Source organism: Notamacropus eugenii, chromosome 5 (assembly GCF_028372415.1).
Source record: "Notamacropus eugenii isolate mMacEug1 chromosome 5, mMacEug1.pri_v2, whole genome shotgun sequence".
Taxonomy (NCBI): domain Eukaryota; kingdom Metazoa; phylum Chordata; class Mammalia; order Diprotodontia; family Macropodidae; genus Notamacropus; species Notamacropus eugenii.
The window spans coordinates 440,748,418-440,820,506 of NC_092876.1; the positions used below are offsets into that span (position 1 = coordinate 440,748,418).

Genomic DNA, 72,089 nt, shown 5'->3' on the forward strand with positions numbered 1-72,089 from the left:
TTTTCACTATGTTTTATTGTATCATGATGTGTAAAAGATATATTTGTCATTTATTATTTGAGATTTCCTTGTGTCTTAGAGTATGATAAATATTTATAAAAATAGTAATAGATACTGAGAAAATATATCTACTCTTTTTAAATATATATATATGTATACATATACATATATGTATATATTTCCCCAGTTATTTATAAAAAAATTGTTTATAAAACTTTGAGTTCCAAATTCTCTCCCTTCTCACCACTCTTCATTGAGAAGCCAAGCAGTTCAATATAGACTACATGAATGTAGATATGCAAAACATACCCATAATAGTCATCTTGCAAAAAAAAAATAGACAAAAAACCTCAAGAAAAATAAAGTAAAAAATGAGAGCACTTCAATCTGTATTCACACATCATCAGTTCTTTCTCTGGGGATGGATAGCATTTTTCATTATAAGAGCTTCAGCATTGTATTGCTGACAATAGCTATCATTAATAGCTGATGATTTTGCAATACTGCTGTCACTTTGTTCATAGTATATTTCACTTTGCATCAGCTCATGCAAGTCTTTCCAGGTTTTTCTGAGTATTGTGCTCATCATTTCTTATTGTACAGTAGTATTCTATCATAATTGCATACCATAACTTTTTCAACTATTCTGAAATTGATGGGCATCCCCTGAATTTCTAATTCTTGGCCCCCAGAAATGATTTACCATGAATATTTTTGTACAAATAGGTCTTTTTTCATTTTTAAAAAAATCTCTTTTGGGATACAGACGTAGTACTGGGTTAGTTCAAAGGTATGCAAGCTTTTATAGCCCTTTGTACATATTTCCAAATTGTTCTCCAAGAAGGTTTAATCAGTTCATATCACCAACAATGAATTAATGTCACATTTTCCCCACATCCAGTCCAACATTTGTCAATTTCCTTTCCTGTACTGTTAGTCAATTCAATAAGTATGGAGGCAAATCCTTATATTTGTTTTAATTTGCATTTCTCCAATCAATAATGAGTTAGAGTACTTTTAATATAGTTATACATAGCTTTGATTATTTCATCTTAAAGCTGATCATATGTTTGGTCAATTATAAACTGGAGAATGGCTCTTATTTTTGGAAATTTGGCTCAGTTCTCTATAATTTCGAGAAATGAAGCTCTTATCAGAGAAACTTGTTTCAATTTTTTCAGTTACTATTGCTAGCTGTATTTCCCTCCATCCTATCTCCCCATTTATTCTATTCTCTCGTTTCACTCTGTCCCTCCTCAAAAGAGATTTGCTTCTTACTATCCCTTCCCTCAATCTACTCTCCCTTCTATCACCACCTCTTTCTATTATTACCTTCCCCTCCTACTTTCCTGTAGGGCAAAATAGATTTCTATACCTAACTGAGTGCATATGTGATTCCCTCTTTCAGTCAATTTTGATGAAAGATTCACTCACTCCCCCTCATCTCCCTCCTCTTCCCCTCAAATGTCAAAGCTTTTTCTTGCCTCTCTTATGTGAGAAAATTTATCCCATTCTACCTCCATTTTTCTCATTCTTTCTCATTCTCTCTCACCCCTTAATTTTATATACTATATATAATATATATACATATACATACACACACATATATATATAGTCCCTTCATATTCACTTCACACCTATAGAGTATCACTGTATATATTTCTTCTAACTACCCTCCTAATGAGAAAGATCTCATGAATTACAAATATCATCTTGCTGTGTAGGAATGTAAACAATTTAAACTTATTTTTCCTTGTGATTGCCTTTCTCCGCTTACCTTTTTATGCTTCTTTTAAGTCTTATATTTGAAAGTCATATTTTCTATTTAGCTCTGGTCATTTCATCAATAATGTTTGACAGTGCCCTATCTCATTAGATATCCATTTTTTCCCAGAAGGATTATACTCAGTTTTTCTGGGTGGGTAATTCTTGGTTGTAATCCTAGCTCATTTGCCCTCCAGAATATCATATTCCAAGCCCTCAGATCCTTTAAGGTAGAAGCTATTAAGTCTTCTGTTATCTTCACTGTGACTCCACCATACTTGAGTTGATTCTTTTGAACTGTTTGCAATATTTTCTCTTTGACCTGGGAACTCTGGAGTTTGGCTATTATATTTGTAGAGGTTTTCATTTCGGTATCTATTTCAGGAAGTGACCAATGGATTCTTTCAATTTTTATTTTGCCCTCTTTTTCTAGAATATCAGGGCAGTTTTCCTAGATAATTTCTTGAAAGATGATGCCCAGGACCCTGTTTTGTTTTGTTTTTTATCATGCTTTCAGGTAATCCAATAATTTAAAATTATCTCTCATTGATCTATTTTCAGTATTTTATTCCAATGATAGATTTCACATGGCCCTCTATTTTTTTTTTCATACTTTTGGTTTCATTTTGTTGTTTCTTGATTTCTCATAAAGTCATTAGCTTCCATTTGCTCCGTTCTAATTTTTAAGGAATTATTTTCTACAGTGAAAGTTTGTACCTTCTTTTCCATTTGGTCTAGTCTGTTTTTAAGATATTATTTTCATCAATATTTGTTGGGATCTACTTTACCAAACTGTTGACTTGTTTTTCATGACTTTCTTGCATCATTTTTCTTTATTTTCCAAATTTTTCCTCTACTTCTCTTACTTGACTTTCAAAATCTTTTTTGAACTCTTCCGTGGCTTGGGATGAATTCATAATTTTTTTTTGTTTTTTAAATTGTTTTTCTTTACTATTCTTTTTTATTAATTAATTAATTTTTAGTTTTGAACATTCCCTTCCATAAGTTTTATTTTTTTTTACCCTTCCCTTCCCCTCCCTCTCCAAGATAGCCTGCAATATAATAAAAGCTCTACATATACATTTCTATTAAACATATTTTCATATTATTCATGTTGTATATAAGAATTATAACAAATGAGAGAAACCAGGTTAAGGAAAAAAGCAAAACAAAATATTATTCTGTTTCACTCTACATTTAGGCTCCATAGTTCTGTCTCTGGAAATGAATGGCATTTTCCATTGTAAGTCCTTTGGAACTGGCTTACGTCCTTACATTGCTGAGAAGGGCTAAATCTAACAAAATCCATCATTGCACAATGCGGCTGTTACTGTGTACAGTGTTCTCCTTGTTCTGCTCCCTTCACTAAACTTCAGTTCATGTAAATCTTTCTAGGTTTTTCTGAAGTCCACCTGTTCATCATTTCTTATGGCAAAATTTTATTCCATTACATTCATATACCAAAATTTGTTCTGCCATTCCCCACCTGATGGGCATCCCCTCAATTTCCAGTTCTTGGCCACCATAAAGAGAGCTGCTAGAAATATTTTTTTACACCTGCATCTTTTTCTCATTCTTATAATCTCTTTGGGATACAGCCCTAAAAGTGGTATTGTTGGGTCAAAGGGTATACACATTTTTATATCCATTAGGGGATGGTTCCAAATACTCTGCAGAATGGTTGGATCAGCTCACAGCTACACCAACAATGAATTATTGTAGCAACTTTTCCATATCTCCAACAATTATCATTTTTCTCTTTTGTCATGTTAGCCAATGTGATGGGTAGGATGTGGTACCTCAGAGCTGTTTTAATTTGCATCTCTCTAATCAATAGTGATTATAACATTTTTATATGATTAAAATAGCTTTAAATTCTTCCTGTTAAAACTTCTTGCTCATATTGTTAGACCATTTATCAACTGGAGAATGACTTATATTCTTGTAAATTTGACTCAGTTCTCTATATATTTTATAAAATAGGCCTTTATCAGAGACAGTTTTTCCTAATCTTCTGCTTCCCTCCTAATCTTTGCTACATTGGCTTTGTTTGTACAAAACCTTTTCAACTTAATGTAATCAAAATTATCCATTTTGTAATTCATAATATTCTCTATATCTTTCTTGGTCATAAATTCCTCCATTCCAATTCATGGTGTTTTTTTTTTTCTCTTGGAGGCTTTGGATGTTGGAACTTTGACTTTGTTACCTTCTTCTGAGTTTGTGTTTTGATATTCCTTGTCACCATGGTAACTTCCATGGTCAGAGATTTTTTGTTTTGTTTTTTTTTCCACTGCTGTTTACCCATTTTCCCCAGCCTACTACTTGACTTTTTAACTCTTTATCAAAGTAGGGTTCTACTTTGTTAATGGGATTTTACTGAGCTAGTCTCTTACATGAGATTGATGAAACAGCAGGTCAGAGACAAAGTGCCAGTAATTAGGTAGCCTTGAATTAATTAGCTTGATTATGAGGAACAGATTTGCAAATTGGTAATTCTCCTGATCAGAATTCCACTTTGCTGAAGTGAAGACAGAGATTTTATACCTAAATCACAAGTATGGATGGGGGGGGAAGGTAGATTATAAATAACATTTCCCCAAACTTGAGCAGTTTCCCACAACAAACTCACAAATGGAAGATAATGCCAAAATTCTGGACTCCTCTAGGGACAATATTGGTAGAGTCCTTGGGGATCCTTACTTGGAAGGTCACAAGACCAAAATTTTGTAATGGGAACCAATTCTACACTCCTTGATTTGCTTCACTTCAGATACCCAGGGAGAAGGATGCCAATGATTGTGAGCATTGTAAAATGTTTGTTAGCATTTTAAGTTGCACTGTAAGTCTGATGAAAGCAAGAAAAAATGCAATTCTGAGAATCAAATCTATTAGTATATTCATTACACATACCATATGTATTATTATGAGAATCTAAATCCACAGCTTCCAGGATAGAGGGTTCACTATCCCAAGGTTTAGGGGTTTTGTGTAGATGTTTTCAGAAATACTTCTAGGGACCTGTAAATTTTCAGTTCTTCCAGGTGCTATGATCTAAAGAAATGTGTTTACTCCTCTCCTGGCCTATGCTCTGATCTTTAAGGGACCATAAGCACTCTTTTCTGTCTTGGAGATGTTAGTACTATCTACTTTTTAATATAAGAATTAAGAAGACTCTCTAGGTTAGTCAGTTCTAATTTTTTTCAACAATGCATTTATCTCTATTAAAAAAGCCTTCTAATTGCTTTCCCTTGTTCCAGGAATTTCCCTCTTTAGTCTATCCTTCACACAAGTGTAAAATTTATTTTCCTAAAGCATGACTCTGCCTTACTACTTACTACCATACTTAAATTACAATGGTTTCCTAAAACCTTTCCAAGTCAATAGCAAATTTCTCTATTTGACCTATAATGTCCATCACAATTTTGCTCAGTTTGTTATACTTTAGGATTCTGTCATTGATTTGAAATGGTAGGAGTAGAAATGATCCTAGTCCACTTATCAATCTGTTATCAATCATCAGTCATTGATTAATTGACTACAAGTGCCAAGCACTATGATACACTTGGGATTACAATGGTGAAAATGAACTTCTCTAAACTAGAAGAACATTCAAAGAGTAAATATGTACAAATATATTTTAGATACAAAATAAAAGCACATGAAATATAAAGCAATTTTTAGGGAATAGTGGTGGGAGGCATTTAAAGCCAGGAGGATGAATCTGATACTCACATATTTGTTATATATATGAATATGTAACAAGTTTTGAAGAAAGCTCAGGATTGGGGAGATGAAATAGGAGAGGGAATTGGTTCATTCCAGGCATAGGTCTCAGTCAGTGAAAACCCACACAGAATTTCTTCTTGTTCATTTATTTTAATAGGAAGTAAATTCATTTTTGCCATGTTTTCAGGGAAATAAGTGTCTTCCTATCACAATATGTTAGAAAGGTTTTTTTTTTTTCTTAATACCAGTTTTTTTTTTCTATTTTATTAGATGCCAAGAGATGTTTTGGTTAGGAATGGCTTGTCTTAATAGTCTTGCCAATATTATAGGCTTTTGTTTCTGACTTATTTTAATTTTCTAGACATCGCATTTTTAGCAATAAAAATAATGTATTGTGTTTAAATGTTGAATGCATAGCTTAGAGTACTGTAGTGCTAAGATGATATTCACAGTGCCTACAGCACAGTTATGAATGTGCTGGCATAATTTTGAATTACAAAATATGACAGACTCTCCACATGGAAGACAGAACCAAAACATGTATTCAAACACCAGAAGACCAAATGCCAAAACCAGAAAGCCAAGTCCATTATAGCAACAAAGAAATTTATACACAACAAAAATACAGAGGGCAACACCTTGCCCAAGCCTTCTCTCTGTTAGGCTTCCCACAAACCAGCTCCCTTAAATAAATTACAAACAAGCTCTTCTACTCATGCTAGTTGCTGCCTCAGCTGCCTCCTTTCTCTGTCCTTCCCAGTTCTGACTCGTCTGACCAACTTCCTCTCAGTTGTACTCCAGCTCTGCCTTTTTCTTGTTCCACCCTTCCTGTTTCAACATTTCAGCAAGCTCCTCCTACCACAGGCTTCATGTGATTTAAGCAGGTCACATAAGCCTATTAATGGATGGAAAAGATCTTTCCATTCCATTAAAAATAAGTAAATTCCATGAAAAGTACATTAACAATACAAGTACCTCAATTAGATTTTGCTTTGAATGGGAGGCTAAGCCAGGGAGAAGATTCAAAATGAAGTGATTGGAATGCATAGCACACACTACTTCCCACTCCATTACTTAAAACTTAATCCCTCAAAGAAAATTTCAAAGAAAAAATCAGGAGCTAAAACTTTCCAGTCCTGGTGTTAAGATAGTACATTTTTTCTAGCTATCTCTTTAAGCAATAATACTATATTTAAAAATAAATGAGTGTGTATATATATGTATATATAATATATGTAAATATTTACATGTATGCACATATATACATATACATACCTATCTGCCTATCTGTATATATCTATATCTGTATATCTATGAAATTTAGAAACGTCACTGCTTAAATCATACCCTAATATAACTTGGAGGAAATGAACAGTGTGAGAGAGAATTCCTCCTCCTCACTTTAGGCTGTACTTTAATGTTTAATACGTGGTACAGTGCAGAATGTTAGGCAGTAATTGGTAGAGAATACAAAATTAGATCAACTGCAGATCAAGGGTTAGTGTGCTCATTATGGGAAGGGAATGCAAGGGTTTCCAGTAGATAGCAGATAAGCCTCTGGCATTAAAGGGAAATATGAAGGTCTCTTTTTCCAGAAAAGAAAAATAAATTAAATGGAGCCCTACTTTCCATCTTATTCTCCAAACTAAATATTGAACTCAAACCTTTTCCCATCTTTTGTCCTTCGAAGAAAATTATGTTCAATAATTATGAATATTCCAGAGCAACCACTTCAACAAGAAATGGTCCATGGCTGAGAATTGCCACCAGAGGGCATCCACAGCACACTATTCTTAGAGTAATTTCTGTAGCAGAAAGAAATAGAGAGAGAAAAAAAGGAGGGGGGAAGGAAGGAGAGAGAAAGAAAGGAATGGAGAATGAAGGAAATGAGGAAGGAAAAAGAAAAAAAGAAAGGAAGGAGGAAAGAAATTTTCTTTTTTTAATTTCCATTTTAAAGAATTACTTTCTAAAAGTGATTTATAAATCAAATATTGGCCAAAATGTTAAAAAAAAAAGTGTATATTTGATGATATGGTGTTATATGTTTTAATAACATTGCACATGTCATATTCAAAGGTTTGTCAAAGATTGGGAATTTTTTGAGAGTTTGGCCCAACCATAAAAATTATGTAAAAGAGGAAGCTAATTCCTAAACAAAATTGTGAATCAGACAAAGTTTGCCTTTAGGTGTCACTTGTCCCCATCCTTTCTTTTTTGGTACTTTTCATCACTCCTTCCTAGCAAAAACCAACATCTCTCCTTTACAGTAGAAAGATCCCTCAAAGAGATGTGATAATTTAATTTATGCTGAATGTTAGAGATTCCTAGTGCTGCTCCTCCAGGAGTATCAGAACTTTTAAAGGGTTGGATGCTCCAGGGAACTTAATAATTAAAAGAAGGAATAGTTTGCTGAAAGTATAATATCAAGGAGCAAGGAGAAATCATTTTGATTAGGAGATCCACCTGCTGTACTTCAAATCAAATCACTTGAGAATTTTTCCAATGTATATAACTAGTCTTAATCATAAATTTTCATTACAATACAGTATATGAATGCAACCCAGCTCCCCTTAAAGCTGGGTAGGAAATAATTATAGGTATAATGACTAAGTCCTGTCTTGGCTCCTCTATCCAACCAGTTAGCAGGCTGAAACAGTACCTAGTAACACCCTAGCACAGTGGAAAGTGTTGAATTTGGAGTAAAAAGACTTGGATGTAAGTCTTACTTCACTGGCTGTGTAGCTATGGGCAATTCACTTAATCCCTAAGAGCCTAAGTTTCCTCATCAGTAAAATGGACCTGATAATACCTATAGGACATACATTGTAGGATTTGGGGGACCATCAAATGAAATACTATATACAAAATAATTTTATAATTTTAAAATACAATATAGCAATCACTTATCAGTATTATGTGTGCAGCTTTATATTATTTTATATCAGGAAAACTGTAACCACTCCTACTTTAATTGATCCTGTACAAGCTAGAAAAGTTTTCCTAAAAAAACATTTAAATCACTTCAGTGACTTTCTCAAATCCCCATAGAGGACTCCCCACTTAAAGTTGAACAAAGTCAACATTTTTAAAACGAGCATAATAATATTTGTTCACATTTGCAGAATATTTCAAATTTTACAAACTACTTTCCTCACAACAGTTACATAAGGCAAGTGGTATAAGCATAATTATAACATTTACAGATGGGAAGTAAGCTTTGGTTCTATCAGTTTGAACTTTGACAATTTTAAAAAGTTACTCATTGATTCATCTCATTTAATGGAGAAGTAATTTGTAAAAGTCTTGTCTAATGCATTAATTAAAAAAAATATTACTGACCTCCACTTCTCTACCATATAGTCAAACATCTGCATTCAAAATATTCATTTTCCCTCATTCTTCAAACTAATCTGTATAGCACATGTAGAAGTTTTTCCTTTCTTTTTTTTGTTTCATAAAAAATTTTCAATAACTTATGAGAGTCATTTGAGAGAATGGTTATCAATAGACCTTCTTTTGGATGAGATAATCCAGGACTATGAAACTTTACCAATACAATCCCTATGACAGAGATGAAATAACTCTCAAAGTCAGAAAGACAAGAATATTTATTAAATATATACCTGAATTATTTAGATCTACATAATTCAATTATAGTATTGTCTGCATATTTATACATATGTGTATATTTAAATAATGTTTACCTTTCGATAAGGGATACGTTTTACTTTTGCTGAACATTCACGGATTAATATTTCGCTTTCCTAATGACTCACATCAATAAAAAAAACTTAAAAGTTCCTGTGAATACGGGATTTGTCTTTTCAATATTTTTTCTTTGCATTCTTTTAAACTCATACAAATCTAAAAGAGGGATGTCAGCTGATGACGATTGTTGCTTAGACATCTGGTTTATCAGAAGTTACTGAAAGTAGAAAAGGTTCCCCATTAAGTATTCTGTCAGAGTATTTCCTCTAAACATGAGCACTTTACTATTTATATAATACATCAGAAAACCTTCTATTGATTTCAGGAATATGTGTGTGTATTCATACACACATACATACATATATGTGTGTATACATATATATACATATATATACATATATATAGTGAGTATGTGCATTTGTAATAAGGATGTATGTGTGTGTTTATATATTCCAGTGGTTGCTTGTTTACCATTAACTTTTAATACCTAAGAGGGACCAGATTTCTGTCATATTTATGTATATATATATATATATATATGTATATATATGTGTGTGTGTATGTGCATTTGTAATAAACATTTGTATTTTTATTTATATATTTCAGTGATTCTTTGTTTATTGTTTACTTTGAATATGCAAGATGGATCTAGTCTCTGTCTACACCTAGGTTTGGACATACACACAAGCATGCGCGCGCACACACACACACACACACACACACACACACACCACGGGCATGTGGAACCTAGGTAAATAAGAAAATCTTCTTATTTATTATTTACCTAAGAAGATTGAATTGTCCTTTCTCAAATCTAAGCTGTTCAGTCTGAACTCTGATTTCAAAGATACCCGGGAATGCAGATTTTGGAAGCAGAGAAAAATAATTGATAGCATATACCCTATGTTTGCGAATAATAACCATGAGGCCAAAGACTCCATCGAAGTTTGTGGAGAGCTCCAAATGAGAAGAGCTCTCAATTACAATTTTAAGCAACTCTCCTTTGCCAACATGATGTCAAAAACAAGTTAGTTAAACTCTAAAATTTCATCTCAATAGATGTGGCTTCGGATAAGATCTATTTTGTATGTGGCTAGGTTTTGGGGTTTTTTTTTCTCCTCCTGTTCTAATGTGGCTGCCAACATAACACAAAAAGCACCTGTTTTGGTGTATGAAAAATGTACCTTGAGCATGTATTTGCTTGAAGTGGAAGGAAGGGTCCTTAAATCACTCTGATTCCAATTCAAAGAACTCTTTCAGGGTCACGTGGGATTGATGAAATATGTAGGGAAAAGACCCAGGGCATGGGTGAGGAACATCATAGAGGCAGTTTTCTTTCTTCCTTCCAATGCCATATTGCTAGAAAAGGGGAAGAGAAGTGAAAAGATAGTGAGAAATGAAGGGAAAGCAAGATAGTATTTAATCCAAAGGGAGTGCTTAAAGTCCATGCACTTACTCTTCCTAGTTAACATTAGTCCTTTTTGTCTTTTCTTTCTTTCTTTCTTTTTTTTTTTGTCATAATAGGGGTCCACCATCCACCAGTAATGGATCAAAGTGAGGAGACAAATTCTTATGTGGCAGAACTGTTGAATGACTCAGAGATGGAAAGGAAAGTCTGGGAAAGCAGCAGGAGGTGGTATAATGAAACTTGAAACTATGCTTTTAAGAAGGAAGAAGAGGAGGGATGGCTATATCCAGTGATTTTTAAGAAGCAAAGGGAAATCTTAGGTAAGCATCCACCTTGTGCAGCACTTCTTTTATATGGCTATCTTAGAAATAATAACTGTCATGTGATACTGTTGAGCAAGATAATTCCCCTGTGAATCATTCACACCAGGAGTCATATCTCTCCATTTTCTCCCACTATAGAGGGATCTCCCCTGGCAACCCATTTCCCTTCTATGGTGAAGCTTTCTTTTCAAATCCAGGACAGACTTACTACCTTCTAGGGAAAAAAAAGTATTGGTTGCCCATTTCAATCTCTTCACTTGCCTCCAAGGATATTCCAGTTATGGTTTACCAGGAGTATGTTCTAAGAGATAAATCCCTACTGCTTCTTTTAGGATACTCATTAAAACAACTGAATAAACTCTCATTTCTATTAAATGTACGACTGAACCACCAGTCGTTTTGCACTAGCAAACTCCAAATTGAGTTCATGAAACCTTGATAATTTAGATTGTTTAATCTCCCTTCTAGGTTGTGCATGATAATTAAGCAAGGTCAAATTCACTGGCCAGCGCATTTTATGATCAGTAAATAAAAGTGTGTAAAATGAAAGGGAAAAACAGGTTTTATACATGCTGAACTACTTTCATAGGAAGCCAAAAGGGGAAGAAAGGTGTTGTGTCCTAAGAATTGGAAGGGATTATTGAATCTGAAAAGAGTAGTTTTTCCCAAGAAGGGTAAAGAGAAGGGGAAATAGACCAGTGCCGTTAAGCAGATGAATGTCTCTCTGTTCTTCTCCTTGATACCTAGATGAAATATGGGATTCATTCTATTCTAGCCATTGCAATTTGAATGCCCCTTCTTCCCACTCATGACTGCTTCTTTTCTGGCCCTACTCTCTGGTATGTCTTCATGGCTTATTTTTCAGCAGATGCTCCCTATGGCTCTGGTAACGCATCTGGCATGCTTGAAATGGATTCCTACTATGTCTACCTATGACTCTCCTTGTAGGTTAGCTTCAGGGGAGGAACATGGGAGCTTGGGTAACCATCCATTCAGCAAATCAGTCTCTTCACATAATTCTCTATGCCCTTAGAGGTGGAACTAAAGTGAGAGTTATCTTCATCAGAAAATACCTTTGCTCACCACCTTAACAGGCAGAGTAATACTACCATTATCCAAAATGGGCAACTGTAGGCTGACAGTTGTAGGAGACAGCTGGTGACCTAGTGGAAGGAGTGCTGTAGTCAAGAAAATCTGACTACAGATCTGGCCTCAGACACTTAATGTGTTTGAGGTCCTGGGCAGTTATATAATCTCTGTTTGCCTTATTGAGTAGAGAAGGAAATGCCAAATGACTTCTTGTCAAGAAACCCCTGCACAGTATGATTTACATGGTCATGAAGAGTTGAACCTGACTGTAAAACAGGACTGGCAACATTTAAGCAGAACAATTCCCAAAGCATTCCCTCAGGGTGGCTTTAAGAAGTTTCTTTATGCAACATACAGGGCCAAGATACTTATGTCTTTCTTTTGTGCATAACCTCTATGATTCTGAACTCATGAGAAAATTCCTTGTCAAGGCATGCTGGGTATCTAGATGTCTCTCATTTTTTTTTAATTAGAAACATTCACAATATATCTTCAGGTTTCCATTTCATTTCATTCATTACCTCATTCCTTATCTGAGAAGGTAAATAGGATAATGTGTGTGTGCGTGTGTGTGTGTGTGTGTTCATCCTTCATTGCCAAAGAAGATTATGCCATCAGAGAAATAATGGCATGACTTGCACTTGACTTTGTTTTGAGTGAGGGAGGGCTGTGCAGATCACCAGCCTCACTTCTCCTCCAGAGCCATCTGAATCCAGTGACCAGATATTCATCAGGATGACTGGAGATGACCCAGGATGAGGCAGTTGGGATTAAGTGACTTGCCCAAGATCACACAGCTAGTGAGTGTCAAGGGTCTGAGGTGAGACTGGAACTCAGGTTCTCCTGACTCCTGCGCTGGTGCTCTATTCACTGCACCATCTAGAGATATACCATATGGAATGCTAAAAGGAACTAAGAAAGTATGGCTGCTTAACCCTGAAGTTCAGTGGGGGCTTGGGAGGTGAGCCATGATAATTCTATTTAAGTATCTGAAAACCTGTCATGCCATAGAGGAAATATACCTTTTCTACTTGACCCCAAGAGACAGAAATAAAAACAATGAGTGAAGTTACTAAGGAAGGCAACCATGATGTGAAGAAATAGTTCTTAATAATTTGAGCTTTCCAGAATTCAAATGAACTTTCTAAGGAGGTATTGTGCTTCCCCCCACTAAAGTTATTCTGACAAAGTTGTCCTAGTCATTTTTAACCTCCCTGCCCCCATCATGGACATGGACTAATGAAACTCATAGATCCCTTCCCAGAATAATGTTTTTAAATGCATGAAATAAAATATGTAGGATCTCAAAGGACAAAAATTATAATGAAATACAGTTATCAAAATCTATTTTTAAAAACTTCAAGTTAGTCTAGGTCATCTCTGAGATTTTGTGATTCAAAACTTACTCCCTTTTAGTATTTCTGGACATGGACATTTTCTGTATTTAGACTTTTGAAATGTGCTTTTCTCACATCAGTCTTACTCATTAATTTTCCTTTTTTTTTAAGGGGGGGAGGTCCCTTTCACTTTTTTATATATCTATATCTATATATATATATATACATATATATGTATATATACATATATATGTATATATACATATATATATGTTTTCTTTTTTACATTACAGGCATTTTTTGTATCATTCTCATTATTCTGTAAGAAGTTTCCTCTAACCAAAGAAATGGTAAATAAATAAACAAGCAACCAAATAAATAAATAAAAATAGATAAGTAAATCTAATCATACAGAAAATGACAATACTACCTAAATTGCTTCACTTACTCAATGTACTTTCACTGATTTTCCGTCAGTTTTGTGATATATGCAGGACAAGAATGTCTCAGAAACATACATGAGGAATATACATACATGAGGAAAACAGCTAATTCATGACCTCCTGCTGCCTCTCCCAAGGATCAGTGGCCACTTACACATGCAGATACAAAGGCAAGAGAACGTGAGACTAGCAGATCACCCTAAGATCATAACTTTGCACCTTGCTCAAGTCCTTCTTGGCAAACAGCCATGTCCCACTCAGTTCCAGGTCCATGACAAAGTTACTATGGGGAACAGACTCTGGGAACCTCTTTGAACTCCCCTTGAATCTTCCAACTTAATCTGGCCTTTCATACTCAGATCTGTTACACTTCACCTAGTTTGGCTCTCCATTGTCTGTTAGCTCTGGATGGCTCCAGCTGCTTCCCACCCAAGCCTTCCATTATCTCCAGGTTGCCTCCTGCTGTTTCCAACCCTTGACCAGTCACCCCAGTCCCATTAATGTCCTCCTTGGACTTCTCCTCAAGATACTCCCTAAATCTTTCCTACTATCACCCCAGATTACTAGACCATCCCCAGATCCCTCCTACAGTCTTTTCTGTATTTAAGTTCCATCTTGCCTCCATGAAGGGGCTCAGATTTGATCCAGCATAGACTCTGTCTAGCTGAAATTCTATCTCGCCGACTAGTTAATACAAGCATTTCAAATGCTTAGGCTCCTTAACAGTCAACCCAATATGGCAAATCTTTAATAAACTTTGCTTTTCTTTGGCTTTAAGAAGGTTTGTGTCGAATTCATTTGAACAGAACCTGGGGCGGGTATTTTGGGGTTCCCCAGCACCCTGAACCTCAACATTGCCAGCATTTATTCTGCTTGCTGCAGCCCCAGTATAGGTGAATACACACAGAGGAATCTTCAGGGAATGCCTCATTCATTTATTTATTTGTTCCTTTAAAAATATTTATTAATTTCTTCATAACAACCAGAACCTTGAGGAAGTACTAAAGATACAGAGTTAAAATGAAACAGTTCCTGTTTTTAAGAACTTATGTTTGACTGGCGCACATTGTAATTCAAAACAAAATATATACATATTTTAAAATAAATACTCTAGTAAAAAGTAAATGTTTTCTTGGATGGGGTGCAAGGAAGTTGACTAGCCACTACTTTCAAGGAGTGTTTCTGCCTCTGCATGCCAGTACTTTGCTGATCATTCTAATAGCTATTCCAAAGTCCATTGCTATGGGGCTTTGCCCTTGTTATTAGAGATTGTCTTAGCCTGCAGGAGAGATTGGAAGAGCTTTAGTCATTTTTAATCTTCAAGCTTAACATTGCTTCAGGAAGTTCTTTTGTAAAGATTGGAGAAGATAAAAGCACCCAATCCCACTTCAGGCTATTGAATAAAAATACTCTAGAAAAACTTGAGAAGAGTTAACCCACTTCATCACATCCCTATCTAAAGCTTGCAGACTTCTAATAGTTTCCCCTTGGATGAGATCCAAGACTCTCTTTTTTTGAGTTATCTCACTCCCAATGGGAAAATTCTCCACTCTGTATTGTCTTATATATTCTTCAACAAATACTTTCTCTGATTTCTGTTTGGCTATGACTGGATAAATGAGTTTCTTTACTATTTGCTCTGTGTGTTCATTGTGGAACTGGCTATTAGGTGGGAGAGATGTCTTGCTTGATAGAAAAAACTTAAGGTCCTCTTTGACATAATATTGACATAAAATCAGTTATTAGATTGAACTTGATCATGCCCCCTATATAACAATATTTAAGGGAACATATATATATTACATATATACATATATATGTATATATACACATATATATGTGTGTGTATATATATATGTATGTAATTCTAACAATTCTCTCTAAAGAGACCAGAGTGGCCTCCAGTACCAAACATCTTCTCTTCCTGAAAGGAATTAAATTCTCTTTTGGAGAGGAATATGGGTGGAAGACTCTAGACATATCTCCTCTGTCTCCCTTCAAGCCACACAGTGACACCCCCGTATTATAGGCAAGGGTGTAGACTTTTGCCCCACATAGCACCTCCTAACACCAAGTGAGGTCACTCTCTACACCTTGTTCTGTTATTCTAACAACTATAACCATGGCTAGTCCAAATGACCTTGACTATAAGCTTTGTATACTCTCTCCCTATACACTAAATCACCTTTATCTTGGGATCCATAAACATGTGGGTATGATTTCATATACAGATGTGTTGAAGACTGACTTCCAATAAGAAAGGTTAGACTCTTTAAAGCTTAGGTTTTAGTTCATGTCTAGGGTCTCTCCAAAGTGGTGAGGGTGGAGGAGTAAGGCATTTTTTCTATTATGTGAATTAGGTATAGGAAAAATATTAATTTTCTACACAGAAAAGAAATGCTAGATATAAAAGTATACACTAGTAGACATTGACAGAGACTTCAACAAATAGCTATAATTATTAATATTAGACTTCCCAGGAGTTGCACCTCATCTCTGTATTGCCTCCCTCAGAATTTATGGCTTTTGCAGAGTTGGGCTCATATTTATAAGCTGTTGGTTAACTTTTCCCAGAAGTACTTGAAGTTGTGGAATTCCTTCCAGAATGGATTTGCCACTGAAAGACAACAAAGGATCTTTGGATCTCTTAAATTTACCAGGTTATCTGCAAACTTGAACATGTTTGTATTAAGGTTAATGTTTGATGATCAGGAAACAGTGCAATAATGATAGCCAGTATCTCAGATTTCTGCTCCACTGGAGAAGCCCCATCCCCTCCCCTTCTCCAACTGCCATGTAGGACCATGTGACATAGTACTGGATTCTGAAAAAGTGGCACCTGTCTCTAGGAGAACATTACTTGTTATGCAAAAAATAAAAGGAAGAAAGAAGCTGCAGCGGTATCACTATCTTGTTAAAGTTTAATCAGATCATCAGTTCTTCTTGATCAGTAACCAATAAGGGAATTCCTTTGTTATGACCAAGGTGCCAAGTCATTTGTAGCCCAATCTTCTTTGATCTTGCAGTGGCCAAGAAATGCAGCAGGTCACATGGTTGACTGGAAGACAGGAGAATAGTTCTGTGAATTAGATGAACAGAAATTTTCTGTCACTCTCACTTCATTCAACATTGTTGAATTGTTTGTCAGAATTAGGTCTGGAATAGTAGTTTGCCTCATTATTTCCTCAGCCTTTTTAGCCGTGAAAGTAATTTTTTTTTTCCCCTTTAAAGTTAAACATGGAATAGATGGGATAGTAATCAAAATGCTAACCCAAGAAAATTCAGCTTGTAGTAGATTGATATTATTGTTAACACTGTGGGAGAGGCCACGCAGCTGAGTCACAAAGACAGGAAAGGTAAAATGTTTCTTTTGCATTGTGAGAAGAGCAAGAATTTTCGCCCACATGCTGGCTGCAAACAACCAAGATATTTAGAAAAGCATAGTGGATGGAGTGCCATGCCTGGAATCAAGAAGACTTGGATTCAGATAGTTGTTGTGTGAACCTGGACAAGTCACCACTATCTGCCTCAATTTCCTCAACTGCAAAATGGGGATCATAGTATCACTTATCTCACAAATTTAATATTTGTAAAGCACTTGGCACAATGCTTGGCACATAGTGGATATTTAAAAATGTTTACTCCTTTTCTGTTATCCAAATGAGTGATTATGTGGTATAGTTCAAAAATCCTCATTATAGAGGAAAAAGGAAATCCATGCCAAAGACTTTTGTGCCTAAGGAATATTTATTAAAAATTATTTACACATAGGTAGAGTTGGGAGTGGGATATTCCAGAGCTCTAAATTTGCATTGAGTTTGGAGCAATGCTATGGTAATTCCCCAAACTGTAGTGGTTTGGCAGTTTCCCATATTTTGATATTGTGGCTTTTCCAAAGATGATTTCCCTGATTTTCTTTTTTTTTTCTAAAGAAAAAAAAGTCTTTGATGTCTAATAAAGATAGTCATTCATTTTTGGTGTTCTAAGAGCAAGGTGTTTTCTGTTCCATGTATTTTCCAACATATATACATTGAGATGTTTAAATGACATAATGAGAATTCAGAATATGAGAGTGTCCATAATTTGCTCAAGAACAGGAATAAGAGGGATATCGAAGGTCTTGTAGATGATGTGTGGGATTATTCAGGAGGCTGTACTTAGATGGGCACTTCATCTATATGCTTATCATTAAGCAATGAACAAAGACATCAGTTAATTTTAGAGGTGAAAGCAAAAGGCAAGAATCTTGCCACAAGATCAATTAACATGAGCCCTGCCAACTTTCACCAAAGTGTCAAGACAATGTGCTTTAGTTCTCTTAAGAGAAGGATCAAAGGAGGGTCTTATAGAGATATTTATGTTTGCTTGTTCTGTTCTCTTTTTGCTTTTCTGTTTGTTTGCTTTGATGATTATACATATAAAATGCTAAGTAGAGATTTCATGAGGAAGGAGGGAAAACTTTCAACAGACAATAATACTAGTAAGCATGAATATAATTAAGCATAAATATGTATATTCATGTACATATTCTCAAGCAAGCAATATTAATTTATTTGCATCACTCAGAGTGAAGGATTACACTTGCATTAACATATTAAAAGAAGAAAAATCAGGTTGCTATACACATAAGAAAAAGTCCTAGAAACTACAGATAATAGACATATGGAAAGCATTTAAAATTTATTGGCCCTACTATACTATGCGTGTGACAAGTCAAATTTATAGCTAGAATCAAATTAAAATATAATTGGGAAATGTTTAGAATAATAAATAAAAATATACTAAAACAAATACAATATTAATTCATTTCATTGTTAAGTCAAATGAAATCCCAGGAATCCACTTCTATTCATGTTAACAACACTGCCCAAGACTCCAAAGATTCTTAAAAAGACATCAGTGATATACAAAAGTGTAAACAGGGTAGAACCTAAAGAAGCTGGCATAATACATCTATTGTCAATAGTGAAAAGAACAGTGATGATCAAAGTACTAAGCCAGGATTTCCTCTTTTTTCAGGGCAAACTTGTTTCAAAGATCAGGGGATCTTACCAATAACTCCAGAATAAGAGAGACTGTACTGCACTCTATCCCTAGATAGTCTAGTGAATAGGGAAGTATTGGAAGGAGTTGAGTGAGATAAAGATTCCCTTAGAAAAATTTACCTATATAAAGTGATGACTGTTTCTGTGCCTTAGTCACTTCTACAACACATCGTAGTCTTCCACACCATATTTCAGAATAAAACAGATGGGAGTATGATAATATTAAGGAGCTTGTCTCATTCCTTTGTAGCATGTTAGGCTTGAGTAGCTTTTAATATTGAGAAAATTAAAGAAAGGTCCTAGATTGTATAGTTCTTCTAATGAAAGAAGAAAAATAATCCTCTGGTGGAGAAATGTCAGTAAATCAAAGCTGAATTCAGTGCTTAGCGCATAGTAGGTCCTTGAGAAAAAATTATCAATTGAGCCATTTAATTACTAAATTGGGTCATGCACCCTGGGGATGAAAAATGGCTACTGAAATGAAAACTCTACATGACAAGGGCTTTCTTTAGTATAATAAATTGAAGAACTCTATCAGAAAACCAGTAGAATATCCTAGGCACTTCAAAGACTCTGTTATTCCCTAGATATAGGAACTCTTTCCAAAGATGCAAAATGAAACTCATTTCCACCTTGCCATCCTGTGCAACTCTTTTGAATGCTTTCCCCTAAATCTCCATAGAAGATACACTGAAGTTGATGGACACCATCTAATACTTTTATTTTCATCAGATTTTCTCAGTTTGTTGTGACCAGCTCACATTCTTTACTGGTCATGTGTATATTCAAAAATAACTATTAGTATATTCATCAAGACTGGCAGCAGGACACATTAGAAAAAGGTCTGGCTTTGGAATGAAAAAGATTTTGAGTGAATTTTTGCCTCTGGCATGTACCAGTTGCATGAAAATAGGCAAGTCAATAATATGTGTTTTTTGGAAAGCTATCTTACACAGAAGATATCAATCCCAATTGGTAAGTGGTTTTCACAATAAGGTCTTACCTTCACCAATAAAAGTGAAGATCTGAACCAAATATCTATTTGTCTATCTATCTAAATATCTAACATCTCTGTGTGTAAATATATATATACATGTATACACACATGCATATACATGTATAAATATGTATGCACACATATGCATATAAATATAGTTAGTTATTTAGTCATATCTAGTGTACCATCTAGCTGCCCCTTGAAATACATAGCTTACTTCAATAGGATGTTCACCTACAGAAATAAAGCAAAAATATTAAATTTAAGTTAATAATTAAGAAGGATATTTTTGTTTATTATATTAAAAAAACAGATTTTTTTCATTAATTAATCATTATGCATTTCTTTCAACTGCAATGGTACACAAAATGTCATTATCATATCACTGAAATGAAATGACAATGAATTTTTGTTTAATGTTAAAAATCAGGAGGAAGTAGACAGTCTTGTCACATTATATTTTTTTCCATCTTTTTTACATGTCCTTGTTTTTCAAAGGCTTTTTCACATGAAAATTGTAAATAATTGAAAAAACTGTAAAAGATCCAGAATGTAGTAGACTTATGCACTACCTCTATTCAATCAATCAACAAACTTTTATTAAGTGACTATTAAGTACCAGACACATCTAGTGATGTTCATAATGCTACATTTGGGAGCACATTCACTACAATTTCAAAGCAAACTCACTCCAATATTAAGTTAAATTTCTTTGTAAAGATTTTCATATTCATCCTGCCACTACCTAATCTCAGTAATTTTCCTGTTCAAATCACAGTTTTTAGATGCTCCCTATTCAAAATGTCTAGTCAATATCAAGTCTAGGAACAAGTAAACTTGTTATTCTTGTCTGCTTCTCTTTAAAAAAATATTCAAATGTGTCAGAAATGCAAACAGGCATTAATATTTACTTCTTAACATTTACTTCCCTATATATATATGTATATATATATATATATATATATAAAATCACTATATTTCTCTCTATATATTTTTTGTATTTCTGTATATTTTTTACATTGTCATTAAAAAAATGAAAATATAATTGGTCATGAATCATCACAACAAAGAATTATGCAAGCTCTATACTCCTATATAGCACCAATGAGATATTCACAATGCCTACAGCAGCTATGAATTTGCTGGCATAGTTCTCAATCACAAAATATAACAGACTTTCCACATGGAACACAGAACCAAACACCAGAAAACAAATCCATCATAGCAACATAGAAATCCCAAAGAATAGCAATACAGGAGTATAATGGTAATTTAAAAGTAAAGATCTTTCCCATTCATTGATAGACCCATGTGACCTGCTAAAGTCACATGGAAGCTTGAATCATGTGAATCTAAGTCACATAGAGTGGGAAGGATGGCACAAGAAGAGGCAGAGCTAGAGCAAAGCTGAGAGGAAATTGGTAAGAGCAGTCAGAACTGAGGGAGACAGAAAGGTAGACATCTAGGCTTGTGAGTGTTTGTGAGAAGGCCTGGTAATGTGCATAGACTTCTTGATTACTATGATGTATTTATTCTTTTTCTATGGTAGATTTTGTTTTTTGGTGTTGGAATTTGGCATTCTGGTGTCTGAATAAATGTTTTTCTTCTGCCTTCTATATGGAGAGTCTGTTGTACGCCAACATATTCAGACCTACCAAAAGCATTGTGAATATTGTGTTTGCCCTACAAATATCAATGAGCATGCAGTCACGAAATATGAGACCTCTCTTTGGAGACCAAAATATTTTAAAGGAAGAAATGGATGTCCCATGTTAGGAGAATTTACCTTATTCCTCTCTAGCAAGAGAAAGGTCTAAAAGCAGAGGGCTCTATGAGAATTAGGAACCAAGTCTACAGAAGAGAAGGCCCAGAGATTTGGAAATATATTTGCATGGAATACCAATAGAACCAAGAAAAAAAATGGCAGGAGTGTGTAGAAGGGCCTGGTCCTTGCTAACAAGTTATCATTTTATGTGTAAAAGCAGAGACAAACTGTTGGAAGAGAAAGCTCAGATGGAAAGGGAGTTGGTTAGTTTGCATGAGAAGATTTTATGTTGCCACATTCAAGCTCTCCTTTAGAAGAGCAAGCTAGAAAGTCTCTGGGAGTAGAAGAAAAAGCTGCTGGTAGTTTAGCTCACATAAAGAAGCAAGAAGATAACAAAAGGAAGGATGTATGGAAGGCTTCTCAGTAGAATCAATCGGAACCCCACAGTGTTTGGGGAGATTATTGAGGATTTTACTCACAGGATTTGAGTCAGTTCACCCAAAGGGGTGGGAGAAACATTGGTATCTTGGATGGTAAAAATTAATGAAAAAGATAAATTTACCTGAGGGAAGAAAACTAATAACCAGCAGATTCAAAGTGAGAATAGATTGACAATAAAAGAATTGTTTACTGCTCTATGGAGAGCACGCATAGATTTGGGAAGAATAGATGGTATTCCACAAATAAACTGCATAAAATGTATTGAGAAAGGAGGTTTGATATTAGACTGAGCAGGGAAATAAGTACTGCCCCAAGAGACCCTCTTGAAACATTGTAGCCAAGTGCATTATACCTGCAGGGAGAACACAAATGGTCCAGATCCTAGTTCAGATTAAATAAAGTATATCTCTAGCCAGAATGATGACTTTAAAACTGCAAATCTGACAAAGCAAACAGTACATGAGGCGATGATAGTAGTTTCATGAACTCCAGAGGCATGCCTGACCCTGTATCTGTCCTTCTCCTGGTTGTTGTCTCCTTGTTTCTTTTTGGCTCTTTTTCTGTTTATCAGATTTGTCTTCTGCAAGTTTAATACCCTCTACCTGCAGACTTCTAATCACTTAAGCCGGATGTCACCCTCTGCCCTTTGTGTTACGTCACTCTGAACCTGACATCAACCAAGTTCTGGATGCTGGCCAAGGAACTCACCCCTCCAATGGGACCTGTTGGGCAGGGACAGTTGGACATCCAATCTCAGCAGAAAGTAACTATGGAAGAAGAGACCTTCATCCCTTACCCATTTTTTTGAGGGGTGAATGATAGGGTGCTTGCGCTTAAGCCACATGTTAAGATATTGTTATATGTGCTTATTTTATGTGATCACTGTTACATTGTTGTAAAGTTCTGTTGACATCATTTGCCTAAGATATTGCTTTATATGCCTATTTTCTATAATACCTGTCATAGTTCTGTTGATACCAGTTGCCCCACCAACCTATGTAACAAATACTGAGGATCATTGGGCTGCATATAGTGGTAGTTTAAATGGGAAGTATTTTGATAAAATATTTTTATTTTGACAAATATTTAGATATTTCTAAAAAAGGAATGGAAAGTAGGCCTGTTTCATTCTGGATTTTGTATAACTTACTGATATACATATTTTTAACCAATTAGTTAATTGTTTTTTCATTTCCAATATTCACTTCTACAAGATTTTGAGTTACAAATTATCTCCCCATCTCTCTCTTATCCCTACCCCAAGATGGCTCACGTTCTGAGTAACCTTTCCCCCAATATGACCTCCCTTCTGTCACCCCACCCCCACAATGTGCTTCCTCAACTATTTTCCTGAAAAGAAATAACAGATTTCAATACTTCATTGACTATATGTCTTATTTTTCCATTGAGTGTAAAAGCAATTTTTAGCATTTTTTTCTGAACCTTTGAGTTCCAAATTCCATCCCTTCCTCCCTCCCCATCCACCCTCATTGAGAAAGTAAGCAATTCAATATAGGTTATACATGTGTGGTCATCAAAATACTTCCACAATAGCCATGTTGTGAAAGACTAATTATATTTTCCTCCATCCTATCCTGTTCCCCATTTATTCTATTCTCCCCTTTGAGAATGTCCCTTCTCAAAAGTGCTTGCTTCTGATTACTCCCTCTCCCAATCTGCCCCCTCTTCTATTACGCCCTCTCTCTTATCCCCTTTTGCCCTGTTTTCCTGTAGAGTACAATGGATTTCCATACCCAATTGAGTGTGCATGTTATTGCCTCCTTAAGCTGAATCTGATGAAAGGTTCACTCATTCTCCCTCCCTTTCTCCCTATTATGAAAATATTTTTGCATGACTACACATGTATACCCTATACTGAATTGCTTCCCATCTCAATGAGGTTGGTGGTGAGGGAAAAAGGTACAGAATTTGTACTCAAAAGTTTTCAAACCAAGTGAGAAAACTTATTTTTGCATGTTACTGGGCAAAATAAAATACTAAATAAAACATGCCTATGATAAAGATCCGTTTTTATATCTGGGATTATGGTCAATAAGATGGAAGGTTAAACATTTTTTCTTATCCTCACAACCTCTCAAATCTCTCTGAAATAGAAATTCTGTGCAAGAGATAAATCAATTTCAGTTTTCTATGGTCTCAGATATCAATAATCCTACTGGGGTAGTAATCCAATGAATTAACAATGATGGAGGGTGATCTCTTACCCTTTGCATGTGTATCAGTAAGCATCCCAACGTACACAGCGAGGTCTGCTATCACAGGTTCTTAGATCTGCATTCATAAAAGGAAAGCAACTTTCAAGGGGTAAATGATCACTTTAATCAAATGTATGCATCAATCCTTTAGTCAAGTACATTCATTCACCTAGTTCAGGGGAGTCAACACTCTGAACCTCAAAGAAAGTACAGAGAAATTAAAAGCCAATAGATGTGGCTTCTTCTGCCTTAATTCAACAGATAGCTGGGCCCCAATTTTGTGATCATAGTTACCAGAGAGAGAAGTGCAACATCTGGGTTCTCAAGCTGAGGGGCTCCTTTGTGACTTTCCAGAATCTTCATCTGGCCAAACAAACACTTCCAGTCAGCAAATCCTGAAGTAATCAGCAGACATGGCCTTTTCTGCCTGACCATAATTCAACAGACTGGTACAGCTCTATGACCATAATTACCAGAGAGGGAAGCATGACATCTGGGTTCTCAAAGCCAGTGAAGTCCTTAAAGTAGCTTCTCAGAGTCCTCCTCTGGCATTCAAATGTTATTACAAAAACTAAGTCCCCAAATAAAACCTCACTCTCAGAGTCCTTATACACTTTTTGGAACCAGAGGGCATCACATTCCTAGAGAACCAGAACCAAAGGCATTTACCTTCTTAAAATCTTTCTAGACTAGACAATGGGAAGGAAAGATCCTCCTCAGTCACATTCAAATAGACGCATTATACTTCTTGATTATACTAAAACAAAAGCAGCGAAAGATTCTATTTTACTTGCTATTACACATTTTTTTTTTACTGTACCTAATTACAATGCCCACTATGTTCCAGTAGAGTTGCATAAACCTATCTATAGGCTTACAAAAGATTTTGATACTTCTCATCTTTCCTCCAAGAGCTATGGGAAACCAACAGATAGATGTTTGGTTAAGTTGGTATAAGAGTATTGTAACATCTTGTGCAATGGTGCTTACCTAAGGAATTAAGAACACAGAATCCTAGGGATGGTCATATATATGGTTCCACTAAGCCTGAGGGTCATTTTCCAGCATCAAGCTCAGACAAGTTATGTCCCTCCCAACATCATTCAGGGTAGAGACTAATGCCAATGAAATCAGAACTACCTAATGTGATGGAGGCTGTCAATTTGATGTTTATTCCTCAGGGAAATTATCTTCAAAAGAAAAGAATTCTTGTAGTCTCAGTGGAGAAAGAAAAGTCAATGTGCACAGGATCAGCTAGTCCAGGTCACTTGTTTAATGGCTGATCAACCAGCCCCTAGTTTAAATTGAATGCTCTTATGCAGGTGCCTTATTAAGCTCATTTCTGTCACATGCAAGAATCCTAAAACGATGGGAAAAAAAGCAGGCTCCTTTTTCCTTTCCTTTTGGGAAATGAGGTGGATAAATATATCGATATGTATTATATTAGTTATCAATAACATGCCAGCTCTTATAAAGAAATTATCCCCAATTAAGAAGTCACTGACCTATTCACGATCAGTCATTGTTGCCATTAAGTATGTCTCCAGTCAATACCTCTTGAGAGGTATAATTTTTTTATGCATTTCTTGATAAGTTATTATATCATCATAGTTATCCAAAGTATCATTCACCCTACCCATCCCAAAGAGGCACCCAATATAACAGAGAATTTCTAGAGAGTATAATTAGCATAATTGATTAAAATTTGCATAATTAGCATAATTGATTAAAATACTGAAAATGTCAGAACGCATGTGTAGTATTTGACACTTTTGGACATTCTACCTAAAAAAAGGTTGGGCTGTAGGTGTCCTCTCATATCTATCTCATAATCTACTCCTGATTGATCTTTATAATTTTGTTACATCTAACTTCGATATTTTAGCACACAGTTCTCTCCATTTGCATTGTTGTAGTTACTGTGCATGTTGCTTTCCTGTATCTACTTGTTTCAGCCTGCAGTGTTTCATTTATATTTTTCCATGCGACCCTGTATTCATCACACATTGTTTCTTCCCCCCCCCACACACACATTTGTTTATTTTACTTTTTTTTAATTTATGGAATAAAGCAAGCATTTTCAGAACAGTATAATAATATCCATATGTTATTTCTCACAGCATAATAATATACCATTACACTCAAGTACCACAGTCTTTAGACATTTCCAAACTGATGGGCATCTATATTTTTCCCATCCTTAGCTATCACACAAAAGTTACTAAATATTTTGGGATACAATATATGGGGATTTTCTTCTTATTGATGGCTTACTTGCAATATAAGCTCACTAGTAGACTTGCTGATTTAAAGGGTATAGATAACGTCATTTTATTTGGATTTCAATTTTTCCTCCCAAATGGCTGTGCTATTCACAGCTTCACCATAAACATATTAGTGTGACAATCATTCCACAACCCCTGTAACACTGAATATTGCCATTTGTATTAGGGTTTTCTAATTTGCAGGGTTACTGGTGAAACCCTGTGGTTGTTTTGACTTGTATGTCTCTCTTGTTAGTGATTTAGTGCATTCTTTCACGTGATTTTGAATATTTTACAATTCTTTTTTAAAATATTTTTTCATATCTTCTGACCACTGTTCTTCTAAATAGCTATTCATATGTATTTATTAATTGTTTAAATATCATGTATACCAAATGTTTAGAATTTGATGAGAATATTTTTTTTTCCATTCAGCTGCTTCTCTTCTTAAACTACATGCATTAATTTTATCTGTGTTGAAACTTTTCAATTTCAATTCATTAGAGTTATTTATTTTATCTTTGGCATTTGCCTCTACCTCTGGTTTGGTTAAGAATACATTTTCTGACCTGAGATGCACACCATTTAATTATCTTCTAATTTTTAAATGCAATATTTAATATAAAGGTCATTTGCTCATTAAGAATATATTATGAAGTGTACTGTAAGATGTTGGTAGAAGGCTTTTTTTTTTTTGCTAGACTGCTTTATACTTTCCCCCATAGTTATTATTGAATAAGGAGTTATTTACTAGGTTATTTATTTTTTCCATTTCATCAAATACCAGATTGTTGACATGTATTTTTCTGACATTTCATTGTTTAATGCGTTCTTTGATCGTTATAAGTTTCAACCAATGCCAAAAGATTTTGATGATTGTTCCTTTGTAATGGGATTCTCCCTTCATCCCTACTTATTTTTATCATTTACCATGAATTCAAGATCTTTTTTTAAAATAAATTTTGTTACTATTTCTTTAGGTTCTATAAAGTATCCTCATCAATTTGATTGGTATAGAATTAAGGGCATAAATTATCTTGGTAGCATTTTCATTTCATTGTATTGACATGACCTTGCCATAAGCAATGAATCTTCTTCCAGTTATTTAAATGCTTTTTTATTTCCTAAAAGAGAACTTTATAATTGAATCTATACAAGTCTTGATGTGCTTTGATAGGATGATACTCAGTGTTTTGTCCATTTTATAGTGTTTTGGGATGAGATTTCATTTTCAGTCATTGCTTCACGAGCTTTGTTATTACTACATAGAAATACAGTTGATTTTTGAAGACTTATTTTGTAGGCTATAACATTGCTTAAGCTTCAATTGCCTTAATTACTATTTTCATTGATTTCCCTAGATTTTCCAAGAAAGCTATCATATCATAAACAAATAGGGATGGTTTTATCTTGTCTTTATCAGTCTTTATTCGTATAATTTCTCTCTCTTGTTTTATTTCTATGGCTACTATTTGTAGAATATAGCAAAATGTAATGGGGAGAGTGGACATCCTTACCTCTCTTCCATATTTATTGGAAAATGTCTTAATATATCTCCATTGAATATGATGCTTGTGTTTGGGTTCAGATAGATAATTTATGTAATTTAAAAAATTCCTCTATGCCGACACTGTGTAATATTTTTAGCCTAAAAGAGCATTTCATTTTGTCAGAGAATTTTGATCATTTATTGAGATAATCTTTGTTTTGAGTACTTTGGTTTTTAGTATGATTAATTATATTGCTTGTTCTCATAATTTTTAACCATTCCTGTATCCAGGACATAAATTACAATTGATCACAATGTATAATTCCTTAGACAAATCACTGTATTATGTTTGTTAGTATTTAGCCTAAAATATTTGATTCAACATTCACTAATGATGTTGACCTGTGTTTTTTCTTCTGTGTTTTATCTTTTTATGATTTAGATATTGAGACTATTCCTGTCTTATGAAAAGATTATGGCAGTATCCTTGATTTCTCTTTCTTTTTTAGAATTCGTGATTATGCACATTTTCTGTTTATCCACACCTCTTTTATGTGAGATAATGCATCCCCTTCTACTACTGCTTTCCCTTCTACTAGTGCATTCCTCTTTCTCACTCCTTAATTTGATTTCTTTTAATCATGCCATCATACTGTGCTCACAGTCATGACCTCTGTCTACATACTCCCTCTAACTGCCCTATTAATTAGAAAGTTTTTGAGAGTTCAAAGTATCATTTTCCCATTTACAAATATAAAGAGTTTAACAGTATTGTAATCCTTATAATTTCTCTTTCCTATTTATTTACGTTTTAATGCTTCTCTTGAGTCTTGACTTTGCAAGTCAAATTTTCTATTGAGCTCTGTCTTTTCCTCAGGAATGCTTGAAAGTCCCTATTTCATTGAATGTCCACTTACCCCCACAAGGATCATACTCAATTTTGTTGGGTAGATTAATAGTAATTGTAATCTTAGTTTTTTTTTTCCATCTGGAATATCATATTCCAAGTCCTCTGTTTCTTTAAAACAGAATATACAAACTCTTGTGTTAGCCTGACTGTGGACATATGATATTGGAAATTTTTCTTTCTGGTTGCATGCAATATTTTCTCCTTGACCTGGAAGTACAGAATTTGACTATCATGTGCCTGGAAATTTTCATTTTGAGATTTTTTTCAGAGTAATTGATGAATTCTTTCAATTTCTATTTTGCTCCCTAGTTCTAGAATATCAGGGCAGTTTTTTGTGATAATTTCAAGAAAGATAATGTCTAGGCTCTTTTGGATCATATTGCTCAGTTAGATCAATAATGTTTAAATTATCACTCGTATATATTTCCCTGGTCAGTTTTTTCCAGTGAGATAATTTACATTTTTAAAAATTCTTTTGATTTGTTATATTGTTTCTTTATATCTCATAAAGTCATTACCTTCAACTTGCTCAATTATATTTTTAAAGGAATTATTTTCTTCACTGAGTTTTTGTACCTCCTTTACCATTAGGTCAATTCTACTTTTTAAGGACTTCTTTCCTTTAGTGTACTTTTCTAACTATTTTTCCATTTTTCAAATTTTGTTGTTTATAGAGTTCTCTTCAGTGAATTTTTGTATATCTTTCTTTTCTCCATGTGGCAAATTCTGCTTTTCAAGGCATCTTTTCTTCATTGAAGTTTTGTGCCTCTTTTACCATTTGACCTATTCAGTTTTTAGGGTGCTAGTCACTTGCATATTTTTTGTGCATCTTTTACCAGGCTGTTGACTCTTTTTTTTTCATGATTTTCTTGCATTATTCTCATATCTCTTCCCAATTTTTCCTTTATTTCTCTTACTTGATTTTTAAAATCTTTTTTGAGCTCTTCCATGATGTGACACCAATTCATATTTTTCTTGGAGGCTCTGGATGTAGGAATTTTGACTTTGTTGTCTTCTTCTAAGTGTCTGTTTTGATCTTCCTTGTCAACATAGTAACTTTCTATAGTCAGAATTTTTTCTGTTGTTTGCTCATTGTTCCAGCCTATTTCTTGATGTTTTTTAACTCTTTGCTAAAGTAGAGCTCTGCTTCAAGCAGGAGGGCACACATTCCCAAACTACTTCTGACAGTTTGTAAACTTTGAGTTCTTCCAAGAAGGTATGATGTAAGGAGAGGTGTGTTTACTACTCTCCTGGCCCATGCTCTGGTCTGTGAGTAACCACAGGCACACTTTTCTACTGTGGAACTGTGATCAGGGTCTCTGCTCCATTGAAGGCCACAAGCTTTGATGTGCCAGTGCGCTCTTCTTGACCTGGGACTGTGACTAAGTTCTGCAACCCAGATCTGAGTATGGTTAATGCAATGGAGTCTGTCACCAACAATGGGATCCTTATAATCTTCTTCTGACCATTTATCCAACCCTCTTATCCTCCCTGGACTGAGAGGTCTAGAAGATGCCACTACCTTCATTGATTTTGTTGCCTTCAAGGCCTGCTATTAGTTTGTTGGGGCCTTTTTTGCACTGATGGAGTCTGTGTTGAGATGTATACAATTTAATTATCTTCTAATTTTTAAATACAATCATTAATATAAAGGTCGTGTGTTCATTAAAAATATATTGTGGAATGCGCTATAAGATGTTGGTAGAAGACTTTTTTTTTTGCTAGACTACTTTATACTTTTACCCACAGATTTTATTGAATAAACAGTTACTTCATTCTTAGTGTGGTGCACCAGATCTTCCTAGGTGACCTCTAAACTGTCTTGGATTGGAAAACTGCTTCGTTCCATCTTTTTTTGTAGGTCCGACCACTCCAGAATTTATTTTGAAGTGCCATCTTTTTTGTAGGTCCTACTGCTCCAGAATTTATTTTAAAGTGTTATTTAAAGTTGTTTGGAAAGGAAATTTAGCAGACTTCATGCAAATTTCAGCCTTTTCTCTGCCATCTTGGCTCTACCCATATTAACCTTTAATAGAAGGTTTAATTGAATTCTCCTTTAAATACATCAGGGCAAGGATTTCTTTTTGTAGTCCCTACATAGCTGGATCTATTTCTTTTCCTGATATTTGATTGCTTAAGTTCTCTTTAAGGTATTCTTTTCCATTATTTACTCATAGATATCTGAATCAGCCTAGTACATCTAGAGGTCATATCTCTTTAAGTTATGAATGTTTATTTTTTTTTCCTATTGAATTACCTGTTTATCTTTGAGTTCCTTTAGTATTCTTCTTCTTGAGATCTTTGATAATTCAGTCTCTCCTCACCCCTCCCCATTTTTTCCCCTATTCATTTCTGGTTCTGTCTGCCTTGATGGTGCTTTGCATGGGGCTGAATATCAAATCACCTCAGCTTTCTTTTATTTGGGAAAAGTCACAGTTCACCAGCCTAGGGCTCTGTCACAAGTGACTTAAAAAAAGTTAAATTATTTCTTTCTTTTAAAAAGCATTTATTTATTCTTAAGATTCTTTTTGAAAAAATGAGTTAAATTTTCTCTCACTCATTTATAAGATAAGCAATACATCAATTATTCATATGAAATAATACAGATCATATTCTCATATTAGCCATCTCACCTTTCCTCTCCCTCTCTCTCTCTCTGACACACACACACACAACAAGAAAAATAAAGTGAAAAAATTTACTTCCATTTTCATTCATATTTCATGCATTCTTTCTATGAAGGTGCATAGTATTTTTTACCATAATCTTTTGAAACTGCCTTTGGTCGTTGTATTGAACAGAGTAGCTAAGTCTTACATAGTTGACCATCACTGCAATATTGCTATGTGAAATATTTTCTTGGTACTACACATTTCACTTCCCATCAATTGAATTTGATCTTCAGAGGTTTTTCTGAAACTATTCTCTTCATTATTTTAAGGACTTTTTTTAAAGGACAATAGTATTCCAAACAAAATTTTAAACCACAAGCCACTTAGCTATTCCCCAACTGATGGCCATTCCCTCAAATTCACATTGTTTGCTATGACTAAAAGTTTTACTATGAATATTTTTCATATATAAGTCCTTTTCCGTTTCCTTGGATCTCTTTGGGATCCAAATTTAGTTGGAATTTTGTTGGATTAAATGGTATGTATACAATTTCATATAATATTGGGCACATTTCCAAATTCTTCCCCAGAAAGGAGACCAATTCAGAATTAATTAAATGATATATTAGTGTCCTTATTTTTTCACATCTTTCCATTCTAAAAATTTTGTTATTTTCTTTTTCTATCATGTTAACCAAACTGATAGGTGTGAGGGATACCTCGGAGTTATTTTCATTTTCATTTCTCTAATCAATAGTGATTTAGATAATTTTTATGTGATTATTAGTAGCTTTAATTCCTTCTTTTAAAAATTGCCCATTCATAGTTTGACCATTTATCAACTGGGGAATGGCTCTTATTTTTATAAATTTGACTCAGTTTCCTACATAACTGAGAAATGTTAGACCTTCATCAGAGAAATGCTTTACCATTTTCCTCAGTTTCTTATTTTTTTTCTAATTTCTGTTGCATTAGGTTTGTTTGTGCAAAAAGTTTAATTTCATGAAATCAAAATTATTGATTTACTCTACTTACTCTATTACTTGTTTGGTCACAAAACTTCATTTATCCACAGATTTAACAGGTATTTTTTCCATCCTCCCCTAATTTCATTTTAGTATCACTATTATGTATCAGTCGTTTCTGTGTTTTAACCTTATTTTGGTATGCAGGGTGAGATGCCTATATTCTGCCAAACTACTTTCTAATTTTCCTAACATTTTTTTATTTAATGATATGCTCTTGCCACTAAGCTGGGATTTTCAGATTTATCACTAACGTTTACTGTTTACCTAATCTGTTCCACTGATACACCACTATTTTTCTTTTAGTCAGTATTAGTTTATTTTTGATGATTGCCATTTTGTAATATACTTTGGAAATATGGTACTACTAAGCCACCTTCACATTTTTTCAAAGTTTTCTCTTACTGTTCTTGACCTTTAGTTGTTCCAGATGAATTTTTCTTATAAATTTTATAGGCCTATAAAATAATTCATTGTTAGTTTAGTCAGCATGGCACTGAATAGGTAAATCAATTTAGTTAGAATGTCATTTCTCTTTATATTGGATCTGCCTATACTCAAACAATTAATAATTATCCAATTGCTGGGATCTCTATTTGTATGAAAAGTATTTTGCAATTGTAATCATATAGTCTCTACATTAGTCTTGGTATGAAGTCTCCCAAATATTTCAGATTGTCTGTAGTTATTTTAAATTGTACTTCTTTTTCTGTCCCTTTTTCTTAGGTTTGTTTTTAATATATAGATATGTTGACTAAGGTGGGTTTACTTTATATCCTGCAACTTGGCTAAAGTTGTTAATTATCCAACTAATATTTTTTTATTTGATTCTCTAAGGTTTTCTAAGTTTATCATCATATTATTTCCAAAAAGTAATAGTATTGTTTTCTCCCAGTCTCCTTTTATACCTTTATTTATTTTAGTTATTTTTTTGCTAGTATTTCTATAACAATATTGAATTTTATTGTGATAATTGACATCTTTACTTTACCCTGATCTTATTTGGAAGGTTTTTAGTTTATCTTTATAAAAATTATTCTTGCACTTAGTTTTGTATTGACATTATTATTTAAAGAAAGGTATAATTTCTTCTTCTGTTTTCTAGTGTTTTTAAAAAGGAGTGGGTGTTTTATTTTATCACAAGCTTTTTCTTCATCTATTGATAAAATCATATGTGTTTTGTTGTTTTTATTTCCAAGAACCATTATAGGCAAGTTAGTACATGAGACATATTGAAAAATCATATTCATATCTCTTATTTTACCTCACTGATTTCTGAATCTACACCTCCCTTCTCTCCTACCAAGATATATAATACCATATAACAAAGAAGAAAGAAGAAAAATATCGTTTTGAAAAAACTAACCAGCATATCACATGGTCTGACAATCTAGGTAATATTACATACTCATTATCCTTCATCTATGCAAATAAGAGAGAAAATGCATCTTTTAATTTTTCCCCTCAAGGGCTATGCTTGAATATCATCATCGTCATCATCATCATCATCATCATCATCATCATCATCATCATCATCATCGTCACTCTCATCGTCATCATCACTGTCGTCATCGTCGTCGTCATCATCATCGTCATCGTCATCATCATCATCATCTAGTATTGAGTATTAATTTGCTTTTGTTTTCATTTCACATAATCATAGTTTTTGTGTACATTGTTCAATGAAGATCACTAATCATCAATTCCTGTATCCTTCCATACTCCTCTGAACTATTCATGTAACAATTACTCTGGCATTATTCCACCACCTTTTTCTCACATTTCTAGGTTGGGTCCACAGAGACATGCTGATTAAATACCTAGAATTCTAAGGAAACCCTGTGGATGGCTATTCTTAACCATGTTCCTGCTAAGCTCAGTTCAGTGTGGTTACCCTTAATAACCAAACAGTATTCTTAGCTAGCTTTAATTAAAGGAATTTACTAAAATGATAAAGTAAAAACACAAGGCCTCACCATGAGGAAAGTGTGTACACATTTAACATTTTCTTATTTTTGTGCACCTTGAAAGACAGAGAGCTCACCACAAGCCAGCATGAAGGTGCACAGGAAAGATAGCACCAACACTGAGCAGAGTAGCCAGTAGTCCATGGACAGTAAGGGGAATGAACACCTGGTCAGAAAGATATCCAAAGAGTGCCCCATAATAGCACTGGAAAGATGAACAGTTGCATCTGGCAGCTCTGTTGCCCATTTTCACATTCCCAGGTAGAGAGAGGTACTCATGGTCAGGAAGGAACAGGAGCCCCACTTGAGTAAGGATATTAGTTTTGCCCAGCAGAGTGGAACTCTACTCATAATACATCCTTTGGAAGCAACAAATTTAACTGTGAAAGGAAAGGAACGACATAAATAATAGTAGAATGGCCAGATATTCCCCCATCTCCAGACGGTAGCAAAGCTCAAATTTAACATAAATGCCAAAGTCAAGAAATAGGCTAGAAAAATGAGCAAATAGTAATAAAGATACTTGCCATAAAAAGCTATTAGGATGACAGGTAAGCTCAAGACACAAACTTAGAAGAACATAATGATTTGAAAACATCTGTAAGTAATGATGGGGAGGAAGGTAGGACAGTGATAGAGTGAGGGTCTGAAGTTAAGAAGACTCCTGTTTCTGAGTTCAAATACAGACACTTACTAACTGTGTGACAAAGGACAAGTAAATTAATCATATTTGACTCAGTTCCTCATCTGTAAAACAATCTGAAGGAAATGAATACCACTCCTGTATCCTTGCCAAAAACAAAACAAAACAAAACAAAACAAAACTCAAATGGGGTCACAAAGAGGAACGCACAATTGAAAAATGATTAATAACAAATAACTCAAAGAAAAGCATAATTTGGACACAAACTCAGCAAGAATTTCTAGAAGAGTGGGGCGGAGCCAAGGTGGCAACTTAGAAAGACACACCAACTCTAGCTCTTACTCCACAGCCCATAAATACCTGTAAAAAATGACTCTAAACAAATTCTAGAGCAACAGAAGCCACAAAACGACAGAGTGAAAGAGACTTCCCCCAAGGTACCCTGGAAGGCTGACAAGAAAGGTCTATATAGCACAGGATATGGAGTGGAATGCATTCCAACCCAGTGCTGGCTGTGTGAAACTGACAGGAATAGGACAGGAACAGACCTTGGGGACAGAATCCCTGGCAGCAACTGGGGTTCTCAGATCTCTCAATGCCCAAACCCCGAAGACAGTTTCAAAGGTCAGTGAGAGTGTTTTTTTTTTCCTGGGTGAGAAGGGAACAGGGTCCTTCCCTAGCCCTGGACCCAGGCAGTGGTAGCAACAGCAGCAGAGTCCATTTTGGGGGCCCTCAGCCTAAATCCCCTAGGGGAATTGAGCTGTTGATCTGGGTCTCAATCCTGAGTGGCAACACTAGGATGAGGAAGAGTGCTGGCTGGCTTGGTGGAGCTGGTGGAGGCTCTGGAAATAGAATCTTACTTGCAGATCCTGGACAGAAAAGCTTTGGTAGCTCCCAGACCAGAATGCAGTCCGGGAGAGGGATAAACTCCTCTCCCTTGATTGTATCACCTTGGAGGAACTGAGAACTTACAGGTCCCTGGGGTATACCCCCTTCTTGACAAAGGACTGAAAAGTCAAGTAACTAGTTGGAAAAATGCCCCAAATAGGGGAAAAAATATAAAACTATAGAAGGTTACTTTCTTAGTGAACAGGTGTTTTCTCCCATCCTTTTAGATGAGGAAGAACAATGTTTACCATCGGAAGAAGACATAAAAGTCAATGTCTATCATTTCATATACCATAGTAATACCACTATATTGCTAGATTATAATTTCTTCCACCACTCCCTGGTCAAGAGACATCTCATTCCCTGTTATTGGTACTAAAAAGTGATGCTATATCATCACATATTGAAGAAGGTCAATACCTTTGAGTATTTGGGAAGTTTACTATATTCATGGAAAAAAGAAGTCTAGAACCTAAACTTCCATTCATTAGATAAAATACAAATTAATATGTAGATATTCCATTTATATCACCTTTTTCCATATTCATGCATCCCAATAAGAAAAAGTATATCCCCTCTTCTGAGTGATCTCTACACAACAGATATTTAATAAATGTTTCTTTAGTTAAACTGAATTGAAACAAAGGAGTATAAAATATGTAACAGAAGGCCTCGCAGTGTTTATTGAAATACACAAACAAACACATACACATTAAATATATATATATTTATATATGTATAAATATGTATTAGACATATTTGCTTGTATATAGATGCATACACGCATGTAAATGCACATATTCACTGGAACTGGTCAAAGATTCTTTGTTCTGAATGTTCAAAAGAGCAGTAGAACAGCACAGCATATCAAGGTTCACACTAACCTGAAAGAAGAAATGTAGTAGGAAGCATTTTGGTGAAAATCAGAATAGAGGAACAGACTAACTATTTCGGTGAAATCATATTAAAAATCAGTCATTCAAATGGGAAAACTGATGATTGTTTCTGAAATCACATCATGAAGGCGAAACTGAAGTAAACATCATTGTGATTTGGGCATTCCACCGTCTAGATGTATGGCAGAAGGAATGTTGTTCATAAATAGAGCAGTTGTCATATTCTTGATTTGATTCACTAATAAGATCATCTTGCAAAAAGTAAATAAATTAAATGAAAAAAATTGATAAAGTTCAGAAAGATATCTTACCCATTTCTTTTCTTTCTGCACTCTGTGTTTTGGCTTATTTACCCCAACCATCCTGGCAGGTGAAGTTTTTCCAAGAGGAATAGACTTCTACAACTTTTTCTGAATCTAGAAGCAAATCTGATGGGTGGTTATGTTACTACATACATTGTAACTTCTGAGCACCAATCAATGTGGTTCCCATTTGACACATTAATCAGCTGACTATTAACTTTACATCAAAATATTTACAAAAAAGAAGGCAAAAGGAGAATCACTAGAACACATTTCACCCATAAACATGAAGTGTAGTCTTCCACCAATGGACACAGTGTCCCAGAGCAGGAGTGGGGCACAAACTTAAAGGACCATGATAATGAGGCTGTATAGGAAACAAATGAGTCCATAACATTTCACATTTCAGGAATTTCAGACCTTGATGCCCTTTTGTTGCCTTCAGGAATAAACTGCACATTAGTTGATGAATTTGTTTTGTAGGTTGGATCAGTTTCTAAATTTTTTTACTCTTTTGATAAGTGAGTTTGTTTCAAGGTTCAACTATGCCCCTGGTAATTGGACTACTCTTCTTTTCTTTGGAGTGGGACCTTTTGTTTCTTGGCTCCTTTGCTGTTCTGCTAAGACATGATACTCCTCTTTTTCCTGAGGCAATTTTACATTCAAACTGCTTTCTTGTGGAAAGACAGAGACCCTACACTTGGGAATGATAATATTTTTCTCTTTAATTTCATTGTTTAGGTTCTGAGTGATTTCTGCTTCTCAGGTAGAAGTACCACAAAATGTAAAGCTTTTAATCCACTATACTTTCATGTCTTTTTTCTAGACTCCTTTACAGCTCCAAAGCTACATCCCTTTAGTGAGAAATCTCATTTGTATGCTCCTAGCAATTAAACATTTTTTCCCCTTTCTCACACCTAAGCAATAATTAGGTAATATACTAATATGTCAATAATGTCTAATAATCTCAAAAGATTTAGAAGTTTAAGGATGTTCCAGTTTTCATCTCAAATATTCACCTGATGATTGTACATATTGGGAAGTGATGTATAGGGAAACAATGAAATAACTTTTACCCTAAGTATTTCAAAGATTGGTGTTTCTTCCTCCCCCCCCCCAATATATGTCTCAAATTTTTCTTTGCCCCCTTTCAATGAATAGCATTTTTAAAATCTGAGACAACCACTTCCAAGCGAAAAACACACAGTGATCTCAAGAGAAAATGTCTGTGGCATTCCAGAGTTTGCTCTAAATAGGCAGTGCAAAGTTAATATAATTTGTTGTATATCCTCAATTTTGGGAAAGTGGAAAGAGCTGGCAGGATCCCAAGGCCTGCTATTCTAAAGCATTCAAGAATAATGGTTATTTCTGAAGAATAAAATTCTGCAGACAAACACACATGATTCCAAAAGGTTGGTGGGAAGGAAAGCTAAAGTGATAATTACACAGGAAACATACAGACAAACTCATTTAAAAAAGTACATGAAGCGAGAGCAGACCCTAAAAGAAGAAAATACCTTAATGACAAAATCTTATGAATAAATCCCAGTATAAATCAAAAGCTTGGAAGAAATGCTCAGGGCTACTACTACCACTACTAGTACTATCATGATTACTACTGCTATTAATACTACTACCACCATCAACACCACCACTACTGCTATTATTACTACCACTACTCCTATTACTACGAGTAGGACTAGAACTAGGATGATGACTACAACTCAGTTTTGCTAGGTAGGTGATTCTTCTTTGTAATCCTAGCTCAGACACTAGTAGACTGGGGCCTCAAGGCCTCATATGTTCTTCTAGGTCTATGGATGGGGCCCTTTAAATGAATCCAAGTTTTATAGAACAAATCTTTTCATGAAGGAATTTGTTCTATGCAGTTTGGATTCAGCTGAAGGGCCTCACTTGAGGACTTAGAAGGTCACATGTCACCTCCAGGCTTGAGGTTCTCCACCCCCTCTGCCTCCTTTTCCCTCTGTAATATTTTATAGCAAGCCCTCTCCTTCTTTAATGTGGAAGCTGACAATTCTTGTGTTATCCTAATGGTGGTTCCATGATACTTGAATTATTATTTTTTTCTAAATGCTTACAGTACTTCCTCCTTGATGTCAGAGATGTGGAATTAGGCTAGAAAATTTTTGGAAGTTTTAATTTGGGGGTCTATTCCAGGGGGTAATTGGTGACTTCTTTCAATTTCTATTTTATCCTCTAGTTCTAGATATCAGGGCAGTTTCCCTTGATAATTTCAGGAAAGGTGATGTCTATTTTTTTTTATCATAGCTTTCAATAAATCCAATAACTTTAAAATCATCTTTCTTGTACCTATTTCTTAGGGCAGTTGTTTTTCCACTGAGACATTTCACTTCATCTATTTTTTTTCATTCTTTTGGCTGTACTGTATTGTTTCTTGATGTTTTATAAAGTTATTAGCTTTGACATGCTCTATTCTAATTTTTAAGGAATTATTTTCTTCAGTGAGTTTTTGAACCTCTTTTACCATTTAACCTTTTCTATTTTTCAATAAATTTATTTTTAGTTTTCAATTTCATTTCCATAAGATTTTGAGCTGCAAATTTTCTCCCCATTTCTCTCTTCCCCATACCCCAATACAGAGTGTAATTTGTTATAGGCTCTACATATACATTCATATTGAACCTATTTTTAAATTGATCATATTGTAAAGAAAAATTAGAACCGATGGAAGAAATGATGAGAAAGTAGAAATGAGAGAGAGAGAGAGAGAGAGAGAGAGAGAGAGAGAGAGAGAAAGGCAGAGAGAGAGAGAGAGAGAGAGAGAGAGAGAGAGAGAGAGAGAGAGAGAGAGAGAGAGAGAGAGCGCAAACAAATTTCAGTCTGCACTCACATTCCACAATAGTTATTCAGGATGTGCATAGAATTTTCCATCATGAGTCAATTGGAGTGATGTTAGATCCTTGCATTACTAAGAAATAAGTACATTAAAGTCATTTATCACACAGTGTGACTATTACTGTATAGAATGTTCTTCTGGTTTTGCTTACTTCACTCACTATCAGTTCATGTACATCTTTCCAAGTTTTTCTGAAGTCTGCTTGTTCATCATTTCTTATAGCACAATGGTATTTCATTACACTTAAATACCACAACTTATTCAGTGATTGCCCAGTCTATGGGCAGACCCTCAGTTTCTAATACTTGGCCACCACAAATAGAGCTGCTATTAATATTTTTGTACATATGGGTCTTTTTGCCATTTATATGATCTCTTTGGGATACAGACCTCAAAAAGGTACTGCTGGGTCAAAGGGTATGCACATTTTTATAGTCTTTTGGATATAGGTACAAATTGTTCTCCAGAATGGTTAGATCATTTGGCACCTCCACCAACAATGAATTAGTGTTCCTATTTTCCCACATCTTCTCTAGCATTTATAATTTTCCTATTTTTCATGTTAGCCAATCTGATAGGTGTGATGTGGTACCTCAGAGTTTTTTGATTTGTATTATTCTAATCAATAGTGATTTAGAACATTTTTTCATATGGCTATAGATAGCTTTAATGTCTTCCTCTGAAAACTGCTTGTTCATATCCTTTGATCATTGATCAATTGAGGAATGACTTGTATTCTTATAAATTTGATTCATTTGTCTATATATTTTAGAAATGAGGCCTTTATCAGAAACATTGGTTGTAAAAAATCTTTCCCAGCTTTCTGCTTCCCTTCTAATCTTTATTGCAATGGTTTTGTGTGCGCAAATTTTTTTTTCCATTTTAATGTAATCAAAATTATCCATTTTGCATTTCATAATGTTCTTTATGTCTTGTTTGGCCATAAATTCTTCTGTTCTCCAGAAATCTGACAGGTGAATAATTCATTGCTCTTCCAGTTTGTTTACAGTATCCATCTTAATATCTAAATTGTGTACCCATTTTAACTTTATTTTGATATACAGTCTAAGATGTTTGATGCATAGTTTCTGCTATTTTCCAGTTTCCCAGCAGTTTTTTTTTGTCAAATAGTGAGTCTTTATCCCAGAAGCTGGAGTCTTTGCATCTATCAAATAATAGACTACTATAGTCACTGGCTACTATGTCTCATATATCTAACCTATTCCAATAATCCACCACTCTTTTTCTCAGCCAGTGCCAAGGAGTTTTGATGATTGTAGTTTTAAAGTGTAATTTAGGATCTGGTGCAGCTGGGTCACCTTTCCTTGAATTTCTTTTCATTAATTCCCGTAATATTCTGGATCTTTTTTTTTTAATTTCAGATGAACTTTTTTATTGCTTTTTTCCTAGCTCTATAAAATAATGATAAAAATAACTGTTTTCCAAATTAGGCATTTTATGTTTGCTTCTATTTTTTTTTTCATTCTTTTGATTTTGTTTGACTGAATCTTGATATCTCACAGAGTCATTAACTTCCACTTGCCCAATTCTACTTTGTAGGCAATTATTTTCTTCAGGGAGATTTTGTATTTCCTTTTCCATTTTGCTAGTTCTACTTTTTAAGGAGTAGTTTTCTTCAGTGGACTTCCCCCCGACCCCATTTTGTCAATTGTGTTTTTAAAGCAATGGTTCAATTTTTCTTCCACCTCTCTAATTTGACTTTTTAAATCCTTCTTAAGCTCTTCCAAGAAGGCTTTTGGGCCTTGAGACTAGTTCACATTTCCTTTGAGGTTTTGGATGTGGGTATATTTACAATGCTGTCTTCTACTGAATTTTGGGTTTTGATCTTCCCTTCACCATAATAAGCCTTTATGGTCATTATTTTAATTTGTTGCTTTTTGCTCATAGTGTGTGCCTTTTTTTTTTGGCTTTAAAAATTGATCTCTGTTTCTAGGGCACAGGGAGCACTGTCCCACACTTCTTTTGCTGGGGTCTAGGGACCTGGTTCCATGCTTTGTCTGCTAGAGCCTCTGATGCTGGAATCTGGAGGCTGTAGCATTCTAGAGACATATCTGCTCTGAGGTAGAGTTGGTGGTCGTGGCATATGTGTACCTGCTGTTGGTGTTTGCTTGCTCCACCACCCTGGGACTCAGGATCTCCTGTTGGTTTGCTGAGGCAGGTGATACCACTGGTTTGCCAGGATGCCTCCCATTCTATACTGGTTCCCTTCTGGCATAGCAAGAGGGACTTTTCTTGTTAATCCCCCTAACTTCATGAACTAAAAGAGTGCTGTACCTTCTCTTTCTGCTAACTTGACTGCTCCAGTATTTTTCCTGGGGCCATAGTCTTTGGGTTTTTCGAGGTCACTAAAGGAGTGTGAGAGTGACATATTGCTTATTCTGCTATCTTGACTCCCGAAAATCAAAATAGTGGCTTTCAAATATTTCATTTGTGGGCTGATAGCTCCAGAAGTAGGCACTACCACTGCTGCTGCCATTACTTTTGCACCTGCTGATTCATTCACTCTAAAAGTCTGTTCCTGGTTTTCTGGGACTGGGTTTGTAGTCCTGTAATGTACCGAGTTTCTCTCTCACCCATGTCCAACAGATCCCTTCTGCTGACTTTCTTAGTTATCTTTTGTGTCTGTGGGCTGAGAAGTATGTAGACTGCCAGTGATTCATTATCCCAAGCCCTGCTTTGTCTTAGCTGGGACCTGGCCTGCACAGGCATGGCCTGTGCTAGATTGCATTCCTCTCTCAACCTGGAGCAATAGACCTTTGCTGCTGACTTTCAAGGTTATTTTGGGCTAGCAATCTGCCTTACTCTGACTCTGTGGGCTGTGCACTCTAGAATTTGTTCAGTCACTTTTTAAAAAGTATTTGAAGGAGCTTGGTGGAGAGCTCAGGTGGGACCCTGCCTTCACTCCACCATCTTGGCTCTGCCCCATTTTTCTATTTGAAAAGTGTTATTTTATTCAATATTTTTTGTGTGCCTCCTTTGTCAAGCTGTTAGTTCTTTTTTCTTCACTCTTTTCTTGTATCACTGTCAGTTTGCTTCCCAATCTTTCCCCTTCTTCTCTCACTTGATTTAAATTTTTTTTGAGCTTTTCCATTTCCTAACTTCAATTCATAGGTTTTCTTGAAGGCTTTGGATTTAGGAATTTTAACTATTTTTTCTTCTAAATCTGTGATTTGATCATCCTTGTCACCATAGTAACTTTCTATAGTCAGAATTTTTTTCTGTTGTTTGCTCATTTCCCAGTCTATTTCTTGATTTTTACCTCTTTGTCAAAGTATGGTTCTGCTTTCAGATTGGAGGGTTCACTGCCACAAACATTAAGTGTTTTCTGCAATTGTTTTCAGAGGTAGTTCTAGGGGTTTGCAAGATTTCATTTCTTGAAAATTAATATGATCTAAGGAGAGGTGTACTTACTACTCTCCTGGTTTATACTCTGTTACTGACTACAAACATTCTCCTTCTCCCCTCTCCAGAACTGTGAACAAAATCACCACTACACTGAGGCTACAAAGCTCTTCTTCATCCCAGGACTACCATCTAGGACTGAGACTTGGATCTGGCTATGGAAAAGGGTCCTGCCCCTTATGCCAGCAAAGAGACCCATATAATCTTCTTTTGATCAACTGTTTCAGCACCACCACCTCCATTACCATCCATGGATTGAGAGTTCTAGAATTAGACACTGTTGCTGCTGATTTAGTTGCTCCCAAAGTCTGTTCCTGGTTTGCTGTTGCCTTGGCTGTGCTGGCATGTTCTGTGCTGGACTGTGCTCCTCTCTCACCCTAGTGCAAGAGACCTTCTAAGTTGTCTTTGATTACAAAACTGTTTTACCCTGTTCTTTTGTGTATACTGCTCCTCCAGAATTTGTTTTAAGACATTATTTAAAGATGTCATCAGGGTTTAGGGAAGAGCTCATGGAAGTTCCTGCCCTTTCTCCAGCATTTTGGCTCTTCACCACCTCAGTAAAATTTGCAGGAATCCAAGTCATTCCCCAACTGATAAATGGACAATTTTCAGACAAAGTATTCACTTGTATCAATAGTTCCAAAAAATGTTCTAAGTCACTTTAGTTTAGATAAATGAAAATCAAAGCAATTGTGAGGTAAAACCTCACACCTATCAGATTGACTAATATAAAAGAAAAGGAAAATGATTAATGTTGGGGGGAATGAATGTGGAAAACTGAGATACTAATGAACTGCCAGTGGAATGGTGCACTGATCCAAACATTCCAAAGAGCAATTTGGATTTATGCCTAAAGGGCACTCAAACTTGGCATTATTCTTTGAAGTAGAAGTGTCACTACAAGCTTCTCTCCCAAAGAAATTCAAAAAAGGAAAAAGATTTATTTCTACAAAATTATTTACAGCAGCTATTTTTGTGGTAGCTGAGAAATGAAAATTGAGGGGATACTCATCAATTGGGGAATTGCTTAATAAATTTTAGTATATAATTTTGATGGAATATTATTTTGCTATAAGAAATAGCAAGCAGAATGATTTCAGAAAACCTAGAAAGACTTACTTGAACTGATGCAATGTTGTTTGATGACCAACCAAGAATGATTCAGCAATACAGTGAACAAAACAATCTCAACGACTCATGATGAAAAGTGCTATCCAACTCCAGAGGAAAAATAAATTATGGAATATGAATATACACCTGAGCATGTTTTTTTTTTTTTACTTCCTTTTCTTTTCTTTTTTGGTTTGTGTTTTCTTTCACAGCATGACTAGTATGTAAATATGTTTTACATGATTGTACACATTAAAAAGCATTTTAGAAAGAAAAAAAGAAAGCAAAACTTCCTTTATTTTTCTAGCAAAAAGCATAATATTTGTAATGAAAATGATTAAATAAAAAAATCCAACACTGAAAATTAGAATCAATTGATGTGGTGGAAAATATGTGTCTGCCCACAGCAAGAATTTCACAAGATCTCATCAAAAACAATATACCAAGGTTCTAAAAAATTTGAAGATGTGGTTGTTTAATTGTTCTCCATGATCTGATTATCATTATACACTTTTACAAAATTAGAGGGGTGTTATGGGAAGGAAGAAAGCAAAAGTTGTCACTATTTCCAGAAAATGGAAGAAAGTATATACTCCAAATTAATGGACAAAAATTATAAATTTGTTTCTGATTGATAAATAAGGGATTCATTACTAAAATAATAATTTAGACACACTTAGGCAAGAAACTAGTTGTTATTTTATTGTTCTCAAAATATGCCCTTAGAATGACAGGCCAATATCTTTTAACAAGAAATATAACTGCTGTTTTTTTGGTTTTTGTTTTTTATTTTTTTCCTGAAAAGTCTTTCATCACAAGTTCAGCCCTTATCGGCGTATGAGACACTTTCACTATGAAAAAATGTCAAGCATTTCTACATACCATACAAAGACCACCAACTATGGGCATTTTGGGAGAAGGGAAAGAAGGTGATAGTCATTTATTAAGCACCTACTGTATACTATCACTGAGGGAAGTGTTACAATCATCTCCATTTTAAAATTGTGGAAATGGAGGCAGAGAGAGGAAAAAGGACTTCCTTGGAGTTACACAGGTAACTCTAGTCAGTGTCTGTGATTAAATTTGAACTAATTAAGCCTTGATTGTATTCCTAGCTCTCTTTCCTTGCCTCCTCCTTATTGTTGTTGATGTTGTGGTTTTTAAGCTAATTTTTAGCTTTAAGTCATGACAATTTAGGGGAAAAATGATTCTTAAGTTCAAATATTTGAAGGACTCTTGTGGGAGAGGAACTATATTTGTCCTGTGTGGTCACAGAGGACAAAGCCAAGAACAAATCTACCGAAAGTAATGAGAAGCAGATTCTGACTTATGTAGTATGTGGATTTTCCCAAGCATTGTCCTGAGTCCTTCTTGTCTGCAATGATGAGGGCTTTATTTGGATATAGATTATTCTCTTTAGTAAAGTATGAAATTTCCATCATGAAGTTAATGCCTCAATACTGTATCGTTCCTTCCCCTTGTGCTATCAACAGTCATGTAGGGGAAAATGCTTCAAATAGATAATAAGGGAAATTAAAATTAAAACAATTCTAAGTTTCCCCTTTACAACAGTAAGACAAAAAGAGATGAACAATAACCAAAAGAAAAGATGATTATAATTTTGGAAAAGATGTACACTCTTGGTAGCATTGTAAATTTATCTAGCTCTTCTGGAAAACGATTTAAAACAATGCCCTTTGCACCCATCCCTAGTCGCTAAAATATGCATACCTTTTGATCTAGAGAAACCACAGCCAAGTGTACCCCAGATAAATCAGAGAGAAGAAAAAATGTATATGTATAAATCTATTTATAGCAATATTTTTGTTGCAAGTGGAAACAAAGTGAAGATTGGTCAATTTAAAAATTGTGCATTTGAGGTAGCTCATATGGACTCCAGAAAGTTGGTTGTTAAATGTTCACCAGCATTTACACCTTAGAAATCAGTAAACAGGACTTGATAAGTTTTTTTATTGTAAAGAAGAGGAAGGAACAAACATGTATTAAGTGTCCAAGAGCTGTACCAACTTATAACAATGCTTGGATAGTAAGTGTTATTATTATGGCCATTTTACAATTGAGGAAACTGAAGCAGAGATTAAGTGATTTGTCCAGGGTCACACATTTGGAAAATTTGTGAGGCTGAATTTTAATTCAGGCCCAGCACTCTACGCACTGTATTGAGGAAATATTAATAATGCAGATTAAATTTACTCTTGCCCCCACCCACACACCCACAAAGAGCTCATTGGTAAACATTTACCAGAATCGTCCAAGCAGACAAAAATCTTGGTACATGCATGTAGTGAAATATTATTTCTCTATAACAAATGATGAAAGGGATGGGTTTAGAAAATCCTGGGAGGACATTCATGAAGTCATATAGATTTTGAATACACACATGTGTCTATATATGTACAGATGTATAACATATGTGCATGTATGTATATATATGTGTGCATACACACATATACATGTATGTGTGTGTATGTATTTATGTATGTGTGCATAAAATAACTTTGAAAACTTTATTAACTCTGACCAATGCAATTATGAATAATTTCTCCTGAAAACTAATGATAAAGGAAGCTTCCTATTCCTTGGTGGAGAACTCATGCCTCTCCATAATCTCTCCAACATAGAATTGCCCCAGATTTTTTCATCTTTACAAATTTATTATTTATGAGGTCAAATCAGCATTGATTTCATCTATTCATATGATGGGATTTTCTCTGTCCTCATCCTCCTACAACTCTTAGTATCATTCAACACTGTTAAGCACTCTTTCCTTATCTCCTGGATATGTTCTTTATATTTTTGTGATATTTCTCTTTCTTATTTCTCCTCATGACTATCAGACCACTGCTTCTTAATTAGCTTTCGTGGATCACCATTCAATCACAACTTCTGTGAGTATATTCTTATACACCCCTTTCCCTTCCTCTCCCATCCATTCCCTTCCCATCTTCTCCATTTAAGTCCTCTCCTCTCCTCAAACTATTTCTCTTATGCTCACAATTATCCATGTTCTGTCTCCATATCTAATAATTTTTTTAAACATCCTATCAGTTCTTCCCTATTCATTTCAATTCTTGTTTCTTGTCCTTTTATATCCTGGGTTCAGGTGCTTATCACCACTAATTTGTAAAATTGTATAATGAACTTTTCTCTGCCTACAGGTATGTTTTGTGGAATTTGAACTGAACATTAGTGATCACATGTTGCAACCCCATCAGGTTTTAGATAAGGAAACTGAGATCTAATAAGGTGAAATGATTTGCCCAAGGACACAACTTATAGTTTAAATGAACACATAGAATTTTAAAAAGTTAATTATAAACTTCAAGGACCATAAGTTAAGAATCTCTGCTTTACAGGAAAATGATGAAAACCCAAATAGAATTTAAATTCCTTAAATGGAAAGAATTTTTTTTTTTATCCCCAGCACACAACACAGAACAAATTAAATTGTAACACAGAAGCAATTATCACAGAATCTGATACAAACACAAAAGATTGATATGTTGCAAGTTCTCTGAGAACACTTTCAAAAGACTAATCCCAGGTAACTGATCACCTTAATTGGACTATAATGGAGGTATGCTTCTCTGACTTGGACCTGTGATACTTAATTTTAAAGAGAGAAGATTTAAATATAACCACAGTGGTTTTTGACCTTGATACTTTATTCTTGTGCTTAATCCTAAGACATAGACATTTTCATCAGTGTACTCTATTTTCATTCTTTCTCTCAGGAACCACTGACCTGAAAAATAATATGAGAATAAAGGCCCATCAAAATCCAGAAACTTCTTTCTAATGTAAAGATTATGATTACTGACAAGAGCTGTCCTCCCCATCCTGGAAATGAACTGAGTTCTTTTGTGTAAAGTTATATGTACCAATTCCTCTCTGTTAAGCAACTGTGCTCAGCAAACCATAGGGAGGCAACATCAGGAATATTTTTGTGTTTCTAAGTAGCAGCTGAATACTTCTCTGCTTTAAAAACTGTAGAAACTGAGGAATTCAGGAAGGCGCAGATATGAAAATGCATGGAATGATCCAAAGTCATCTATTTCTCTAACCTAAGTAAGGATGTGTGAGGATTGATAGCAGTGCCAAGCTCATTTTTATTGCTACGAGGCTGAGCATGAATAGCTAAGAACATACATACATATATATATATATATATATATATATATATATATATATTATATATATATATATACATATATATATACACACGCACACACACACTTATATGTATATGTATATATATATACAATATTCCAAAATATAAATTTTAGAACCACAATGCATTATTTAAATGCAAATGTAATTCTCAACTACTAACATTTTTAGCATTAAGATTTTATAATATGTGAAAATAAGATGAATGTAAAAATTATAAAATATTTCAATAATTTTATCTTGTGAATTGTGCAAATACTGTCCTCCATAGTTTATTTACCATGATAAATGCTGATACTTGGAGCCAAGATGGCAGAGTTAGCAGTAAATTCCTGTAATTCTCACATATACACCTCTAAATCATTAAATAGCACCCCCAAACAAATCTTTCAATAGTAGAACAAGCAAAAAAAGATGAAGTGAAACAAACTTTTATACCCAAGAAACTTGGAAAATTTGCAGGAAAAGTGTCTTACTTGTGTAAAAGGGGAAGACAATACAAGACAGGAAGTGTCTCAGTAAACCAGCAGCAATCCCCACCTCAGCAAACCTGCAAAAGATCCTGAGGCCAGTGTGGTGGAGCAGAGAAATGACAACGCCAGAATTCCCCACCAACTCATACACCTTAGCACAGCCAGCGGAACCGGCATACTCCAGTTCTTGGAACCACCACTTGCTTCAACATAACCCTACAGGGCAACCTACAGGGGCCAGACCACCATGTAGTTCAGTGGAGCCCTGGGGAAATGCAGAAACACCCAACTGACCTCAATACACACTAGATGCCAGTACTAGGACCCCAAGATAACACTAGGTAAACTGCCAGAACTCTATGACCTGTAGCAACACCAGCCACCCCCACCCCATCTCCTCAAGGCAGCACCAGACATGAGGATTCCCCAGTGATGTCAGGGCAATGTCAGTGGAGCACCATGTAAATAGCCAGGGACTGGAGCACAAGAAGCTCAAGTCAGTGCCCCTTCTACCTTTGGAGTAGAGTTCAAATTTAAAAGAAAGGAGAAAGTCCAAAACAGAAAAGTAAAGAACAACAATAAAACCAAAATGAATCTGACCATAGAAAGCAATTATTGTGATAGGGAAGATCAGGACACAAACTCAGAAGAGGACAACAACGTCAAAACCCCAACGGGCAAAGCCTCAAATAGAAATGGGAAGTGGTCTCAAGATAAGAAAGAACTCATGAAATAGCTCAAAATATGAACATAAAAATCATATAAGAGATGTAGGAGTGAAATTGGGGAAAGAAATGAGAGTGATGCGAGAGAATTATGAAAAAAAGAGTCAAAAGCTTGGAAAAAGAAGATAAGTGCTTTAAAAGTAGAATTGGCCAAATAGAAAAGGAGATACAAAAATTCACAGAAGAAAATAACTCCTTAAACGGTACAAGTGAACAATGAGAAAGGAAGTATAAAAGCTAACTGAGGAAAACAACAAATTAAAAGTTAGAAGTGGGCAAGTGGAAGCTAATGATTCTATGAGACACCAAGAATTAATCAAACAAATTCAAAAGAATGAAAAAAAAATAGAAGAAAATGTAAAATATCTCATTGAAAAACCAACTAATCTAGAAAATAGATCCAACATCAGAATCATTCAACTACCTGGAAGGAATAATCAAAAGGAGGATGTGAATAGCGTCTTTCAAGAAATTATCAAAGAAAATTTCCCTGATATCCAGGAACCAAGTGAAAAATAGGCATTGGAAGAATCCAACTATCACTTCAAGAAAGAGATCTCAAAAACTCCAAGGAATATTCTAGCCAAATTTCAGAACTATCAGGTCAAAGAAAAAATATTGCAAGTGGCCAGAAAGAAATAATTTAACTATTAGGGAAGCACAATCAAGGCTTCAGAGGCAGCTGTGATACTGAAGAATCAGAGGTCAGGAACACACTATTCTGGGAAGGCAATGGAGCTAGAACTACAACCACCAATCACCTGGTGAAACACAGCCTAATACTCCAAGGGGAAAAGATGGTCATTCTTTTATTCTGGTCAAACTTTCATAAGAAGAAAACCAGAATGGAACCAAAAAATTTGCACTCTAGTAAAGACCCAAGAGATGCTTAACAAGGGAAAGAGGGGGAAAGGGAAAAGAAAACATAAGAGAGTCTACGGAAATGAACTGATTATATGCCTACATGGGAAGATGATATTTGCAATTAAAAAAAAAAACAATTATATCATTAAAAGTGCAGCTAGAAGGAATATACATAGAGGGTATGGGTTTAAAGTGAAAGTGATAGAATGACATAAATAATTAATGGATGAGAAAGAAGGGTACACTGGGTGCAGAAGGAAGGGGGAGGCAGAATGAGGCAATTATTTCACATGAAGTAGTGCCAAAAAAATCTATTACAGTAGAGGGAAAGATAAGAGTGTGAGCAATGTGCACAATTTGAACTTTGCCCTCATCAGTATTGACTTAATGAGGGAATAATATACAGAGTCAGTTGAATATAGAAATCTATCTTTGCGAACAAGAAAGCAGGAGGGGAGAAGATTAAGTCAAAGGAGTAAAGGGGGACTGACAGAAGAATGTGCATTCCAGGAGAGAAGGTAGAGAGAATTAAAACACCGTCAAGAAGGGAAGAGGGGGCATACAGGAGGAAAATAGAATGGAGGGAAATACACAGTCAATAATCATAACTGTGAATGTGAATGGGATGAACTCTCCCATAAAATGGAAGCAAATGGCAAAGAAGGCAAAAACCAGAAGTCTAAAATACGTCATTTACCTGAAGCAGAGTGAAAGTAAAGAACTGGAGCAGGATAAATTATCCTTCAGCTAGTGTAAAAAAAAAAAATCCTGATCTCAGACAAAACAAAAGCAAAAATAGACCTAATTAAAAGATATGAAAGGAAACTACATCTTGCAAAAAGATATCATAGACAGTGAAAAAAGTATCAACATGAAATGCATTAAGTGGTACAGCATTCAAATCGTTAAAGGAGTGGGACTTATTGGTTCATGACCAAACAAGGGACAGATTGTACTATGAAATGTAAAATAGATAATTTTGATTATATAAAATTAAAAAGCTTTAGCGCAAACAAAACCAAGGTAACCAAGATTAGAAGGAACACAGAAAGCTGGGAAAGAATCTTTATAGTAAGTGTCACTGATAAGGGCCTCATTTCTCAAATGAATAGAAAACTGAGTCAAATTTATAAGAATGCAAATCATTCCCCAACTGATAAATGGTCAAAGGATAAGAACAGGTAGTTTTCAGTTGAAGAAATAAAAATATTCATAGGCATAAGAATAAGTGCTCTAAACTACTTTTGATTAGAGAAATGCATATTAAAATATCTCTGAGGTACCACCTCATACCTATCAGATTGGTTAATATGACAAAAGAAGAAAATGATAACTGTTGGAGAGGATGTGTGGAAAATTGGGATACTAATGCACTGCTGGTGGAGTTGTGAACTGACCCAACTATTCTGGAGAGCATTGGAACTATGGCCAAAGGGTTTGATCCAGCAATAGCTGTAGTAGGTCTGTATTCCAAAGAGATTATTAAAAAAGGAAAAGACCTATTTGTGCTAAACATATTTATTGTAGTCTTTTTTGTGATAGCAAAAAACTGGAAATTGAGGGGATGCCCATCAACTGGGGAAAGGGTGAAAAAGTTGTGGCACATGAGTGTAATGGAATATTATTGTAGTATAAGAAATGATGAACAGGCAGATTTCAGAAAAACCTGGACAGATATATCAGTAAGCACCCAGACATACAGAGAGGGGCCTGCTATCACAAGTTCTTAGATCTTTATTGATAAAAGGAAAGGCAACTTTTGACAGGTTAACAATCACTTTATTTAAGCACATGTAACATTCCTTTAACCAAGTAAATACAGCATTCACCATGTTTGCGGGGATTACCACTCTGAACTTCAAAGAAAATACAGAGAAATCAAAGAACAACAGACATGGCTTCCTCTTCCTGACCATAATAAAAAGATACATCACAATTCAACCGACAGGTCCAACTGTCTGACCATAATTACCAGAGAGGGAAGTGTTGACATCTGGATTTTCCATGCCAGGAGCTCCTTAGCAGTTTCACAGAGTCCTTGTTTGGCCAACCAAACACTTCAATCAGTAAGTCCTATAATAAAACTGCACCTCAGAGTCTTTATACACTTTCTAGAGCCAGAGGGCATCACATCCAGTGCCTCATTAACAGAAGGCATGGACTTTCCTACAAATCTTTCCAGACTCAACAATGCATGGGAAAGATTCTCCTTAACCACACTATTCAGAGGTACTTTTAGTAAAACAAAAACAGTAAAAGATTCTATTTACAACAGATTTGTATGAACCGAAGCAAAATTAATACAAAGAACCAGGAAATCATTGTACACAGTGTCAGGAACATTATGTGATGATCAACTATGAATAACTTAGCTCTTTACAGCAATGCAATGATCCAAGACAGGTCCAAAGAACTCTTCAAGGAAATTGCTACACACCTCCAGATAAAGAACTGATAGACCATGAATGCAGATTTTTAGCATACTTTTTCCCTTTATTTTTTTTTGATCAGTTTCTTCTTTTACAACTTTGACTAATATGGGGCTACATTTTACATGATAGTGCATGCATAACCTACATCGATGACAACTATTTTAGGAAGAAAGGAGGAGAGGGAAGAGGAAAGGAGAAAAATCTGGAACTCGAAATCTTATAAAGTGAACGTTAAAAGTTGTTTTGACATGTGATTGTGGGGAAAATAAATAACTATGTAGAAAAATAAATAAAACAAAAAATGTTGGTATTTCATTCATTTATTGGCAATGTCACTCTTATGCATAAAGCTGCTAGCTGGCTAAAATATAGCTGACTGACTAGTTAGCCTTTTTGTGAATCAGTGACTTTCTAATGTCCCATGATTGTAAACATATGTGTGTGTGCATGTGTGTATGCATGTGTGTGTAGAAACACACACACACACATATATAGTGTTGTGTTATCTTTTCTTTCTAACCTTTTTAAATGATTCTCGACAAATCTAAACCACAACAGAAAATGGCAATGCACACTATAATTAACCTTTCTCTATACTCCAAAAGATGGAGGACAAGAAAATATCTTATTTGGCCCCTAGATTGGGCCACTGTTTTTACCACTCTTTCTCCTTTCCAGAGAATGCGAGTTTATCCAGTTGATTTAAGAATTTTTTGATGTGATGGGAGATTTGCGTATAGCTCCACTCTCCAAAAATCATTCAAACAGTTGCTTGTAATCACACTTGCTACACCATTGGTTGATTTCCCCCGTTTTTATTTTAATTTTTTTAATCTGGGTATGGTAGTGCCATGCAGACCTATCCATAAGCTAGAGAACTGGAAGCATGTCATTATCAGCCTCCCTTCCAGGGAAAAAGTGAAAGCAAATGGATAGTTAAGTTTGACACAAGGGAATAGTGCATGACATTGATGAGAAATGTAAATAAGGCTGGAATCCCTGCTGAGAGGCAAATTTCCTTCTTCAGAAGCAGTAGTGATGGTTCATTTTAAATAGCATCTTCTTTCTTGGGGCTGCCCATTTGAATCTGTGATTTGTTGCTTAACCTGATGCCTTAAAAATCATCATCACTGACTCAGCTCATCTAAGGAGAACAGGATTTTTTTTTCTCATTCTACATACAATTGTGAGATGTAATCTATTTGACAATGCACTTTGTGCCCTATCAACCATCCCTACTTTTAAAAGAATGCAGTGTTCAGAGTGAAACAAGACAATGAAAAGAGGAGTCACAATACAAATAAATACCATCTGTCCAAAAAAAGAAATCAGCTCAAGAACAACAAAATCCCACTTCATGCAATGCTTCCTGCTTTTCCATTCATCTTTTTAAAATCAGAATGTGAAATGGGGTGGTTGATTATGGCAAGGGAACTCAAAAGTGCTGTAATGACTATAAGGGAAAAAAAGTTCTCAAGGACCTAAAAGACAGAAATCTGACTGTTAAGTCTCAGAGTTTCCCACCATAGTACATAATAATTAAAGCATTGTTTATTAGTAGTACAGAAACAGATCTGAAATAAAAAAATTAAAGAATGATAAACATGGGCCATCAAAAAGCATTTATTAAATATCTACTATGTGCCAAGTTCCAGAGAGAACATGAAAAGATATATCACAAAAGATATACAATGTTATTTGGCTCTCGAGGTGACTCTTTGAAAAGGATCCATCAGGATGTGTTCTCTCCTGAGTTTTACTCAGGTCTTTGTCATCCCTGGGCACTCTTTATATGTGGAGGGTAGATAAGTAAAAAATTCACTAGAAGATTTAACCTCTTGGCAAGTGAAACTTCAGCGGGCATCTAGGAAATCATGTAATGAAAAGTGGAGAATCTTTTTTTTAAAATTTGAATAAATATGCATCCTTTTATATACTATAAGCTGCAGACAGTCTCTGTTGCTTTATTATCTGTTGGGACTGGAAGCTCAATTCCGTGTGGACAGTCTCGGGCAGGTAAAAGTGGGACTTCTAAATCTTAGAGTCTTACGAGGCCCTCCATGAACAGCGGGGGTTAGAGAAGGTCAGACAGAGCTAGCTCGGCTAGCTCGGGTATTTCCGCCTCTCCCCCGGAGATACCTGATGGGTGGAGTCTCCCTGCCCTCGAGGTCGTCCCGGATTGGAGCACACCTAGTTACCTAACAGCACGGTATTGAGATGCAAACTGTGTGGCTGAAGATTAAGTAGGATCGAGGAAGCCTAAAAGCTCTCTTAGCACGTGTGGAGCCAAAGAGAAAAGTAGGGGTCCGCTTCTTTTCTTTCCTCTCTCCCCTCCCCCTCTCTCCCCGCTTGTACTTCTACTTCCAATCCCTTAAGCTTAGCCTCCTTAGGAAATTTCCTCCTAAGGAAGACCCCCCTGCACTTGTAACCGAAACCCTGTAATAAAGCTCAACCCCTGTTTGACTCTGGAACGTCCTTTCTCTCATACGTGCATCCTGCGTGGCCAGCCGAAGACCTCGGGAGGTGAGGTAAGAAAGACTCGGGTAGCCCAATACAGGCCTCTAGGCTTGGCAATTATCAATGATCTTGTTAGCACTTTCTGAAATAATAAAGAAATGTCATTTGAATTGGAAGGTTATCTACCTCATCAGCTGAAGCCTCTAAATGGATTCAGCAAAAGGAACAAACAAAGATACATGTTTCTGAATTCTTTGCTTCTGATTCCTAACAGACTATGGGGTTTTTGAGATACTTCACTTATGTATCATTTGTCCCATCCATTATTTTAAATAAAATAGATATATCTGCATGACAAGGTGCACCCAGCCAAATTGGTTTGGGATGAACAGATGGAAAAGCACTTACTAATTATTTTCTTTGCGCAAAGCACTGTTCTAAATGCTAGGGATACAAATAGAAAAGCAGAGATATTCCCTGTTTTCAAGGAACTCACATTCTAATGGGGAAGACAACATACATAGAAAGTTTCAGCTGCAAATCTATTGGAAAAAAAAATTCCATGGTCCTTACGGGTCAGTGGTAAAGCAGGGCAATGCATTTTCTGTAGTGTTTTCTTCCATAGATAAAACCGTATCCATTTCTTATATAGGAAGGACTTTGGTTCATGAACTTTCTTGTCTAGGTCTTCAATAACTGTGATTGATAAACAAATGGATGCTACAGCCCCCCCCAAATGTCATCTCTATATAGAATGCATCCTGGGATAATGGATTGGGGGAGGGGAGAAGGGGACTGAAAGCAAGACTAGTAATTTTCTACGAAAAGTCTCTTGTACTTACCTGTTGCTTGCTGGCAAGAAGTCGTTGGCATTGATGGTTGAGGTAAGTGGAATTCTACATAATAATATACATTTCCTCATCAATTCTTTTTATCTTATGGTTCTTAATGGGAGGGAGAGAAGATGATCAAGGAAGAGGGTGAAATTGCTGATCTCTTTTTCAAGTTTTATCTGAACAGCCTAGTAACTATTCTGGTACTGTCCTCTAGATGAAGGCTGGGCCAACTAAAAGTCATGTCATCATCTTGATGTCATGGTCCTCTTCAAGAATGAAGGACAAACACAACCTGTGAGTGAGTAGCAGCTTCTCTCCCCTCCCCTCCTTTCCCTTCTCCTCTCCTTTCCTCTCCTCTCCTCTTCTTTGGGCTTGCTGGCTACACTTCTTGCTCAAAGATCAAGCCTTAAACTCAATTCACTCTGGATCTCATAGACTGGACAACAAGTGCCCACTGACCTAACACAGAGTGAATGTAATAACTAAATAGTAATTGCTTCTCTTTTACCCAGGAATCCTGAGGGTCTTTCCCTCCCAGTGTTTTTGTTTATTTTTATTTTTGGGTTTTTTTTTTTAACTAAAGGTGATATCCCTTGAGCAACTTAAAGGAGTCTATTCATTGAATGAGTGTATCTCACTCAGAGTTAGAATATGATAAGACTTTAGCCTGAAAGGGCCAGGGTCTCCCAATGCATCCTGGGCCATCTCCAGTTGTCCTGATGAATATCAGGCCACTGGACCCAGATGATTTGAAGAATGTAAGGTTGGTGACCTTGCACAGCCCTCCCTCACTCAAATCAAAGTCAACTGCAAGTCAGGTCATATGTTGGTGTCATGGTCCTCATCGAGAACAAAGCACAAACAGAGCAACAGCAACAAGCTGAAGGCTTTTACAAAGAATGTAACACATTCTGTAAAAATTGTGAAGAATATATGAAGAAATATGGGAAAAATTGTCATCACTCAAAATCTTACATTGTTAATCCCCATACATCTGAGTTAACATCACATTTTAAAATCAATTCTACTTCCTTTTTTCTGTTATGATTGCCATTTCTTCATTAAATTAAACTAGACAAAAAAAAAATGATCCTCACCTTTGCAGAAGTTACATTCAACCACTTCTACTAAAGTACAAATACTAGCCCCTGTATATTCCTCCCTAAAATGGTGAAAGAGCATAAGGATGGAGAACTACAGTTTTCTTTCTTGCCATCATTACAAGAAGAGAGAGTAACCACACTTCCCTGCAGTCTGATTTTGCTTGTGGTAGGCTTAAAGAGAAAAGTGTGATTACTCTAGAAATAGGAGGATTTTCAGAAGACATGGGCATATCTACTACCAAAATAAAACCCTACAATATTGGGCAGAAACATAAATATAGAGAAACATAGGAAACCCCCAGGGTGTAAGAAGTCACCTTTTTCCTACAGATGGCAACCTAATTCAAGTTCTAGTTAGAAATTCCTCCTTCTCTAACTTCTTTCTTTCTCTTCCTTCCTTCCTTCCTTCCTTCCTTCCTTCCTTCCTTCCTTCCTTCCTTCCTTCCTTCCTTCCTTTCTTCCTTCCTTCCTTCCTTCTTTCTTTTCTTCCTTCCTTCCTCTCTGTCTTTTTTCTTTCTTACTTTCTTTCTGTCTTTTTTCTTCCTTTCTTTCTCTCTTTCTTTCTATCTTCTTTCTTTCTCCCCTTATGTCTTTCTCTCTGTCTCTGTGTCTCTCTGTGGCTCTCTGTCTCTGTGTCTCTGTCTCTGTCTCTGTCTCTGTCTCTGTCTCTGTCTCTCTCTCTCTCTCTCTCTGTCTGTCTCTCTCTCTCTCCTGCAATGTATATCAGAATATATACCTTAATATAAATTTTTTTCTGCTTAAGCACAAAAATCAGAATAGCAGGATGGTTGCAGGAGTAAGGGTAATCTTCTTAATTTGTTAAGAAGCATACAAATGGTCATATAACTAATAGATTAAACAAGATTAGTCAGGGGCACTGAACACCAAGGAAGATGTAAGGAATTTAATTTCCCCTCCTCTTTCCAGTATTACACACTATGCAATTGCTAATTTCTTGTAATCCTAAAGGATATTTTCAGTGCAACAGCAGATCAACAGCTAGTAAGTAATCTCAACTAACAAATAACTTTCAGACAAATGCAGCAAATACAACTTCATATTCTGTTCTATTTCCTGTTATAAAATCATTTTTCTTCTTTGTACTATAGTAGATGTCAAATATCTTTCACACTGAAAGCACAGAACTGTGCCTCTGGCAACCAGAAATCATCTAACTCTTATAAATGAGATTTTTAACATTCCCATTAGGACCATCTTGTTGACTTATGATGACTAAATGGCTAATAGGACAAGACTACTTCTTCCTCATAGGAAAGGATATAAACAATAGAAAGACCTATTGTATTCCTTCCACAGTCTTCTAAACCGACTGCTAAGATTGCTGCTTTCAGAACTGGAGCTGTAGAGAATTGCATCATTTCACTGTTTGGAAACTCATGGTTTATTTAAATCCATTTGAGAAATTTGTACTCTTGGTGCTGAAACATTTATGTTTTCCTTTTTTCTAAGGAAAAGGGAATAGTTTTGATTATACCTGTAACACGTGGTATCAGGAACTTTAGTTTACGGTATGTCCACTAAAGAAAAGAAGAGTAGTTTCTCACTAAGGAAGCAGTAAGGCATGATTTTGGGCCTTATTATGAGGGAGAACTATAGTAGGTTTGAGTCCTACTTCTGATATTAACTAGCTAGCTCTATTACCACAGAAAAAAAATTTAGTCTTCCTAAATCCCCAACTTTTTTAAATCTGCAGTGTAGGGATAACATTTATGATTGCGAGAATTAAAGAAGATTCTAAGTAAAACACTTGTTGAAAGCTTTAAAATATGAAACAAATGTCTATGCAACAAGAGTGAGCTCATGAGTATGTGCTCTGGCTCTACAAGGATGGACCAAAGCGGTGACTCCTTGCTAAAGGATATGCACAACCTGAGGACCTTTGATCTTCTGGTCTCTATTACTAGGAAACTGAGCCAAAAATAACTGGGGGTGGAACCAGGTAGGATTGATATTTAGCAAAATGAAAGGGAGAAAAAACTTTCACATTCTCTCTAGTCTTCTTTTTCAAGAATGTTGCTAGGTAGTTCAGTGGATAGTGCACCATAATTAGAGTCAGTAAGATCTGAATTCAAATCCAGGGTCTGACCCTGACCTTAGGAGAATCACAAATTCTATTTGCCTTAGTTTCTTATAAAATAGGGATGATAATTGCACCTAATTCTCAGAATTCTTGTGAGGATCAAACGAGGTAATAATTGTAAAGTACTGGCACATTGTAAATGCTGTACAAATGGTAATTATTGCTGTAATTATCATCATCATCATCATCATCAACTCTTTCTCAGACTTCTGACAGGAGAAGAAGAGAATATCTCTCTCCCTTTTCCCTCTCCAGGAACAAGTAAGGAAACTATGAGCACAAAGCAGTAAATACAAGTACTAGATGAGGAATGGTCTCAGGTCCCTAGCTGCCTCTTCTGCTTTGTGTTTCCCTGAGCTCAGGTTACTGAATTGTGATGCTGAGATAGACTTTCAAACATTGGACAGTACCTCATGAGTTACTGAACTGTCTGAGTGCCACCAGGGATAGTTCTCAGAATTGTGCACCTTCTCAGAGGGTAGGATGACTAACAAGAAGGGAAGTCATACTGCCTTGAGCTTGACTGACCCAGAGGTTCTTAATCAATGTAGAATATCACAGTGTACCAAGTAAAAGGGATTACCTATTCAGCAGGTACTAGAATTTCCTGGGAGGTTTTCCTGTTTTCCAGGAAAGCAGCATAGGAGTGATGCTTTAATAGTTCACATTTTAAATATTTGTCAAAGTGAATTTTTGTATTTTAAGCCTCTTCTTGTGGTGGAGGAAATAAATGTCTGCCTAATACATGATAACCAATATGTTTTTTACATTTAATAACTTATCAAGAAGGGAATCTCATCAATCACTTTTGGGGGTATCCTAGTTATGAGCAACATGTAAGTTTCATTTTAGGAAATCTTTTTTTAATAAATCCATATGGAGAGTATAGTGAATGGATTTGGGGGAATCCTGATCCTTTCTTTTATTAGAGAACAGGCTGTTATAATATGGAATCTGGTCTGTCTGAGGCCAGAGCAAGGACTTATTGTGGTAGTAGGGCAAACTCTAGGTCACAGGTAACCTTAGTCATTATAACTCTTAAAAAAATTATAGAGACTGTTTATCTAGATCAGGGAATCTTACTATAGGTCATGTGTGTTTCTCTGTATTGAGGACTGGTGAATCTAATGAAAATTATGGATCCCTTCTTAGGGAAATATTTTTAAATAATTAAAGGAAACACAATTTCAGTTAGAGGTCAATAAAAATAATGGGATGCTTTTCCTCATTCAAATTCACAAATCCTTGGAAATCTACCCATAAGTCCTTCACTCTTTGTGTTCCCCAACTTTTGTATTTTTAAGGAGCTTGATTCTTACTTGAACCTCAAAATCACTGCCATAGTGAAGGCATATGGTGAGGATATGTAGGAATTGGGTGACGGAGCATAAATTTTGAGGTTAGTGATGACAAAGAAACTAGAGAAAAGAGATAGATGTACCAGTAACCTCCACAACCCATTATTAAAGCATTTAAAAGTATTATTTCACGTATTGGAGAATAATCAGGTGGTGGGACATATCTGGGAGATCTAGCACTACCTATAATCATTCAGGTAGGTAATTACTATCAGTTTCTTGGGGTTCCTAATACATATTCTTTTGTTCAGTGGAGTATTTGGAACTTCAACTAAGTTTGCCTGCTGAAAGACTGTAAATTATGTAAAACTTGTTTTTCAAATTCTTAACTCCCCTTTTCTATTCCTCCTCACTCCCCTCAGTAGCCTAATCTTCCTTTACTTCACTTTTTCCAAAATCTGTCTTCAGAAAAGTGTATGTGCCAATTAAGAAACATTTATTTAGTTCCTTTGTAGCACCAATGTGATATTCACAACACCTGTGGTGGCCATTAGTATGCCAGCTCAATTCTGAATCTTTAAATACAACACTCTCCACAAGGAAGATGGAACCAAAATATTTATTCAGATGCCAGAAAGTCAAATCTATCATAGTAACAAAAACATCTATACACAATAATAATGCAGAGGACAACACCAGCACCAACATTCCTCCTGTTAAATTCTCACTAACCAACTCCCTTAAACAAATCACAAATAGTCTTCTCTGGAACCGAATGCCCTTCTCATAGCCAGTTGTGGGCTTGCCTGCTTCCTTCAGTTCTGATTGCTCTTTCATTAATTTCCTCTCAGCTCTGCTCTAGCTCCACCTCTTCCTGTTCCACCCTTCCTGCTCCATCCCTTCAGCAACTTCCTCCAACCCCAGACTCATGTGACTCTGGCTTCCACGTTATCCAGAAGGTCACATGGGTTTATTAATGGATGGGAAAGATCTTCCCATTTAAATTACCAATACAGCCTTCTGTGTGTAACGCATTGTGTGAGGTGCTCAGGAATACATAGGTTTTATTTTTAATTATGTAATACCTGACCTCAATGAATTTCCATTTTCCTGAGAATGAGGAGTGGGAGAATGTTATAGGTACACAGGTAAGCATAATTCCAAATAGGGTATAAATAGAACAAGAAAATGAATCGTCAAAATACTCCAGGAAAAGTTAAGAAGAAAGTGAGTGCTTTTAGCCTAGGAGAAAGTTTCTTGGCTGATGGGTGTACAGCATCTAAATTGAGATTCCAAATGAAAAGATTCTGCAGAGTGACACTGAGGAGGGAACTGCATCTCAGTGATGGCAGGGAGGGGAGGGGGCATTGAAGAGGGATAATTTGAATGAACAGATGTATAAATAATGGTGATTTCTAGATGATGGTAAGGAATAGACTCTAGTTTTCTCGAACATAGATTGAATAAAGAGGAATGACATGAAATAAGGGTGAAGAATCAGTGCTAGATTGTGAAGTCCCTTAATTGCTTGTGCAAGAATTTTGTATTTTACCCTAGAGGAATAATAAGTAATTGAAATTTTCTGATGAAATGTCATGGCCAGACCTGTGCATTAGGAAAAAAAAAATATCACAGCAGTTGTGTAAAGGACCAATTGGAGAGATGAGAAGCCTTTTGGAAAGACTTGCAGCTGAGAAATTAGTTGGGAGGCTATTGTAATCATCTTATTAGCTTATTATTAGAACCTGAATAGGGGGAGTTTCCCATGACTCAAAAGACAGGGAGGAAATATAAATTTCAAAAAATACATTAAACATAATTTGGCAAGTGATGGGAGAAGATGATTTCATAGATGGATGGATGGATGGATGAATGGATGGTTGGATAGATAGATAAAGAGAGAGATAGAGAGATAGATAGCATTTATATAGTACGTTAAGACTGTCAAAGAACTTTACATTTGCTTTCTCATTTCATCCTCAGAATAAGTAGGTAGTGTAGGTACTGTTGTTAACCCTATTTTAAAGCAGAGATAAAGCCACAATTGTCAGAGTAACACAACTAGTGAGTGTCTGAGGATAGACTTAAATTCAGTATGTTCTGATCCAAGTCTAATACATTGTGTCACCTAGCTTTTTTTTGGAGGATAAGACAAGAAAGGTCCCTAAAATGTCTCTAAAATGTTGATCCTGAAGAGATGAGAAGAATGTATTTTTATCATCAGCAACAACAAAAATAGAAAATTTGGAAGGGATGACTGGTTCAGCATGGGGAGGGTGATGTTTGGAATTTTAAGTATATTAAATGTGAAGTGCTGGTAGGATACAAGTATGGAAATATCTGGCAGCCAATAGGAAGGGAAGGACTAGATTTCAAGGAGAGATTAGGACTGGATACTTAAATTTGAGAAGGGAGAGGAAAATGATGTACCAACAGAGGAGAGCAGGAAGGAGAGGTCACACAGGTGAAAAAAAGATGACATGATAGTAGTGTTAAGGAAGCCAAAGGAATGTCAAATAGTATAAAATGAGAAAGGAAGATGAGAACTAAGGAGAAAAAATTAGTTCTAGCAATTAAATAGTAATGACTCTTAAAATAGATTGTTTTAAGTGGAGTAGAGGAGTTGAAAGACAAGTCGAAAGGAGGCGGCTATTTTGAACAAGAATTAGATGGAATATTAGATATATTTTGTATAGTGCTCACTAGAGTTAGAAATGAGAGGTAACATAGGTGTTCTGAAGTACTGGATCTGATAACATGCTTCTTTTTAATCTGATTGGTTTCTGACATGATTGTCTTTATTCCAATCACATATAATCCCAGGTGTAAATAAATTAAAACAATTTTTTCTGTGTGTGGTTCGTGTCTCATGGTGACAAATGTCAATGTGACTTGGAAGGACCAGGACTTACAATTGCTTCCTGACGTGACCTAGAAATCCAAAGTCTCTAAGCTTTGAATTTCTGTAGGTTAGAATTCTCTATTTGTTGTGACATTAGATTTGAAGTTCATTGACAGACTAGTATTTTTTGTAGTCTATTACTTATTTGGTACTGCTAAAAATTTTGCTAATGGTATCTATGTAGGCTTTTTTATATCATAGTTATTTCTTATTATACATCCTCTCCTGATCTTATCATCAAGAAAAAGATTTAAGGAACAGCTACCTTAAAATGACAATATCTAATGGTGTATGTTACATTTCTGCTTGAGTAGAACCTCACCTCTCTCCCAAGAGAAATTAAATGTTTCACTATTCGCATTCCTCATGATCAAAAATACTCATTGTCCTTCATTTAAAAAAATAAATGTTGGTTAGTTGGTTGTTGTCCTTCATCTTCGAAGGGGACCAAAATGACATTGCCATTGTAAGGTGAAATTTCAGTGTGTCTGACTGTGGCTAATCAGACCAATATGAGCTTGGAATGCTTTACCACATGTTGGGCATAGAAAGTCCCCAATATTTGGGGTGGATATCCCACATTTTTGCATCCTGTGTTTACTTTGTGCTGTCTCAATTCTGCGTTGCTCAAAGAGCACAGCACCTTGTCTTATGTGGGCACACCATGCCTAATTATCTGTGCCGGTGCCTCCCATTTTGCACAGTCTAATCCAAAGCTCTTGAGAGAGACCTTGAGAGTGTCCTTGTATCATTTTTTCTGGCCACCATGTGATTGCCTGCCCCATGCAAATTCTCCATAAAATAATTTTTTTGGCAAGTGTACATTTTGCATTTGAACAATATGGCTAACCCATTGGAGTTGTGCTCTCTGAAGCATAGTTTGAATACTTGGCAGTTCAGCTCAAGCAAGGAGTTCAGTGTCTGGTACCTTATCCTACCAGGTGATCCTCAGAATCTTCCTAAGACAGTTCAAATGGAAGTGATTCAGTTTCCTGGCATGGGACTGATAGACTGACGGTTCATGTTTCACAAGCATATAACAATGAGGACAGTACAACGGTTCTGTAGACCTTCAGTGTGGTATTCAGTCTAATACATCTTCTCTCCCAAACCTTTTTTCGGAACCTCCAAAACACTGAGCTAGCTCTGGCAACGTGTGCACCAACCTCATTGTCAATATGTATATCCCTGGAAAGTACACTACCAAGGTAAGTTAACTTATCCACAGCATTCAAAACTTCTCCATTTGTTGTAATCAATGGTTCCATGTATGGATGTTGTGGTGGTGGCTGATGAGGCACTTGTGGTTTTTAGATGTTAATAATTAGGCCAAAATTAGCACAGGCAGCAGAGAATTGATCCATGCTTTGCTGCATCTCAGCTTTAGAGGCTGCATTGAGTGCATAATCATCTGCAAGCAGACAATCATGCACCAGCACTCCCTCCACTTTGGTCTTGGCTTGTAACCTTTTCAAATTGAAGAACTTACTATCAGTACAGTAGTAGACCTTGATGCTGTTTTCATCCTCATTGAAAGCGTTTGTCAACATGGCTGAAAATGTCATGTTAAAAAGCTTGGAAGCAAGCACATAGCCTTGTTTCAATCCATTGGTGACTAGGAAGGCACAAGAGCTTTGCCCATTATCCAGAATCTGGGCAAACATGCCATCATGAAATTGATGTACAATATTGATGAACTTCTCCAGGCAACCAAATTTTGACATAATTTTCCATAAGCTCTCACAACTAACAGTGTCAAAGGCCTTGGTCAGTTCCACAAACATTTTGTACAGACCTCTGTTCTGCTCCTCACATTTCTCCTGGAGTTGTCAGGCAGCAAACATCATATCAACTGTTCCTTGGTCCTTTCTGAAGCCACAGTGGCTCTCAGGTATATGGTCATCTTCCAGGTGAATGATTAGCCTATTAATGAGGACTTTAGCAAGAATTTTGCCAGCAATGACTAAGAGAGAGAAAGAGAGATCCCCTTGTGATTGTTGCAGGACAATTTATTCCCTTTGCCCTTATAGAGGTGGACAATGGAGGCATCCTTGAACTCCTGAGAAATAACCTCTTACCATATAACCTGGAAAATTTCAGTAGGCTTTTACATGAACAATGGTCCCTCTACCTTGTAAATCTCAGCTGGAATAGAATCAGCAGCAGGTGTTTTGCAAAGGAAATGAGACTAATGGCCCTTAAAACCTCTTCTTCAGTTGGACACTCACTTAAGGAGGGATTGACTTCAACCTGAGGTTAGCAGCAAAGGCCTCAGCATTGATTGATGATGGTCTGTTGAGAACACTATGGAAGTGTTCAGCCCATCGCTCTAGGATCATGTCTTTATCACTAATCAATGTGGCTTCATCAGCACTGAGCAGTTGTGATGCACCATAGGTTTTTGGTCCATAAATAGCTTTTAGGGAACCATAAAAGTGCTTTGGATTGTGACTATCAGCATGAAACTGAATTTTATCTGCCTTCTTATTGAGCCAGTAATCCTGCATCTCTCTAAGATTTGCTTGTACTTTACTTTGGATGGAGTTAAATGCTGCCTTCTTAGTGGATGAATTTTCCTGCTAATAAATCCTGTGGAGTCCTTGTTTTTCATTTATCAGCTTCTGAATTTCCCCATCATTTGCATCAAAGTAGTCTTGGTGATTGTGAGTATTCTGACCCAGATGAGCAAATGCTGTGCTGTACACCAAATCTTTGAAAGCTGCCCACTCCTTTTCTGCTCCACTGTTGCCAACTGTATGTTGGCTCAACTTTCCCTCCAAGTCACCAGGAAACTGTTCAGGCTCAGAGAATAGCTCTAATTTGTTGACATTAATTCTTCTGGTAGTCATTTTGCCTTGGCACTTTCGATGAATTGAAACATTTAGCTTGGAAAGGATAAATCTATGATCAGTCCAACACTCTGCACCACACATTGTCTTTGTCACTCTCACATCTTGTCTGTCTGTTCTCCTTACAATCATATAATCTATTAGATGCCAGTGTTTGCTGCGAGGGTGCATCCATGAAGCTTTACTGCATTTAGGAAAATGGATGAAAAAGTCATGCAATGCACAAGTCTTCAGCAGTAAATGATCACTGCTGTTGCTGTTTCCAACTCCATTCCTCCCTATGGCCATGTAGTCTGAGGCTACTCTAGCATTAAAGTCACCCAGAATTATAAGCTTGTCTTCTTTTGGCACATTGACCGTAAGGGTCTCTAGGTGTTCAAAAATTTTTTCTTTGACTTCATCAGAGTTTGTCATGGTGGGAGCATTGGCACTGATAATGGTGGCGTGGTGTTTTCCTGCGAGTTGCAATTGCATTGTCATGAGCCTGTCATTCACTCCTTTTAGCAGATATATCCGCTTGCTGATTAGATTAGTTTTGATTGCAACACCCATGCCAGCTTCATGGTTCTCCCCTTCACTATACCCACTCCAGAAAATGGTGTATCCAGCTCCAACTTCAGTAAGCTGACCTTCATTTGCCAGCCTTGTTTCCCTATTTGGCTGTGATACCTGTTGAGTTCTCTTGCAACAAGAGTAGTTCTTTCAGGTCTCCTAGATTTTGTGTTATCTATTAGTGTGTGCACTTTCCATGTGCCAATGGTGAGTGGCATAATCTTTGCAGATGTTTTCATATATATTTTTGTGTTTCAACAGCATAGTGGGATTCCCTGCCTGCTGCAGTAATCAGGCCAGAGTTGGGTAAGCAGGCAATGTTTAGGGCACCTTTTCTAGCCCCCTTCCTCACACCAGGAATTGAGCAATGTGATATTTAAAAGGCTACTCAGACACCCAGGGGGCTGAGAAATGACCCTACAACCTGGGCCATCTGTGTGCAGAGTTATGACTACAGTTCCCAGTGTATCCGCACCTGCTGCTTCATCACTTGTCTGTTGCCACAGGACTTTGAGGCACAATAGTGAAGTAGTACGGGTGATGTCTTTTGATTCCTGGGTAAATTGGATTGAAGTGAGGCAGAGTGGCGCGAAATTGTCAGCCTCACTCTGTCCTCCAGAGTCATCATAGTCCAGCTGCGGGACAGAGTCAAGATGGCTAGCAATGGCTTGAGATGCAGTTGATGCCATTGGCATCTTCGGTGTCTAACCAAGCCCTAAGCTCTCCACATTGCCTACTTCATCTGCCTTCATGGCCCTTGGAAAAAATTGTTCTCATCCACCAATTCCACCAGATGAAGTCTTCACATACTTGGGATAGATGCCCCCCAACTCACCAATGGGTTTGAGAACCCTTGGTTACCCTCAAACTGGTTAGGCCTGTCTGCCAAAACATTTTCCCAGAGTGTGGCCCCTGCATATGCTGCAACTTCTTGGAGGCACAGGTGAGAGATGGAACAGATGGACATCAAAGATGGAAAGAGCCCCAAAAAGGGCTCAGAAGCCATCACACCAAAGGTACTGGTCCTCCCTGAACACATCTATACCCCAAAGTGACACATTTCCCTTCATTTAAAAAAAATTAATAAATAAATGTATATACAGGTTTATTAACACAGTTTGCATTGTAATTGCACTTCCTTTTGTGGCTTGTATCAAGTACCTTTAGAAGAATTCTTTACTGGGGGCTCCATAAACAATTGTACAAGCATGAGAAAATATCCTTCATTCCATCAATTCCACTTTATGAATAAACTTTCAGTTACCATCAGACCAACCTACCACAATGCTGACTGGTCTGATGCAGACTAAAGAATCAGACAGGCAATGACTGGGAAGACAGTAATGGGAGACTGCAGATCTCCTATGTATTCCCTCTACTTACTCAATTCAGAAAGATCTGGGCAGCAATCTGAATATAATTAGAGTGCTAAAATGCCAAATAAAGAGTATAGACTGTTATATCTTCATCATTGCTTCAAAATTGTTATCATTTTACTTAATAAGTAGTTGGAAAGACAGGGAATGGAGAAGTATTTCCAGGGGAAGTCCAGATTTCCTTCAATGGAACAATGGGAAAATGCTTTCATGTTGTGATTGCACCTCTCATAATCACTTTTAGGATTCCATTGACAGTGAGCCATAGGAGATATTGTCTTTTTTCACTTATGTCTGACTCTTCATGACCCCATTTTGGGTTTTCTTGGCAAAGATACCAGAGTGGTTTGCTGTTTCCTTCTCCAGCTCATTTTACTGATGAGGAAACTGAGTCAAGCATGTTTAAGTGACTTGTCTAGGTCACATAGCTAGTAAATATCTGATATCAGATTTGAACTTGTGAAGGTTAATCTTCCTGAGTCCAAGCCTGTCATCCTATATTCTATATAGCTGAACGATAGATGATATATTCCAGCTAAAACATAGTCAATCTTAACGTTTGATGTTTTCTGATGCAAAGGTGAATTCATATAGTATCTGGATGGAATAAATTGACAGGCTACTTGGTAGAGTAAGTAGTAAGATATTACATTGAATAGGTGCAATAGTGGTTAGACTATGTAGGACTCTGGAAGCTGACTAGAATCTATAAAATAAATTAAAAATGTGAAATGGAATAGAATAGTAAATAAGACATCATAGAACCTTTCTGAAAAGGGAAGTGAAATGATCAAAACAGTGACTGAAGATTAATTTGTGAGTGGTGTGTATCATGTGAAAACATCAGAATGTATTAGAACAAGTAGAATTTGGAAACAGGGAGTCTAACTAGGTGGTTATTACTGGCTAGGTAGAGTGCTGCAATTGGCAGGGAAGTGAAAAAGAGACATTCTGACAGCACAATAAATTTGCCTGTGCAAATGCAGTGGATGAATTAAAGATAATTCCAATTTTTCACAGTTAGAGAACTGGGAGAATGGTGATACTTTTAAGAGGTAGAGAGAGAAGAAGAATCAAATTTTGGTGGGGGTGAGGGAGAGTGTGAATAATTATAATTATATTGGTTTCAGACAGTGGATTTGAGATGAAAGAAAGTTCATTGTTTGTTAATAGAATCACAGCAGTTGACCTTCTTGAGAGATCCTTAGGAAAATGGAAAAAAAAAAACATGAATATAAGAAACTTCCATTGGAAATGTCAAATAATTCTACTCATTGGAGAGAGATAACAGTATACAATGGAAATGCATGCTATTCAGATAAAGTATAAATTAATAATCAAATTACAGATGGTGGAATCCTCTGGCAATATATTTGCAGTTTAGCATGAAATTTACTCCACTGGTGGTACATGCTCTATGACCTGGTTGGTCAATCAAGGATCTTTTGAATCATCAAAATATAAATGCTCTAAAGATGATTTCGAATATATGTGAAAGGACTAACAATCTAAAAAGCAGAGGATGGATGCATTCAATAATTTCTTTCCCTCATTGAGTACTTTCCACCTACTGTTTGTTACTTGTTTGCACCCATTCATTTTGTGTTCATTCCTTTGTTAGAATGTAAACTCTTTGAGGCCAGGGACTTTTCTTTTTTCATTTCATAGTATGCCTGCCACTTAACACAGTGCCTAACAGAAAGTAAATACCTAATAAATGCATGTTCACTGACTGATTCAGTTACAGTCATTCTTGCACGTGACATGAGGATGAATTTGATATACTAATAGAAATCTAGACAGGACCTTTTACACGTCCCACAATCTCCAGAAAACAAAAATTAAGCTCTTTGATCAGACCTATTCATGCTTCTCAGAAGAGAGGTAATTACTATATCATCACAATATTGGTAATAGCTTAGATCTTTAAAAGGATTAGAATGTTTTCTCTCTTGCATAAGGAGTTAATTTTATCTATTTAGGTTTATTGTGATTCTTGAATACAATAATTGACCTTCATAGAACTGTGGTTTTATAACAAATAATGCTTGTTCTGGAATTACCTTTACTTTCTCTCACTCTACCATTTCCTAGTGTCACCTTTATGCATCCTTCCCTCTCTATAGCCTTCAGTCATTGTTACTCATTATAATTGTCTTTACACTGATAGCGTGATTAATGAATTATTTGGGAATCAACCTACTCTATAACCAAGTTGGTCATGATGAAAAACAAACAAGCAAAAAATCATCATAAATCATCTGAAGTATTGTTGGCATGATTCATATATTGCAGCAGCAATGATCTGAAGTTAATTTGGGCACTGACACAGACATGAGAATAATATATCATCAGTTTTTATTTATCCAGGAACATTTAGTAATACAAAAATGGTTGATTCTAGCTTTTTTTTCTCCCCAGACTCATTTGATCTCCCTTCCTCCCCATTTCGGTGATTTAGAATCGTGGAATTACAAACCTGGAAGAAGCCTTAGGGATTAACTTTACCCATATCTTTGTTTTCTTTTTTGAAGTGTACTATTTATTTATTTTTAACATTCTTTTCTTTTTATATTTTGAGTTCCAAATTCTCTTCCTCCCTCCAATCCACTCCCTTAACCATTGATAGGGCAAGTAATGTATCAATTACATACACACACACACACAAACACACACACACACGATATCCTGCAAAACATTTCCATATTTATCATATTTTTAAAGTAACAAAAATAAAGTCAGAAAGCACATAGTTCATTTTGTTCTCAGATTTCAACAGTTCTGTCTCTCTGAATGTGGACGGCTATTTTTTATTATTAATCTTTTGAAATTGTCTTGGATCATTGCATTGATCCAAGTAGCCAAGTCTTTCATAACTGATCATCATTGCAACATTGATGTTTATTGTGAACAATAATCTCCTGGTTCCTCTCACTTCAATTTACATTAGTTGATACAGGCCTTGTCATATTTTTCAGAAGCCATCCTTGTTATGACACAATAGTATTTCTCATAATCACATGCCATAAATTATTCAGTCATTTCTCAATTCACTGTTTTTGTTCTTCATCCTGCCTTCTTTTTTTTAAAAATGTATTTATTTATTTTTAGTTTTCAACATTCTTTTCTACAAGATTTTGAGTTTTAAATTTTCTCCCCATCTCTCCCCTATTCCCACCTCAAGACATCATACATTTTGATTACCCCTTCCCTAAATCTGCCCTCCCTTCTATCATACCCCTCATTTACCTATCTCCA

General features: G+C 35.8%; 1 long non-coding RNA gene across 1 annotated transcript; it reads left to right on the top strand.

Annotated features, from left to right (window-relative positions):
• The first annotated feature begins 10,586 nt into the window (after positions 1-10,586).
• Positions 10,587-44,934, top strand: LOC140507194 (uncharacterized). Its single transcript, XR_011968238.1, has 3 exons — positions 10,587-10,929; positions 34,035-34,189; positions 43,631-44,934. It is a non-coding gene; the product is annotated as an uncharacterized lncRNA (long non-coding RNA).
• The last annotated feature ends 27,155 nt before the right edge of the window (positions 44,935-72,089 follow it).